At 35.2% G+C, this 72089-nt stretch overlaps 1 protein-coding gene across 2 annotated transcripts; it reads left to right on the top strand.

Moving 5' to 3' along the window:
- Nucleotides 1–32102: 32102 nt before the first annotated feature.
- On the top strand, nt 32103–48295 carry LOC124919603 (branched-chain-amino-acid aminotransferase-like protein 1). Of its 2 annotated transcripts, none has more exons than XM_047459876.1 (20): nt 32103–32290; nt 32739–32837; nt 33620–33691; nt 35011–35103; nt 35234–35371; nt 36272–36330; nt 36819–36921; nt 37789–37974; nt 38078–38178; nt 41579–41633; nt 41759–41845; nt 42859–42910; nt 44033–44118; nt 45578–45631; nt 45807–45890; nt 45972–46043; nt 46390–46470; nt 47127–47162; nt 47649–47790; nt 47935–48295. In XM_047459876.1, exons 1-19 carry the CDS (start codon nt 32186–32188, stop codon nt 47769–47771), a joined length of 1686 nt encoding a protein of 561 aa, XP_047315832.1. In that variant the 5' UTR covers nt 32103–32185; the 3' UTR covers nt 47772–47790; nt 47935–48295. The 2 variants fall into 2 exon arrangements, with proteins under 2 accessions (XP_047315832.1, XP_047315831.1); XM_047459875.1 differs by having other exon boundaries at nt 47649–47796.
- The last annotated feature ends 23794 nt before the right edge of the window (nt 48296–72089 follow it).

Below are 72089 nucleotides of genomic sequence, written 5' to 3'. Positions count from 1 at the left end.
TTGTAAGGTCATAGATTGCAAAACTGCAAAGGAAACATGGGAAGCGGTGATTCAAATTCATGAAGGAAATGAAAGAACCAAGGAAAACAAGATAATTGTGGCTACCTAGAAGTTTGAAAACATCAAGATGAAACCGGGAGAAACAATGAGGGAATATAGTGACCGGTTCACAGATGTGATAGACAAGCTATCAACTCTTGGAAAGAAGTATGACAACAAGGAAATCATCATGAAAGCGCTAAGATCTCTTCCAAGTGCATGGGATATAAAGACATTGGTGATGAGAGAATCAAACTGTCTAAGCAAGATGAAGCTACACGATGTGTTCGAAAATCTTAAGGCATATGAGTTTGAAATGAGATCTAGGACTGAAGATGAAGTCTCAGCCTCAACCTCAACTAAAGCATTGGTCACATCTATAGAACTGGTTGCTCCTGCACCGATCAGAACCGCTGAACAGTTCACCGAGGATGCCATGGCAATGCTTGCACAGAAATTTGGCAGATTCATGAAGAGAAGCCAACCGACAAACAACAACAACTATAACTACGGTGATAAATCTAATATTAGATGTTATAACTGCAATTGTTTGGGACATTTCAGGTGGGAATGCAGAAAACCGAGGCGGGATGACCGGAAACCGGATAATCAGAATCAAAGAAATAACTATCCACAAATCGGTGAAGGAAGTGAAGTTCAGAAAGCACTGATAACCGATGATATAGGAAGCTTATGGGCTCACAGTGACAGTGATGATGAACTCACATGCCTCATGGCAAATGAGGAACAGGTATTTGACTCTCCTTGTGAAGAATTTACTAAAGACGAATTATTTAATGCACTGAATGACATGGTAACAGAGTATAAGAACCTATTAACACTAATACCAACTCAACTCAACTTTAGAACCAACCCCATAACACCTACCTTGACCGAACCAAAAATCATCCAACCTGATAAAATCCTGGAAACCGAGATAGCACCTGAAATATCCTCTAAGGCCAAACAGTTCAAAGAGTCAGTTCAAAAATTGACCGAAGAGGATGATGCCCGAACCCAGTATTGAATAGCCGCATGGAAAAGATCCAGTGACATGGTGAACCAGATGTCTAAGTACAAGAGACATCCCAAATGCAAATTTGGTCTTGGGTACAAAGACAACAAATCCGCCAACCAGAACCGTTCGGACAAAATGAAGCTCACAAAAGATAACCTTCCCTTCGTAAGATTTATCAAGAGCTCCTCAACCGATGATGAGGAACAAAGTGCCTCATATCCGGAAGACAAACTAATCTATGTAAGTCCAACTGACTCCGAAACATGGCTTCACCCTGAGAAAAGGATAGCCAACCGGCCCAAAGGTAAGAAAGCCGAACCACACAAGATAAACCAAAGGCCACCACCTAATAAGGCACTCTTAGGAAAACAAAAAGACCTCAAACCGAGTACAGGAAAACTAGTTAGAACCATAACCGGGAAAGTTTTCCGACTTATTAAAGTCTGGATACTTAAGGGACTAATCACTTGTGGACCCAAGTAAATGTGGGTACCAAATAGTTGTAAATATGTATATTTTGCAAGATGTGAAGAAACGGTTAGGAAACTCCGAGTGGTACCTGGATAGCGGTTGCTCCAGACACATGACTAGAAACAACAATCTTCTAACCGATATCAGAATAGAAACCGGTGCAATGATTACCTTCGGTGATAACTCAAAAGGTAGAACTGTGGGCAAGTGTAAGATTGTCCATGGCAACTTAACAATTGATAATGTACTTTTAGTTGAAAACCTACATTTTAACCTGCTAAGCATTAGCCAGATGTGTGATGCTGGATACACTGTAGAATTCCTTAAACATGCATGCTTAGTTAAAAACTCTCAAGGCAACATACTACTAACCGGAAATAGGTTAGGAAATATATACAAGGTAGATTGGAAAAATAAAGTAGAACACCCTGTTTGCATGGTAGCAAAAACCGATCAAACCTGGTTGTGGCATAAAAGGCTAAACCATCTAAACCTCAAACCTTAAACTATATCCGCGGTAAAAATCTGGTTGAAGGAATTCCTGATATAATATTCAATAAGGATAAGGTTTGTTCAGCGTGTCAAATGGGTAAACAAACTAAATCAACCTTTAAGAGTAAAGGACACATTCAGTCTAACCGATGTTTAGATCTCCTTCACATGGACCTATTTGGACCGATTAGGGTCGTCAGCCTAGGTGGTATGCTCTATACTATGGTAGTTGTTGATGATTATTCTAGGTATACATGGGTAATATTCTTGGCATCCAAACGTGAAACCGCATCAAACTTAATCACATTGCTTAAACGTTTGCAAAATGAAAAATCAACACGCATAAATAGCATTAGGAGTGATAGAGGAACCGAATTTACAAATAGCACTCTAAATGCATTTCTTGATGAATCCGGTATTAGACACAAGTTGTCTAGTGCAAGGACTCCTCAACAGAACGGTCTGGCCGAGAGAAGAAACCGAACTTTCAAGGAAGCCGCAAGGTCCATGATAGCCGATTCGGGTGTTGCCCAGAAATTCTGGGTTGAGGCTATCAATATTGCATGTCACACACAAAACCGGTCTCTAATTAACAAGTTTCACAACAAAACACCGTATGAAGTATACTTTGATAGAATTCCTAACCTTAGGTATCTTAAAATTTTCGGTTATAAATGTTACATTCTGTTACGTGCGGCTCATCAAAAACCTCGGTCCTAAAATATTTCATGCATCCATCTCTCGGCCCAAGTGTGCATATGGGCCCGTTTATATTTTTTATGGAATAATTCTGTTTTGTTTACTTTCTCTCTTATTTCTTTTGAAACTGAATTCTGTTATTTTGAAAGTTTGTTGTAACCGAATACTCTTGGGTAAATCAGCCTCTTTAAATGGTGATGCCCACCCCACTTTTTGGGGGCTATGAATTGAATATTTTGGAACTTGGTGTTTAAGTTATCTCTCGGCCCTCCTCCCCCTTCTTGGACCGCTAGGTGTGATCTAGTGGTATTTCTCTCCTCCCCCTCGGCTCTTCTCTCCCTAACCTCGAATTCTCCTCTAATTCTATATCCGCTGCGCTAGAGTGTTGAATTCCATCATCAAGAACCCGTTTCTTGAATTAAAGAACTTGAAAGGCTCGGCCATAATTAAAAATCCTAACATCTTGGTATCAGAGCTGGCCGATTCTCAACATGGTAGAAACTCGCCAGCAATCGGAAATGGATGCGCTCAAGACCCTAATTGAAAACTTGTCCCAGCAAACAGCAGCAATGCAAGCTGCCATAGACCGTAGATTTGATGTGGCCGAAGAAAGAATGGCGGCCCTTGAGAGCGGGGCATCTGGAAACATGCAAGAACCCCGCCACAAACCCTATGATGATAATTCTTGCCACGGTCCTTCACCATTTAGGCCCCCGCACCCTGGCCAGAACCGCGATCAACACTATGCTCCTCCTACTCGGCTAACCAAGGTCGATTTTCCTCGGTTTGATGGGTCGGATGTCGAGGGCTGGCTAATTTCTGCCGAGCAATTTTTCAGAGTGGACAAAACTAAGGATGCCACGAAATTAGAAATCGCCCCCATTCATTTTTCTGGAGAAGCAAGAATGTGGTACGGGTCATATCTTCAAAACCGAAATCATATGGAGGCCCTATCTTGGGCGGTGTTCAAGAGAGACCTTATGACTCAATTCGGGCCATCTATACATGATACACCAATGAGACAGCTAATGAATTTAAAACAGGTTGGGTCGGTTCAAGAATACAATCTCCGGTACATGTCGATCTCTCAAAAGTTATTACATATGCCAAGGGACTACGTCATTGATTGTTATTTGTCCGGTCTAAGGGAAGAAATTGCAAACTGCATCAGGCTGCGATTTCCAGATTCTTTAAACGAAGCAATGGCCATGGCTAAAGTCCAAGAAGCAACATATCGGTCCTTAATGAGCAGTGGTAACTTGTACAGCGCTGAAGCATCATTGCTGCCCACGCCATCCAATACCAACACAGTCGGGCCGAGCACCAATACTGACTTCAAGAATTCATCGTATGGGTCCTCTTCCAATGCAAACCAGGGCCATGTTAAGCAATTAGACTCAGCCTCAATGGATGAAAAGCGAAAGAAGGGTCTATGTTATTCTTGCAATGAAAAATGGCAACCAAACCATAGGTGTAAATCCAAGTTATTCATGGTTTCGGCCAATCAAGAAGATCAAGAACCTGACCAAGAACCTGTTTTGGATGATTTTCCTTCATTGCTCGGCTCAAGGGATGAACCAGCCATATCCTTACATGCCCTGACCGGGTCTAAAGCCTTCCAAACGCTCCAGATTCTTGGCAAAATTGGGAACCTGCCGGTGGTGATCTTGATCGACACAGGCAGCACCCATAATTTTATCAATAGCAGGATTTTGGAGAAAATAGACCACAAAAGCATAGCAACCCAGGTACAATCGGTTAGAGTGGTTGATGGATCTAATGTTTCATGTTATAGTGTTTGCAAGGACTTGAAGTGGTCGATGGAAGGCAATGAATACCAAACAGAAATGAAGGTAATTTCCATGGACGGATATGATATTGTATTGGGAATTGAATGGCTGATTACTCTAGGCCCGTCTTCTTGGGACTTTGAAAAGCTGACCCTATCTTATGATAAGCAAGATAGAACCACGGTCCTTAAAGGGATTCCTCGGTCGCAGGCCAGTTTGATGCATGGAAACCAGCTGGAAAAGACCTTAGATGAATATAATGTTGCTGCCAAAATGCAAGTAAAGAGTAAGCCCGAAGGCCAAACTGTTTTACTAGCTGCAATGACCTTGGAAGATATTCCTAATGATCTAATTAGAAGCTATGGTTCATTCGATGCTGTTGTTATGCTGGTTCGGGAAAAAGACTTGGCATGGATTTTTGAGCCAAGTATGGAGTTTAATCGAAGTTGGAAGAAATTATTTTTGCACCAGGCGCTGGGGACATTGCAGCAACCAAGGCCAGCTCTAAACACTGAAAAGCTCGACCTTGGGTGCACAGAAATTCTAGACAGGGGCGGAGTGGCAAGCGACCTGGCAGCACAAAGGACCGCAAGGACCGGGCCAGTTCCACTACTGAACCGATTCTGCCGAAAGTTTTTGGTGAAAATACGGTCTTATGCTGCGACTTTTGCTGAATGTGCCGAAGCCCGACCGAAGCAATAGTTTTGAAGTTGAAGATGCATATTAGAGGCTGACCAGTCCACGTTCTTTTCGTCGAGGGCGACGAATCTCGAAGGGGGGGATTATGTTACGTGCGGCTCATCAAAAACCTCGGTCCTAAAATATTTCATGCATCCATCTCTCGGCCCAAGTGTGCATATGGGCCCGTTTATATTTTTTATGGAATAATTCTGTTTTGTTTACTTTCTCTCTTATTTCTTTTGAAACTGAATTCTGTTATTTTGAAAGTTTGTTGTAACCGAATACTCTTGGGTAAATCAGCCTCTTTAAATGGTGATGCCCACCCCACTTTTTGGGGGCTATGAATTGAATATTTTGGAACTTGGTGTTTAAGTTATCTCTCGGCCCTCCTCCCCCTTCTTGGACCGCTAGGTGTGATCTAGTGGTATTTCTCTCCTCCCCCTCGGCTCTTCTCTCCCTAACCTCGAATTCTCCTCTAATTCTATATCCGCTGCGCTAGAGTGTTGAATTCCATCATCAAGAACCCGTTTCTTGAATTAAAGAACTTGAAAGGCTCGGCCATAATTAAAAATCCTAACACATTCACATAAATGGCAAAACTTACCTATCTGCTTTTGATGCAAAATCCGATATTGGGATCATGTTAGGTTACTCAGCAGTCAGTAAAGCTTATAGAGTGTACAATACTAGAACTCTAACCGTGGAGGAATCTCTTCATGTTGTATTCGATGAATCAGTTGAAAGTAACACTGCTTCATCATTTGATCTACACAACAGATTGGAAAACAACAATATCCATTCTGATAGTGAAGATGAGGTTCCGATTTTTAGACGGTTTGTCTATGACCAAATGGGTGATGATGAAACCCAGCCGGATCAAGCTGTCACATGGTAGGAAGCTAACACCTCGGTTAAAACTGAGGAAATCGGTCGGTCTGACATCATTGTTCAGCCTACCGATATGTCTAGCCTTGATCAAGTAAATGGTGATTTGGTAGACACTCCTGATCCGAATCTCAAAAGAAACACAAATCATCCTCCTGAGCTTATTATAGGTGATCCTTCAAAACCCGTTCGAACTAGGCGACAAATTCTGGAGGAATACTTTAATTCCGCTTTCATATCCCAGATTGAGCCAAAAAGGGTGGATGAAGCACTGTCAGATCCGGATTGGAACTTGGGAATGCAAGAAGAGTTAAACCAGTTTGAGAGTAATAAAGTCTGGTACTTAGTCCCTAAACCGAAAGATCAACCAGTCATAGGAACAAGATGGGTATTTAGAAATAAACTCAATGAAGACGGATTGGTGGCACAAGGATACAAATAGGAAGAAGGAATTGATTTTGAAGAATCATTTGCCCCTGTAGCTAGGATTGAAGCCATTAGGATTTTTCTGGCCTTTGCTGCCTTCAAAATTTTTAAAGTTTTTCAAATGGATGTCAAAAGTGCATTTTTTAATGGTGACCTACGTGAGGAAGTATATGTTGAATAACCACCCGGTTTTAAAAATGCTGATCTGCCTAATCATGTATACCGCTTAAACAAAGCACAATACGGTTTAAAGCAAGCTCCTAGAGCTTGGTATGATACATTAACCGCATTTCTGTTAAAACATGATTTCACCATAGGTTCGGTGGATAAAACCCTATTTAAATTTGAGAAAAAGGAGCATATCCTACTTGTTCAAATATATGTGGATGACATCATTTTCGGATCAACCGATCCTAAGCTATGTGATAAATTCTCAACCTTGATGACTAACAAATTTGAGATGAGTATGATGGGAGAATTAAGCTTCTTCCTAGGTCTTCAGGTTAAACAGCTCGAAGGAGGAACTTTTATAAGTCAACCCAAATACACAAAGGAACTTCTAAAGAAATTTGGGATGGATACATGCTCCTCAGCCGCTACCCCAATGAGCTCATTAGTCAAATTGGACAAGGATGATGACGGTCAGGCAGTAGACCTGACAGCTTACCGAGGAATCATCGGTTCTCTCTTATACCTGACAGCAAGTAGACCGGATATACTATTTGCGGTCGGTTTGTGTGGAAGATTCCAGGCTAATCCAAAACAGTCCCACTACACAGCCGCAAAGCAAATCTTAAAATACCTAAAAGGAACCCCTGAAGTCGGTCTGTGGTATCTAAATGACTCATCTTTCAACCTCACAAGTTACTCAGATGCAGACTATGCAGGTTGTAAAGTTGACAGAAAAAGTACCAACGGAACATGCCAATTCCTAGGTGATCGGCTTGTTTCATGGCACAACAAGAAACAGACATCGGTTGCCACGTCAACTGCAGAAGCTGAATATCTGGCATCCGGAAGTTGCTGTTCACAACTCCTATGGATCCAACAACAACTGAAGGATTTCGGTATCACCGCCGAAGAGTCTCCAATATTCTGTGATAACACAAGTGCCATAGCAATTACATACAATCCGGTTCTACATTCTAGAACCAAGCACATCGATATAAGATACCACTTCATCCGAGAACATGTTATGCTGAAGCATATCCGGCTGGAATACGTATCAACAGAACAACAAGTAGCCGATATCTTCACAAAGCCCCTGCAGGAAGCTAAGTTTTCTTACTTCATAAACATACTCGGTTTAACTGATATTAATCAGTTCATCTCTTAAAATGTCTAAAAGGAAAATCGGTTCGAACAGTCAAAACCGGTAGTTCTTCCTAAATTGTTGGAAACCGAATTCACCAAGGTACTTATTGAAGAACCGCTTTGTCTATCAGTCACAGTAAACCGACCGGTTACTTAGTTCCTACACTAATTAACCGCATCGGGACAAATGATTGAAAATCGACCGGTTTGGAAATAATGTACTCTGGACTATTTGGTCTCCGAACAAAAATGGAACAATTATCTGTGTTTAGATTTATCTGTTCTGAAAAGATACTTTTTCAAAGCAAAATAGTCATACCTCAAAAGACGTGAAGATATGATATCTTTCACCGTTCAGACCTATGACTCACACCCTAGGTTGTAGACATGCTTATTTCATGCAATATGTTTTATCCTATGGTTAATAAATCCGATCACCTGCTACACACTTGATAATACTATCATCCCTCTACTAATATATAAGTTAGGTAAACATCAGACAAAATATTCACAAGTATCAACTTATCATCTCACTAAGACAAAAATGTCTCAGTTTCCAAACATTCTCCAAGTTGATTTCGACTCAGCTCAAAGTACAAAGCATTATGAAATCTTCAAAATGATCAAGTCACTTGAAGACACCGGTCTAAAATCCTTTCTAGATGACAAACATGTCATTTTCCCTAAAACCGTCCTGGAGTTCTTCTATAACGGCAGGGTTTTCCGGGGTACCCCTCATTTCGACACCCTCATTCAATCTAGGGTCGGAGGGACCGTGTTTGATTTCTCGGAAAGTGACTTTGCAAGATGCTTCGATCTTCCGAAGCAAGGGATCACTGATCTGAACGTCCCGGCCGGACTAAAAGCCGATATTTCCTTGAGCTTCTCTCGGACTAATCATCCGGTCAGTTACCACGGTGCTAGGTCATCACTGAGGGCTGAATACCTACTTCTCAATGATATCATCGGTAGGGGCATCCTAGGTAAGGATGTGACCAATACCTACTATGCTATAGTTTTTAATATGATGACCGCTATCACAACAGATACGCCGGTCAACTGGTCCAGGGTGTTATTTGATGTCCTGATCTGGATGATCACCATTCGCCAAACCGGCCTCATCCCCAAGATCAGCTGCCTACTCATGGAACTCGGGGTTCCACTCTGTCCGGGCGAAGGACTGAATCAGGCCCAGGTCATAACCAAGGAAGTTGCCGACTCATTCTATGAGCGGTTCGAGAAGGCCTGGAAAAGGAAGAACCGACATCTCAACTCCTCCGGCAATTAAGTCACTCCTTCCTACAACCGGTCATTTTGCTGTACGAACCGGTTGTATTGTCATCCTACTACGTTATGATCTTTTCGGCTAATCTGTGTGTTTCTTTCGGTTTGCTGTAACTCAACTTTCATTAATTAAAAGTAACTCTCAATTTCCAACTACATGGGAAATTACACAAACTGAGTTACTTTCTAACTAGATTCTCCACCTCGAGCTCCGCAACCGGTCAAAAGTAACTCTTTCCCAAGGAGTTTTGAAACATAAATATTCCCATCATAAATAAGATAAAATTGAATGTCAGCATTAAATGCTCCTATTTCCACTCCAATCTCAAATCTATATAAGGAACCCCCTCTTGTCAATTCAGCATACCTCCAAACAAATCAGAATTTCTTAAACTCTCTCTCTCTTGGCAAAATTTGAAAGAATGTCGAACCGCACACTAAGAAACAATCTGTGCATTGATTTCGACTTCGTCCTCCAAGTTGAGGATCTTGAAGTGAAGGAACTCCTTTTTGAATCCCTAATCGACACCGGCCTTCGTGATTTTCTCGAAGAATCTGGACCTATGTTCATTCTAGAAGTAATGGAATTCTTCAACAATGCATCCATGAGTGGCGATGTCATTATCTTCGTGGTGAAAAACCACACCATTTTTCTGAACGAAAGCGCATTCTCCCGGATGTTTAATCTGCCCACTGAAGGGTTTTCCGATTTCCCATCCCGGGTGGGCAGTGCAGCAATTGACTATTTGGAAATGTTCTCCGGAACCGAAGTGCCAGTGGAGAACCACGGTCTAAAAACCTGCCTCGCCCATCACATCCAACTCCTTCACGAGATCGTCAACCGATCCATCATCTGCCAATCTCCGAACCAACACTATTCTAGGAAAGTCTTCGACATGATGACCTACATCGTCAGCCACACCCCCATCAACTGGTCATCGGTCATCTTCAATAACCTGAAGACCATGGTCGAGACAAAGAAAGGTCTCGGCTACGCCCCCCACATAAGCCGACTCCTTTGTACACATAATCCAAATCTTGGACCGGGTACCCCGGCGTACCTATCAAATGTTCTCCATGAGGAAGGGGTGGAGGACAAACTCTCTAAAATAATTATTACATAAGTTATAATTCTGTATCTTGTGTACCCTAAACTGATCCGTGTATCGGTCTCTATTATGCTCTCTTTCATTAAATGATTATTTGAATTTCTAAGCTTGAAAACCGGGTCAAAATCGCATTATTAGAATATATATCTAAATGACTAACCGGCTAAAAACACTAAATAACCGGTCAAAATCGCAAACCGCTTTATCATCGGTTAAATAACTACTTCGCTTAATAATCGGTTACAAGAACAAACCGTTTCGTCACCGATTAAATAACCGCATCAAAAGCCCGCTCAAATTTCCCGCCTATCGTTTGCCGCCCAATGCCTTTTGGAGGGAAAATTCCCGTCCAAACTTGACGTGACAGTTTGCGGCAGTTGAAATTCCAACCCGCGACTATAAATATGGTCCTTATCCATTTTATTTCATTCTCACGCGAAACGGCTTTCTCTCTTTAGCTTTCAAATCTCTCAAACCTCTCAATCCTTCGATCTCTCGTTTTCTTCAACCTACAATCGGTAGTGAATCTGTGCTCTTCACTCACATCGTCCAGGTCGACTTCGATGAAGTTCGAGCGAATAGATCGGCAGAAGCTAAACGGGTGTTAACCCAAATCTCTAAGTCCGGTCTTGAACATTTCTTAAACGGACCATTCATCCTGTACCAAGAGGCGGTTACCGAGTTCTTTCAAATCGCCGCACTCACCGAAGGGACGATAACCGCAAAAGTAGGCGGTAAACCGTTCAAGCTCACCATGGAGTCGGTTGCTGAGGTCCTCCATCTGCCAACCGAGGGAAGCGACTTCTCAGTGTTTATAAGCGAGGATGCATTCCAAGCGGTTTACCGGGATGTTTCGGAAACTGTGGTACCAATAGTGGTATTCGGTAAGAAAACCTCACTCAAACCGGAACTTAGACCGATATGTGAAATTCTATCTAAGTCAGTTCAAGCACGGGGAGGCAACTATGATAGCCTCACCCGAATGAAGATCGACATGATTGCCGGTGTAGTCAACGACACTAAAGTTAACTGGGCAAAGGTAATCTTTTCCAACTTATGTGAGATGGTGGATACGACATCCAAACGGTCATGGGGATACGCCGTCCCACTCGGAAAGCTGATGCGTCATTTCAACGCTGACACCGGCCCCGGTGTTTTTCTTTCGCCCAACAAAGTCATAAAATCCCATCAATTTATTAAACCGGAGGAGAAACAGGGCAAAGCGAAGGTCTCCGGCAATACAACCGGCCGAAAGAAGTCACAAGCCAAAAAGAAAAGAAAGGCTCCGGCTAAAGACAAATCCAGAAGCAAGGCGGATAAACAACCGACCGGATCGGCTAATCCGCAGTTCGACACCCTCAACACAGAAAATTCGGCATCCAGCTCTGGCCGAACCGCTTCACACCACACCGGAGAGGATCGGACTAGCAAAGAGAAATAACTGATGGTCGAAGAACAATCGGCCAGAACTGATAATGTTGATGCCGATTCGGGCAGACAACAGGAAGAAAATGAAACCGCGGATGAACACATCCGGCAAATGGGCGAGGACCTCGTCAAACAAATTATGAAAGAAATTCACAACCAGGATCACGCGGCAAGCGATGTCTACTTTCAATGGGCCCTGAACCGGCAGGAAATTTTCTACACCAACATGCTACCGGAACATCCGGCTGACCGGAGATACGAAAATCTAGTTGAGATGGAGGCGGAAGTCATCAACCTCACAAAGGCTCAGAGCGTATTGACCGATCTTCGAAGAAGTAGGATGGTCGAACCGCATGCCCGGTTACTAGGGCTCACCGAACACATCCAACTTCTTCGAGAAAAGCACATCCCGGGGACAGCGGAATCTCAGTTCGAGCTGTTGGTGTTGGATATGCTAGCGGTCAAACAACGTGAACTAACCGATGAGATGGCACGGTTAGAAGCGGAACCCAAGCACCAAGAGGCGTCGCACTTCTCTAGATCTCCACCTGAGGATGAAGGCGGTCCGAATCCGACCGAAGACGAGCATATCTCTCCTCTACCGGAACAGGAAATCAACAACACCGAACTCGGGACTAGTACACCGCCCACTGATCAGCACGTATCTCTTCAAACCGATAATGATTCGGTACCGGCTGTAACAGAAGATAGGGTAAAAGATCTAATCGAGGAATTTGTCAATGCCGTCATTCTGCCGTGGCAAAAGTAGATAAAAGAAACCGCGACAAAATCCATCGAGATGATTGAGTCTACCAATAAAGAGCTAGAAACCGCGGTCGGACGGATCACGCCCGTTGAGGACAAATACGGCATGACCGACCTTTTGTTCAGTGACACAACTGACAGAACTAAGGTATTGGAAACCGTAAGTAAGAAGCTGGAGACCGACCTCACTCTTACCAGCCAAAATTTCAGTATGGAAGAACTAAACCAATTAACAACCGATATGAGGCTGAAAAAGATTGATGGGAGTTTGGCTCAATCCGGTGTCCAGGCCGGTTCTACACTTGAGAGAGTGGCAATGCTTGAAGAGAAGCATGCTAAGACCGAGGCCGATCTAAAGGCGGTCACCGAACAGCTGGCGGAGATGATAGCGGCAAAGTTGGCAGCCGATAAAGCACTTGAGGAGGCAAATGAGCTCGTGGCAAACATTGCACCAGCCGTGGAGATTCAGCAAAATGAAGATGCAGCTCGACTAATCGGCCAACAGTCAGCATACAATGAATTCGCCGAGGCTCATAAGAAGTCCAAAGCGGTTGCTTCCTTATCCGGTCCGGTTACTAGAAAAAGAAAGGCTTCTTCCAAGAGGGCGGCAATCTGAAAGTTGTTGGACACCGTCACTGAAGCGGTTGTTGATCCTCTAAGCAACCCGGTTTCGCAAGAAGATGACGATCTCGAGGGAGAAATCGTACCGATGAACAAAAGACCGCGAGGTATTGAAGCAATTCCAATCAGAACATTTGCTCCACCGGCTTCCCCTTTCACCGGTACTTCGGGCGGTCAAGGATCCTCCTCCAGACCTGCTCCAGCGGTCAAGGGAAAGGCGACTGAAGAAATGCTGGAAAAATACCTGCCCAAGAAGAAGAAATAGGGGCTTACTTTACTTATATTACCTATGTTTACCTTAGTATAATTATATATATATATATATCAAGTATTTTTGGAAACCGGCCTACATTTTAACTTTTGCATGGTTTTGAATATTTTAAATAAAATAATCAAAAAGGAAGAAATTGATAAAGACACAAAATTTTTCTAAATTTTCTAAATTTTTCTAGAGACAAATTTTTACAAAATTTTTATCAGAATTTTTCGACAAATTTTTCTAAGTCATTTTCCAAAAATCCGGCCAAATGAACTCTTAAAGAAACCGGCCTACATTTTCATTCTTACATGGTTTTGAATATTTTAAATAAAATAATCAAAAAGGGAGAAATTGTTAGATAAATTAGACTGGATAAAAATAAGAACCTAACAAAAACAAACTTCCTGTGCAGGAACGGTTAAAGAATCTAACCGGTCAAGTAACTCAACCGGTCAAGCAACCCAACCGACCAAGAACCTAACCGATCAAGAAGACAAGATTGGTCAAATAAGAAGGCCAAAATCGTTGGACATTCGGTCAACCTGAAGTTATGAAAAACCGGAAGTCATTCGGTTAACCTAAACAACCGACCGGTGCAAATAAATACTTTGAGTATCTGTTGAAGATGATACTAAAGAGACAGACCTTAGTATTACCATATTCATACAAGTCTGAGAACAATTTGCAGGCTGCAGAAGACCGTCCGACAAGATCTTTCCACTCCGGGATAAATCAGAGGCGCAATACTCCAGGTGCAGGCAACTGTCCAACCGACAATTGCCATATTAAGTAAAAGACAAACCTAGCCGGTTTGACCTATACATTGGAAGCCTAAACCGTCAGGTCTGAATCACTGAACCTCTGCTCAACCAATCAGATTCAAGGAGATGAAATGTGACCGTTGGCACATTTCACCTATAAAAGAAGGAGCTGAAGAGGAGTAAATGTAGTTACTAATTACACAAGCTACAAGAGAAAACATTTAAGAGCTGCACCAACCTAAGTTATAAGTGATCTTTACCTCTCTTAAAAGAGTTTAAGCGTGTATTTGAAGTGAGATTACAATTTCGGTGAGAATTGTACGAGTGTTATCGAGCAGCAAATAAGCCTCGATCGGATTGTGTTTGTGTATTCCTTAGTGAATATCCTTCTCGCGGTTTCGAGAGGAAGGGGTGACGTAGGAGCTTTATCTCCGAACATCCATAAAAATTTGTCTTGCTATTTACTTTCTGCCGACCTTACATCCTAACCGATTCTACCTAAACCGACTTACTGAGTCCCAAAACCGACCCACCCCAACTCCAAATCGACTTTATCCAAATCCGGTTCTACTTATCTTGTGTATGTGCTACTTCAACCTGAAACAAACCACTTCCGCACTTGAACTCGGTTCAAGGGTTTGTGACAATTTGTGTAGTATTGAAACTCGGTGTTAATCTCTAACCGGATTAAACACCAACCGTTGAGTGAAGGCGCTAACCGGCCAGACCCCGGTTCCCCAGCCGCGACCTAGATCCTAACAAGAAGCATACTGGAAAAAGAATCTACCCACTTTTACACCAAGAAAATTTTCGAAATGATGCTTGCCATAGTTTGTGGTACTCCGATCAACTGGTCTCAAGTCATTTTTGAGAACCTGAAGAAAATGATTTCTTCTCCTCGACCAATGATCGGTTACAGTCCTCAGATTAGTAGCCTTCTTCATTCCCTCAACGTCAATCTCGAACCGGGAACATTCGTCAAACCATCCAACATTCTGACCAAACAAAAGGTCGAAAGCTGGATTCATAGGATAGAGGTAGTGGAGATCATAAGGGATGGCATCTAGTACCTTTTAGTTTCGTTAAGTTATTTTAGCTTAAGTTTCAATCTACACCGGTTATTTTGCACCAAAAACCGGTTAAGTTCTTGAATCAGTATTTTATTAAATGAAGATACTTTATAAAAACTTGCATTCAATATATTTTGTCTTTAAATTTGTTTGAATCGACATATTTTGAAACCGTTATTTAAGATGTATTTAATACATGTCTTTATTTAAGAAAATTAATTAAAGGTTAAACGATTATTATCTTATCTTGGGAAAGGATCCACTTTCAAATAGGGCACCAATTTTGCCGCTTTTGGGGGTACGTGGGGTCACTCATCAAAAGTGACGGTTCATCCTCCATTTTAGAATCAAATCCTTTAATCGGCATAATATATTATATATTTGGAAGGCATGTCCGATCTCAGGATTAGATTTTATTTGCAAACCTTAGAATATAGATCTTGCTCTAACCTCTCTCTAGAAATCATATTCATCTTCTTCGTTCAATCTAAATCCATCACAATGGGAAGGGATAATACTTTGTTTAATCATATTGTTCAAGTGAACTTTGAATGTAACAAGCATGCGAGATCGATCGAGATGCGGGAGTTAATCGAATCTATCGAGGAATTCGGACTACAACATTTTCTTGACGGACCATCGATATATTATCAGAAGGTCGTTCACGAGTTCTTCGACACAGAGAAACTAGTGGACGGTGCAATCAAAGCCAAAGTAAATGAGGTAAAGTTCACTATCTCCAAAGCTTATTCGCCGAAGTCTTAAAACTTCCGACAAGAGGTCGGGACTTCTTGAAGTAACTGTCTCATACCTCAACATCTAATCTTCAGAAGATACTCTTCGACACTAATATGCCGGCACAGTTCAACGGGAAGAAGAAATCCCTAAAGTGCGAATACCGGTTTTTATGCGATGAAATGTTTAAAGCGATTAAGGCAAAAGGGGGAAACTTTGACATTCTCACTCGATCAAAGTTCGACATGATGTGCGCTAAGTAAGAGGCGAGGGAATCAACTATGGGAGCATTCTCTTCGGCATTCTATGTGAAATGGTCACCCCTACATCCACCATGAGTCTTGGCTATGTGATGCAGATCAGCTGGATTTTGAATCATCTGAACATTCCTACCGGTCTAGGTATTCCTCTTCCCCACAGCAAAATCTTGACCTCCACTAGTACAGGGAGATATTTTGTTAGGGCAAGCAAGGATAAAGGGTTCATGTCCGAGGTACCTATCAAAAAACCGACTGTCGAAGGAACCGCTAGAGAAGAAACTAATACCGGTTTTAAACTCCCCAAATTAGTCGATCGAACAACATCGTTTCAAAGACTTCATAATACCGCTAAATCTACTGCTAGTGTTGGCAGTCAGGCTAAGATTAAACAAAAGAAAACCGATGTGATCCCCTCAAGACAAGAGAAACATCAACCTGAGGTAAATATACTAACTCCGCCTCATCTTAATTCTACTATTGTTGTTCAGATTGATGCTTCGGTACTTCTGATTGAGCTTGCGGTTTTAGAAGCTCAACCGATAGTATCCGACATTATAAACCAAGTTGTTATTGAAACCGATCGGATGGCTGAAACCGAACGGATAAATGTTGTTAGTGAGACCGGTCGGATAGCTGAAACTGACCAGATAGATATTATTGATGAAGCTAGCCAAATAGCTGAAAATGATCAGGAAAGAGCTGATAAAATCGATCCAGAAACTGATCGGCCTTCCGAGACAGAAATCGGACGTCTAGAAAAGCCTGCTACCTATCAAACAGATGAAGAAAATCATGAGAAGGTCCCGACCGAAACCGAGGATGAACCGATTTTGAATGAGAAGACAGTCGGAACGGTTGTTCAAAATACTGAAGAAATACCGGATCCTCGCAAAGATGATGAAAAGGCTGAGAAAATTGTTAACCTTATTCTTAAAGAGGTTGAAGAGAAAGCAAGTGAGACTATTGATCTTTTCTATGCGTGGGCGAACGCAAGACTAGAAACAAGTTTCTGTGAAGTACTCCCTAAGGTTCCGGAAGAAAAGAAGTGGTTTTCCCTTCTGTCCTTAGAACATGTGATTTTCTCCTTAACAAAAATCACATCGGTACTTGAAGCCTTGACAAGAAGCAAACTTGTTGAAACAAATGCTAGAAGGAAGGTGTTGCTGCCAATTATTGTAAAACGGGAGGAGGATCTCAATTTAAGTGGGGCTACGACAAGAGTGGACAAGACTGTAATTATATTGCTAAAGGCTTTCATGGAGGGCCTCCTTGTCACTATATCCAAGTTTGAAGAAATGATTGTAACGGCTAAGGAAATGCCGAAATCTGCACGGGTTGAAGAAGTGCATGTTGCCCAAGGTGAAATTCAAGCTGCTAAAATCATGAAGCCATCTTTCGAAAATGGTCAATCGTCTAAGCTTACATGGACCCCTTCCGAGGAACAAGAATTATTCAATAAATACGATGTTAAAGGCCCATGTGTTAAAGAAAACTACATTGGACTTGGAAAACAGAGGTATAATGAAATAGTCGAACAACGTAGAATAGAATCGGAGGAAGAACATGACCCCGGTTCATTGAGATCAACTGATGATGAATCTAAGGATGAGGACGAGCAAGATACCTCCAACTCCAACCCATCACTTACCTAAAAAGGAATCTCAAATCCTACCAAATCTCTATCGGGTAAGTCTTCTAATCACAATAACAAGACAAGAGATAATAGTGTTGAAATATCGGTTTGCATAGAACAATCTCTTCAAGTTAGATCTCATGGGGTATTACCTATCCAATCTCGCGTTGTTGGTTCAACCCGATCCACCTCTGAAGAAATACCAAGGGTGAACACTAAGCAGATAATCCGAAACATTATAGCCCCATGGCAAGCATCCATGGAAGCCTGAGTAGCTGAAGCAATCAGAGAGCAAGCTTCTTCTTCAAAGTCTCACGATCAGAAACTAGCAAAGGTATGAAAGGAAGTAGGCCAGATAAAGCCCATTGTCTCTAAAACGCTTTCATCCGTTGAAGTCATGTCATCACAGCTCTAAGAGCTGGTTAAGTCTCAAAGTGTTGTCAATGCTGAAAAGCTAAGGGAGCATGAAGAGGCTATCCACCGTATCCAAGAAGAAGAAGATGAGAATGCAAAGGCTGATGAAAAAACAAACGAAGAGGCCGCTCGTCGTCTTTAGGAAGAACTCAATGAAAAAGAAACAATTGTGTCTGCTCCTGCTGCTAAGAAGACAAGGGCGGTTAAACAGAAGAGATCTAACAAGTCCGAGGTAACGGAGACTATAAAACCGGTGAATGCGCAACCGGAAATTGAAAAACCGGTGACTGAACAACCGGAAGATAATGAAGTACTGGAAGAAGAATGGGATGAAATACCATTGGTTCAAAGACGTAGAACCGTAGTACTCTCCCAGCCTCAACCGAAAGCGCCCCCACCAGAATTGTTCCACGTAGTGTCCGGTCCAACCGAAAAATCCGAAGAGGTGGCGGGAGCTCGGCTAATCACAATGCTGAACCTAACAGTAGCGGTCAATAGGCGGAAGATGATCTCACACACACGATCTCAAGGATCATAAGAGGGAGACACTAAATCCTACTCATCTTTCCATCTTTTAATCATATGCCTTTACTTTCTATTTCTTTGGGATTGAAACATTATGGTTTATGTTTTACTAAATCTACTTATCATGTTTACCAAACATGAATGCGTCAATGATAAACCTGTTTTAAATACTAATTTTGATAATTTTAAATGTTAAAACAATCGAAAAGGAAGAAATTGCAAGAAATGCTTTTCATAAATACAAACAGGATTTGATAATTTATTCTAAAATATCAAAGAGGGAGAAATTATTTGAATAAAAAAATAAATTAACTTAATCGGTCGATTACAAGGTTTTGAATATTTATATTAAATAATCAAAAAGGAAGAAATTGTTAGATAAATTAGATAATTAATTAGTAAGTAATTAATTATATAAATAACTTAATCAAATTCATCATTTGTGCAGGATAAAAAGAAACCAGAAAGCAAAGAAGTTTGGTTTCTCCTTAAAAGACAATTACATAATTTGGTAAAACTGCAACCGGTAGTTTACTCCTTTCGGTTCTATAAAGACGGCGCAAATCGGCATTATATTCGGCTTTCTATCAAAGAAGTGCAACCGGTCATCTGGATCGGTTCGGTAATAGAAATCGGTTTTACCGCTCAGTCAGTTGACCGAAATTATCCATAGTCTATGATTAGTTATCCGCTTAGTCATCTACTTAAAGAATTGCAACCGGATATATGTTCGGTTATTTATCAAAGTAGAGGAATCAGTAGTGAATTGATTCGGTAATAGAAATTGGTTTTACCGTCCATCAAGTTGTTGGGTAAAATTATCGGTAATATGTCAGAACCGGAACTGGTAGTGAATCAGTTTGGTAGTGGAAAACGGCTTACCGCTCAACAAGTTGATCGGTAAATTTATTGTTTATAAACTTGTAAACCGACAAGTAGTTTAACCGGTAATTTCTTCAGTTCATAAAAGATGATGCAACCGGTAGTTTGTCCGTTAGTCTTCTTGGTAAAATCCTCAGTTCTTATACATGACACGGAATCGGTAATTTGTCTGGTTTTTACTCCAGGAAGTGGAACCGGTAGTATCCATGCAATGGTCACCTGATCGGTTATTTACAAAGGGAGAATTCGATAATATGATCAATAGTTTGACCAGTCAGATTCAAGAAGCGGAACCAGTTTTATGCTAAGACAATTTTACATTAAGAGCACCCGACAGTTTCCCTTTTAGTGTAATACAGAACAATTTCAGTAATTATAGAAGGGAGTCTTCACATGATCAGACTGTATTATTACCATTTTAATACAAGTCTGAGGAAACCTTTTGGGAAGCAAAAGCCTGCTAAAAAAGATCAGTTACCATTTTGGTATAAGTCAAATACAGTCTACTTGGAGCAGATATTTGTCACACTATTCCAGATAGCCAAATCATTAGAAGACAAATCTGCATGTTGATCTGCTCCTTGGAAATCATTAATCTAATTAATGCCATGTTAACTTATTATCAAACAAGATCAGAGGATATCCCAAAGTTGTACATCAACGATCCTCAACCAATTAGATTCAAGAAACAAAGTATTATTAAGGAAATATATCCGTTGAAGAAGAAAAATATGACCGTTATCATATTTCTATTTAAGAGATGAATGCTCTACCGCATCAACCACATGTCTGAACCTTTGAACATCTTACGAATTGACAACTTTCGAACCATCTTTGCAATAACCTTTGTCCAAGCTTTCAAAACCAATGTATGTTATAATTTCACGTGTATTACAAGTTCATCTATTCTGTGTGAGTGGTGAGTGTTGTAAGTTGATAGAATTTGTTTATGTTTAACAGAGTGAGTCTAGTAAGAAGTCGAAAACGAGCAGTAAATAAGCCTCAAGTGTTCGACGTAAGCACTGTAAATTGTTTTAATATTCTAAGTGAATATCCTTCTCAAAGTTTGAGAAGAAGGGTGACGTATGAGCTTTATCTCCGAACATCCATAAATTATGTGTTGTGTTTCTCTTCTACTTTGTGTCTTCTTATTTCTGTCTAAACCGTGTTTGTGTTGCTTCAAGTTGAAACAAACATTTCCGCACTTGAACACGGTTCAAGAGTTTGTGACAACTTGCCAAATATTGAGACCGATATTAACTTCTAACAGGGTTAATATCAACCGGCGTGTGTGTAAGCGTTCACCCTAGCGAGACCCTAGTCTCCTTCGGCGATCCCGATCCTAACATGTACAAATTAATTTATAATGTCAAAATGGATTTAGAAATCAAGTATCAATGTCTATTTCTAAGGGAGGATGTGCATGGAGGATATCATGTGTTGCCACATAATTAATCAAGCAATTTTGTTTAATTTCTCATATATATTTGTTGATGTTGTTTATGCTTCATTTCTTGAATACATGTATCTGCATTAGAAGAAGTAGACACTCATAGTCGTAGGAATTTAAAAGATGTATATGATTCTAATTAGACTCTTTTAACTCTTTAAATTTAGGATATATATGATGGATCAAGAGACCCTATATTCTAACATATGACTCTATAGGAGTCTTCGTGCATTCTTCGAGTATTATGGCATGGACAATTTCGTGTTCTTGGACGAGACGCCTCTCTTATGATCTAGATACAGAGGAAATAGTGTAGCGATACTCGTACATTCGTTATCGGGTGTCATCATATACTCCCTATTATTGAGGAGTTTAGGGCTATTCTTAGGCTTCGATCCTGGGAGATCGTATATCTTCATCCTTTAGAGTATGCTACTAATGCGCAATAGTGGCTCAACTTTTGCTACAACTTTAATAGGGACTAATTTTCTTCCTTAGCTCCCAATGGAGGCTTGAACGTGATCTCGTGGTATCATTATTTCCATAACACTTTGCCCAAAGAAACTAAAGTCAATTTTCGGTAAAAGGTGATGGTTGTTCTTTTAGCCCATCACTTGCTGCATCCAGACGCGCACCATAAGCCTTCAACTTGTATTCTGGAAGTATCTTGTCTCTTGGAAGATAACCAAGATGACTTCTTTGGTATGATCTTTGTTGAAACCCTACTTGGATTAAACCAGATGGCTAAAGGTCAATCTAGCATATCTCTAAGGGGTTCACCCCTACTTCTATATATCTAGACGATAGAGAAGCTTAGTATTCTTCCACCAGCAATAAATTCTTTCTATTTTTCTCATTCTGATCGACTTGAGAAAAGTCTCCAACAAGTTTTAAGGGTACATCATATCAATGATGATTGTCGTATCAATTTCATTGTTCCTTCGTAACACATCATGGGTGTTACGTATGAAATGAACGAGTCTCCTCATTAGTTCTCCTAATCATTACATTATAAAAAAATATGAAGAAAAAAAGAGAATGTAAATAAAATGAAGGATTTATGTCTAAATTTAAAAAGAAATCAAAATAAAATTTTAATATTATTTTGTTTGTCTATTTATAAAAAAAAAATGACTAATTAAATTATAAAGGTTCAATTTATGTGATGTATAATCAATTTGACAAACATGTCATTTGATTTTGATAAAGTAAAATGTTTAGAGATGTTTATTATATCTATTATAGATGTATGCATGTATAATAAATAAACACGTACATGTTGACTTGTCGAGGCTTTGTTGTTCAGGCACGTCAAACAACAGTTGAATAATGTAACTAGGTTTTTTGTGTTAAGGTTTAGTCGAGGTTTGGGTTGGAATCTCTCCTCACTATCGCTATGGTTGCATCAATATGGATGTATCAAAGCGGGGGATCCATTCCGTATTCCTGGTTTTTTCCTCTCACAACATCTCTTAGTCACAGACATGTATGATCGGTCTTCACGTAATTCGTAGAAGTACAGAATTCTGATCAGGTACTTTTTCACGTAATCTAGGGTTTGTCATCCCTCCGCAACTTAGCACGTGTTTGGACGACACATGGAAATACGGGGGAAAGACCTAAGGTGACTCGATGTTTGATGTGTTTGAACCTTGGTTTACGTGCCAGGAATATTTTGAAAAGAAAATATTATTTTAAAAAGATTTTTGGAAATACGTGGGAGCTTTGAAAATTAATCATGTCAAAATAATTAGTTTTATTCAAATTTTAATAATTTGGGAATCAAATAATAATTTGATTAAAACCCGGTTGAAATTAGTCAAACATAATTAATTTAAGAGATTATATATTTGAAAATAGAGTCACCAAATGACTTTAGAAAAATGAGTAAAAGGTACGTGTATAAACGTACTTTATACTAGAGTTTTTATAAGGGCGGTTTTTTTGGTTACGTTTGGGAAAGGGCTTTCGCGCTATGTCTTTCGCACCCATTAAAGTACATTTTTATTTTTAAAACAAAAGTCTGGCAATTAAAACTTTATTTATAACATTTATTTTCTTCAATTAGTAGTCTAGGGTCCTAAAAAATGATAGGTTTAGATTACGTAATTAATTATACAAAATTATTTGAAAGGGCTACATGCAATTGCGCTGATATAAGATTAAGTAAAAAATCCTGAAAATATCAGAAAAGTGTTAGAATTTAAAAATAAATTCTAAACAGGGCCTTAGCCAAAATATTTGTTTGAGAAATATCCCGAAAATATTTAAATAACATTTTCTTACCTTTCTGAATTATTTGAAAATGAATTGGGTTCCAAAATTACCAAAATAATTTTAGATTTTGAAAAGTGGAACCAAAAAGACCTTATGACTAGGGTCTTAGGGCTTGGGTCTAGTTTTCACCGATTTGAGCTCGGACGGGCTCGGTCTAGACTGAGATGGTCTGGATCAGGGCTCGGGAGCGTGAGTCTATCGATCTGGAGGACTTAGTCCTGGGGTTCGGGAGGCTAGGTCTCAAACTCGGACTACTCGGTCGAGGGACCGGAGGGCTCAGTCCTATGTTTGGGAGGCTCGGTCCCAAAACTCAAGTTGTTCAGTTCTAGAGCTTAAAGTCTCGGTCCCAGGTCTAGCTTCCTTAGTTGTGGGACCTAGAAGGCTCGGTCCTAGGTTAAACCTCTCGGTCCAAGGTTAAGATCCTTGGTTAGATTCTTCGGTCCTTACTAAAGAACACTGGTCATAGGGCTCGGTCCTTGCTCAAGAACACTAGTCATAGGGCTCAGTCCTAACTCAATAACAATGGTGTTTGGTCTTAGTCCTATGTAGATTTTCTTTGTCCTTAATATCGGTCAGGACCAAGGATTCTCGGTCTTGTTTCTCGGTCCCGGTCCTACATGACTCGGTCGTCAAGGACCAAGTGTTCTTGAATTGGTCAAGAATTGCAAGTCTTGTATTTTTTGATATAGATCATAAATCATTATATGTAAGTTGCAATCAACTCATATGATTGCGGGGATTAAAAACCCTAACCTTAATCACGATTAATTGATCTCCATAGAGATCAATTTCTCAAAACCGTTTTTAGGTCAAAATTTGGGATCTTTTGAACTAGGTCATCTCAAGGAGTAATTCTTGATCCATTAGCTTTGAGATCAACATAGTCGGACACACCCAAAACAAGAACACCATTCAAGCTCTATAACAACTTTTGAAATCAAAATTTAAATCCATTTTATTTCAAAATTTCAGGTGGATCAAACATGATTGTGATGTTATTATAATGATCTGGAAATCATCCTAACATGTTTACAAACATGTTTAGTAGCAATTTAAATAAAAAAATCAAGATTTTTAAACAATTTTTTAGTTTTTTCGTTTTAGGTTGATTTGATCAAAACTCTTTCAACAGAAAGTTGATATATCATTTAAGGAGTGATTCTAAACAAAGAAAATACACCAGTGAACCCTGGAACAGATCAAACCGATCAAAATTAAAAAAATTCAACTTAAAATCATAAATCGAAATATAGAGGATCTAGAAGCTTATCAATCTTTGGAGACCACTCCAATGAAGTGTTAGAAGCTTTCTCGAAGCCTAGATTGAATCTTAGGTCGCCGGAGCAACTTGAATTTTTAGGATTTCTTCAATTCAGTTGTAAGATTGGGATTTTGTTTGATGGATCGAAAGAGGAGGAGGACCTAAAGAGTATTTATACTCAACTAGGTCGGTTATTTAAGTCGAATTCAAATTCAATTTTGCGTTTGAAATCTTATCCTGACTTCTAGACCTAAGGGAATTGAAGGATAGGATAAGGCGAGCACATGGGAGAAAAAATGAGAGGATGAGGTTGAGAAACGAAGGAGCTGGAGCTTTTGGAAGATCGTTGTCGTTTGCAGTCCGTCAACATTCTTTTGGCACTTGGGCGATTAGACTAATGGGGTTGACATCCCGTTACTTAATCCCATGTGGACCGGGCGCGCGGGTGCTTTCTCTACAGTGGAGTATGTGGCATCTTCCTAGGCGATGGATGAAAATTCAGCACTGATTTGATGGTCTAGAATTCTGCTACAACAATTAAACATAATTTTGGCTACACAAAATTATCAGTTTATATTTTTAATAAAAGAGTTATTTAAAATCGAAATTTAATCTCTTTCTTGCGTTTTACTTCAAAAAAATTTCACAAAAAATATTTTTAGAAACATAATAAAAATTATGTTTGTTATTTTTATTTTTGGATATTTTAAGGTATTTTAGGGTATTTATTTAATTTTTTTAAGCCATAAATTATACATAATTTATGTTTAAAATTATAATTAAATAATTTAACCACTTTTTGGGTTTAATTTGGGTAAAATAAATATAATATTTTAACCACAAATTATTTTCAGATTTTAAATTTATTTTCTAATTAAAGTTTAATTATCACAATAATTAACTCTAATTTGATCATTAATCTCTTTTTGGGTTATTTTGAATTTAAAAATTCAAAATATTATTTTAATATTATTATAATTTAATAATATTATTTATAAATTAGGGTATCTCAATTTTTCATGCTTATAAACACCAAATTTGATGAACGCGGAATATTTTAACAATATAAGTTTAACTTTTTAATTAACTAATATATATATATGTGTGTGTGAAAGTAAATAGATACTTTGGTCGGATTGTGGGTTGACCCGCCCATAAACTTAAAACGGTTAAAAATAAAATTAAAAATGATATATGTATGTTTCGAACTTGTAACCTAACGAAAGAAGTACAACTCTTTAACCAAGTGTGATTGGGATGTGGTTTGCCTAGGTATAATATGTCGGTATTAATTTAAAGTGGTTTAAAAATATGAATCAAATATTTGATTGACCAAAGTGTGAGGTCACAATGTTAAATGTTAAAAAATATGAATCAAATATTTGATTGACCAAAATGAAAGTGTAAGGTCACGAGATGAGAGGTTCATTCGGAAAAAAATATGTGATGAGATATGTGAGAAGATAAGTTGTTTTACCGAAGTGAATAAAATGTGGAATGAGAGTGTTCTATTTTTTTAATATATTATTCGTGATTTATTAAGAATTTTAAACATTAAATGCATATTATTATTATTATTATTTTTATTAAATTTATTTTATTTATATTTGTATTCGTTTGCATCGCACGAGAATCTTCCTAATTTTTATAACAATGGGACGAAAAATGTTGAAAATTTTGTCATAATTTTTATAAACTAAGAAACGGAATAAATTAAAAAGAAAATTTTTATCCGTGCTCTAAAGGGAAGACACTATCTTCGGATTGGAGTCTTCCTTCTGGATGTATAGAGTATTATCTTTGGGCGTAAAGGCTCATCAAGCTCCTTCCTTGTGGAAAATTTAGGGACAAAGCTTTGAATGACCTCATAGTTCCACACTTAGAATACTAGTTTGAACCCATAAATGTTATAAGAAAAATAATCAGTATTCCCTTTCGCCTGATTCTTCTTCTCAAGATATACAGACTTGTGGTGTTTCATGTCTTTGTTAACACCCTTCAGGGTGGCTTTAAAGGACATCTTTTCCCATGGAATCGAAGAAAAACTTCAACATCATCCACCATGTGGAGGATTTTGACAAGTACAATCCTTATCGGGTCAAATGCAAAGAGGTACTAGCAAATCAGGCATACCAGCCCCATCTTCCATGCATCTTCTTTATCAGAGAATGAAAGAAAAGTTTACTCAAATTCGGTCATTCTAACAATCATTTTCCTGTAAAAATATTTAATCAACAAAGGTGGACAACCTTGGCATTCTTCATCTTCATTTACCATAGGGAATCTACCGAAATTAAGGCATGTCACCATGGCATACTCCTTCATGCCAAAGGAAAACACCTTTCCATTCACCTTGAACATCATCTGTTTTAAATTTGATCTTATTTTCCTAAGCAGCATTTGTTGGACAAAAGTTCTTGAGAACAGCAGGCCCGGGGCTCTGAATAAATATTTGAATTAGGTATTCAGAGCCCTCTCCCATAAAATCCATTTGATCAAACTTGTTAGCTATCTTCTTGAGGATGAGGGCGGATTTTCAAGAAATCCTACCAGGAAATGCCATCTTCAAAAGGAACAAAAACAAGTATGTTATGCCAGTTCGAAATGAACTATGAGAATTGTCAACAATCAATGTTATGCCAGTTCAAAAGGAACAACAACAATTATGTTAGTAAAAATCATTAACAACAATCAAATTATGTTACTTCTTTGTTGGTAGTAGTAGAAATGTTAGTTTTAAAACAAATACGATAGTAATAACAAAGTTTACAGTAAAAACATGTGATTGAGATCGAGCACAAGTCAACATAAAATGAGTTGAAGACGTAAGAACATCAACCCTAAACATAAACCCTCACGAGACGCGATGAACTTTGGCTAAACCCTAAACATAAAACCGTCGCGAGACGCGATGAACTTTGGCTAAACCCTAAACATAAACAAAAAAATAAACTAACATGAATAATGAAGAGTCGTCAAGGAAGGCATCAGTGAAGATCAACAGCGGCTAGAGAGAGACGCGACAAAGAGATATGAAATAGTTTATAACCTAAGGGACGCATCAATGAGGGACATATAAATAGAGTCTAGCACGTGAAGAAACGCACGCCTCTTCGCGTTCAACCATTGCGAGAGGCGACAAACCATCGCAAGAGGTGACTAACCATCTCGAGACGTGACCAACCATCGCAAGAGGCGACCTCACATGAAACAAAAATCATTTCATCATCTTTATTCAACAACTTACAAAGTGCAGAAATATAACCATCTGCCAAATCCATCTAATGTAGTCTCGAATCCGTTCAATTAAACATAAAAACATTCAAACTTCGATCAAATATAAAAACTTTCAATTCAAGATAATCATAACAAATATAAATTCAATTCAAGGTTGGTAGTTGTAAGGTTTTGTCCGACGTTGTATTCATCGTTCGCCGTTGTGTTCGTCGTTCGCCGTTGTTTCGTTGTTCATCGTTTGCGATGGTTGGTCGCCTCTTAAGGTTTAGAGCGGAGAAGACCGAGAAGAGAGAGAACGAGAAGAAAGAAATGAATAAAAATTGGGAATATATATAATAATAAGGCATTTTGAACATTTATGTCGCATAACGCGATGGGGTATCTTCATCTTTAAACAGGCCGATAAAGTCATTTTTGCAATGTTTATCGGGCCATTTCCCCAAAACCGCCTATTATTAGAGTCTTTCATCAAATTTTCTTTCATCAAATTTCCCCTCTAACTCTTTAAAGATGAAATACGGTTAGATTGGAAGACAATGATTCGTCAGCGAAAGTTGTAGGGTATAATGTTAATATAAGAGAGAGGCTTTCCTACATGATAGCTCTGAATCTTGCTACTTTAAAGAGAAGAAAATCAATTATTGGAAAGCTTTGCAGTTCACATGATAGCTCTGAATCTTGCTACTTTATAGAGAGAAGAAAATCAATTATTTATTTGTTTAAATTTAATTAATAATTTAAAAAAAAAAAAACTTTAACTCCATTTATAACGGAAGGCTAAATGAGAGTAGGTATGTGTGGATGATTTATATAAATAATTATGTTTAAACGAGTTTATTGTTAAATTTAAAATTATAAAATATATTTATATTATTTGATATAATTTAGCAAATAATGCATACTACTTGTACATTTTATAATTTATACATCATACAATATTTTTTTTAATAATACTAAATATTAATTATACATTTTATAATTTATACATTATACAATTTATTTTAACAAAAATACACATTACTTGTACATTTTATAATTTATACAGTATAATCTTAAATTAGTATATTTTAATATTTAAAATATTTATTTAAGTAATAGGATGGATAATAATTGTAGTTAAGAAATTTAATTATTATAATAATTTAATTAATATAAATAATTGTTTAAATTAATTATAGTATTTCTTTTCAATAGGATTGAGATTTTTATAAAAAATAATTTAACGTGTATTATTATATAATGATAAAATAATAATAATAATTTAAAATAAAGAATATTTTAATATTATGAATACTGAACGATATGAAGTGTTTTAGATTATAGTTTGAATAACCAAACCGAACAAAGACCTTAAACCCCATCTGCATTCTCGTTCTCCACGTTCTCCCCCCATTTGCCTTCTCGTTCTCCTTGTTCTCCTTGTTCTCTCTCATCTGTCTCCTCGTTCTGAAGAGGTGGAAGTGAAATGCGTTTAACATTGCTTCCATGTCCGAATCCTCCATATTCAATCTTCGTTTTCAACATAACCTTCAACTTCATGTCATTCTAACATGACAATATAGAAAATCGACGCTCATCAATTTGGAGTTCAGGGTTGCTGACCATATACAAGTAGCACAACTGAAAACATACATATGTTAAAAACATTTACATTTACAACCACCAAAATCAATTAGTGACGACAAAGATAACTTACGATTAGAAACTTGTGTGGTCTTGGGAAATGTCGTTTTTTATGTGTCTTCCATTTTTTGCATGATTGAACTAAACCTTGAAGTACAAATTTGCATCAATTAAACTTTAGTATATTAGGAACATCTGAAATAGATTTCAGAATTCTAAACCCGCAAGTACAAAAAACAGATTTAAGATTTATTAATAATGCATATACCATACTTATATGTAAGTTTTGAGATATATACCTGAATAGTTGACCTAGATGATCACACTAGAGAAACAATTGACAACATATAATATGAAGTCTATTTTGAAATTTTTGTCAGTTGCTTTGTTCTCCATGATTTTCATTGGCATATCGTCACTATAGGACCACCATTTACCAAGTTATCCCATCGAGTCCTAAAGGACTTCAACTTCTTATCGGTCTCGTTATCCTCATATCCTATAATGTTCAACTCCCCTTTAGGGATGCCCAATACGATTTGAACATTCTCTTCTTCGATTTTTACTTCATCGCCACTCTCTAGGATGAATGCACATTTAGTACAGTCAAACTATCTAACGAGATAACGAGATATCTCGCCGGAGCATTTTGAAAGCGATAGTGATAGAAGAGAGCCAAAGCCTATGGCCTTCATAACCTCTTTTTGTTGATTAAACAGTAGTTGAAGAAGATTAAAAAGGCCAGAAGACGAGGTCCTCGTTAAAAATATGTTGTGGGTTACTTTGGTTTTCTTTGCTGAGTTGAGGTGAACTCTTTTCTTGGGTCGCATACCTTTTACGTTTATTTGTTCTACAAAAAATAAAAATAAATGAACAAAAAAAATAAATGAAACCATGAAGTAGATATAAACATTTAGAACCGTCCTTTCGGATCCCAAAACCATCATTTCAAGACGAAAACCCATCATTTGAGTCCCAAAACCATCATTTCGGGACGAGAAACTACAATTTGGAGTCCCGAAACTGTCATTTTGGGACGAGAAATCACCATTTTAGGTCCCTAAACCACAGTTTCTTCTTTTTAAATGATGGTTTCTCGTCCTGAAATGATGGTTTTGGGACGCGAAATGATGGTTTTAGGACCCGAAATAATGGTTTCTCATCCCGAAATAGTGGTTTCAGAACTCTTTTTTACAATCCTATTCGAAATGTTTCTATAGCTAAACCCAAAATACAACTACACCCTAATCGCTCGCTAAACAAAATATGGATATCAAAAACGTTTTACGCTAAACCCTAATCGCTAAAAACGTTTCTACACTAAATACTTTTACAACCCTATTCAAAATGTTTCTGCCGCTAAACCCTATCAATATACTAAACAGAATATTGATATCAAAATCATCTACGCTAAACATATTCGTTTCTAAAAAGATAAGATTTCTTATTATTTAACTTGGAGTCTTGTCGGACGATGTACCTGGACCAACACCAGCCTGAAAAAAAGAGAAATAGTATAAACTTGGACCTACCATTTTCGAAATGAAGTGAAGATAAACGAAAGAAAGCAAAAAAAATTATCATTTTCGATCAAACGACGATGAAGAGAAGAAAAGAAGTCGCGGAAGCCGGAGAGTGAAATCGCCAGAAAAGAAAGAGAAATCGCCGAAAATGAAAAATGAAATGAATAAATAGAGAAAACTGAAACGTTATTTAATATTATATATTTTTTAACGTTTTTTATTCTCTCTCCTACTCACGTAGCAAACTACGTCAGATTCGTGACATTGTTTTCGTTGATTATCACGAATATATAATATATATATATATATATATATATATATATATTTAAACCAATTTTAAATTTTAAATTATAAAATATATTTATATTATCTATATATATATATATATAATGATGCTTAATTTTTAAAGTGTCCGGATTGCCGGGTCGAGAGCTGTGGTTAATTTGGATATATGTAAGAGTAAATTGATACTTGGGTCGGATTGTGGGTTGACCCGCCCATAAAAATTTTACCGTAATCTTTTTTTTTACGGTTTTTTATATTATTACTCGTGCAAATGCATGAGATACATGCTAATTAAATTATTGAATGGACAACAAGACATAGAGTCACGTAGGGGCTGAGGTTGGTTGTAGCCTAAAGCCTAGTTTGATATAATTTAGCAAATAATGCATACTACTTGTACATTTTATAATTTATACACAATACAATTTTTTTAACAATAATAAATATTAATTATACATTTTATAATTTATACATTATACAATTTATTTTAACAAAAATACACATTACTTAATACATTTTATAATTTACACAGTATAATCTTAAATTAGTATATTTTAATATTTAAAATATTTATTTAAGTAATAGGATGGATAATAATTATAGTTAAGAAGATTAATTATTGTAATAATTTAATTAATATAAATAATTGTTTAAATTAATTATGCTATTTCTTTTCAACACATTTAAGTTGGATGGATTGAGATTTTTATAAAAATGACTTAAAATATATTAATATATATATAATAAAATAAAAATAATAATTTAAAATAAAAGTTATTTTTAGATTATTGTTTTGATTTCATTCCTGATAATTGGAGTGTTAAAAATTAATCATGGTATTAAAGACTTAAAGTATGCCTTTTCTTCGATACGTTTCATATGACCTTAGTACCTTTTGTGATTTAAAGGGGATTTCCATTTAGAGAGGAATCAATTTCGAATCCCTATCTTCAAGGTGCTTAGATCGAATGCAGGAAGAGAAAATAATGGAGTCGAAAGAGGAGGCGGAGGTGATCCACTGTTGGTCCGCTCCACGGTCGCTCAGTACCAGTCTCATGTACTCTTTTGCTCAGGTACATGCATGTGTTTTTTAGCTTACATTTCTATCGCACGAGCAAAGTGGGGATATCAGGACAAACTTTATCTGCATGTGTATTTGTGAAACTTTGGCAATCATGGGGCTTTTGATGTATATGGCTGGTTATTTGACTTGTTTTATGGAAATATAAGGATCAGAATTTTCCAAGATTGACTTTTGATATTGAAATTTACATGTATGGATATTGATGTAGACTTCTCTATAGCTATTATTCACTTGTTTTTTATTATTCTGATTAAAGTTGTTGGTGAATCTAATAAGTTGATTTATGTGATCTTTGCTGCTTATTGTGTTGATTTTATGGAAACAATATATAGATATTGTCTTCATATAAACTTCTGTAAATTGATTCTATTTACTGGAAAATCTGTTCTGAACATAATCTTAATCAGATAGTGTGTATTGTTTGTGGTTGCTTGCAGAGAGATGATATAGAAGTTCTTGACGAACCCCTTTATGGGAACTTCTTGCGTGTGACCGGTGTTGAAAGGCCTTACAAAGAAGAGCTTCTGTCAAAAACTGTAAATTAACTGATGTTTCAGGCTTTCAGCATATTTTTCTGATATCTTTTTCTTCAAGATTATAATAACATCTTCCTCTGTGAATATCTGTTATTTTGCACTCACTTAGTTGTAGATTAGAAGACAACTATCTAATTTCCAAGATGATAATTTTTTATATGTAATCAAGAATGGATTGTAGCAATGAATTTCAAATCTTGCTGTATCTTATATTTTTGTTGTTCCATACATATTTCCAGCATGAAATTCACACAATGACAAGAACTGCTGAAAAACTGTAGGGTCATGTCATATTAATATGTATCAACTAATCAGGTTAGCTCAAGTGGTAAGAGTCTTGAAATAAGAGACTGAGATTTAGTTCCTACTAAGAATCCCTTGATTAAAGTGAAGGTCATCACGGTGGAATGCTGTAATGCTATGCTAGCTTCCTACAGATAGTTAACCCTGGTCCTCTCCTCCTCCTGAATAAAGAAACAAATAAATACAAATTAATGTGCATCTCTTGAGATAGTGATATGGTATTCCCTTATCGTTTTAGAGAATCTTCATTAACTTACCTGTTCATCCTGATCAAATCCTAATACTAAGTGATGAAGTGGTTGCGTACACTGGTTATGGTGATTAACATTCTTGTGCTCCTTTAATTTACATTACTCGATGAGCTCAACGCCCTTGCTCCCAAACCTTTTGATGCTTCTTGCAGTCTTTTTAAATGACACTTATTGATACTATTCTTGTTTTTCTGTCTTAACCTTCGAACTGATTCAATAATATGTCAGGAGTTGGATGGGAACGATGTTGTGAAAGATGTAATCTATGGCCCAGGAGTGAAAAAGTATCGGTTCTGCAAGGTAATACATATTATATTATTGCAGAGTATTGGATTTTCTTGCAATATATTCATATAAATCATTTCACTTTTTCTGACCAAACCTTGTTTTATCATTTATGTTGTCAGCCAATTTTTGCATATCCTTTTATAATACTTGAGCCTATATGGAAACTAGTATTGTCACAAATTATTATAATTTATTTATTTCCATTTGGTAATAGAATTTTTCTGGATCAGATTATTTTTTGTATCATGATCCAAATTATAGTGTGATTTTTGTTGCTAATTTGGTATACAAATTTATTTTATATACCATGATCCAATTATAGTGTAATCTTTTGCTTCATTTGGTATAGGGAGTGTGATTTTTTATTGTGTAATTTGATATACAAATTATTCAATACATGATGATCCAAATTATAGTGTGATTTTCTGCCTGTATATAGATTATTTTCTCTATCATCTTCAAATTATTTGGATCATTATCATATTAGTTTCTAGATGATTGTGATTTTTAGGAAGCGTAACATATGTAGATTGTTTAACAAGAAATTCTTAGATAACAAAACAGCCCAATATTTTTTATGGAGGATCCATCCTTGATTAATGCTCTCTCTCTCTCTTCTATTTTTATATCATTTAAAATGAGTGGGATTGTTGGTGTTTGTCTATCTAAATTCTAATTTTTCCCCATTAAATACATTGGCTGTTATGTAATACATCTATGTAATAATTAGACACAATAGAAAACATAGTATGTATATAGTTGTTTTATTATTCATTCATAATTGTTCATTTCCTTTGTTGGAGAGAGGCTGACTTTTTTGGTTAATCATATGAAAAATGTAGCTTCACATTGTTGGCAAATATAATGCAGAGCTTTTCTCCCTTAAATTTGGATAATAGTTGAAAGTCTGATCAACATTGAAGCTTCTTTGTTAATATTTAGTGGAAAATTGTGTAACGTACCGGCCTTGAGATGAAAGAAACCCAGATTCATATCATTCATAATTCATAACTCCAAATTGGCATAGTACATACTGTATGCACTATTTATAAGCTGCTAACCCACTAACTTCTCTATTTTAATTACAATATTACCGTTATATTATTTCCTAATATATCCCTACTATACTGTTACAAATACCCCTTCTGGATTAGGTGGAATTTTCGATTGATAGGTATCTTTGTTGATTAATTTCACTAAATTAACCTTGATTTAACTCGTCCATTTTTGTCAAATATGGTGAAAGGGTCTTAATGACTTTGGCAGGTGATGTTTCTAAGACAGATGGATTATTATCTATTATAACCCATCCCTAACTTGTCCTTTTACAGCATATTGCAAAACACCGGCTGCCTGGTTTGCCAAATGAGCTGACGAAGAAGGGTAGGCATTTCATATTAATTAGACACCCACTTCATATTTTGGTATGTTCTCTATGGTATTCTAGGTATCACTTGTTTTAAGTTGTGAATTCATTTGAAAGTTTCTCCTTTAGTATTTATGTTGTGTTTCGAATTTCTTATTGTTATATTCCTCATATGTTGCTCGTGTTAGCCTTCCTTTGACAAGGTTGTGTCTTCAACATTTTTTGAGCTGGGCTTATCAGCTCTGGTAGCTATATACGGTGAACTCTGTGAACTGGGGAAACCTCCAACTGTTATTGATGCTTCAGAACTTCAAGAAAATCCCGAGGTGCTATAATCCTTCATTATTAAAGTAACATACTTGCATAAGTGCTGCCATTTTCTATCATTGTCGTTTCTATTATCCTACAACGAGATAGTGCATTATAACCAAATTGGCATGTGTGCAATAAATAGAGTATTTACTGGTGTATATCTATACATTTGGAAATTTTCTCTAAAAACAATTTCTTTTATCTCTGACTGTTTCCGTTCTTGGTTCATGTAATGAAAATTTCTCCTCTAATGCAAAAATACAAAAACCACATGTCTCTCCTCGTTTGGCAACCTAGCTTAAAGGATAGTGCAACTAGGCAATGTTAGCAATTGCGATCACAACATGATGCGATATAGAATTGATGAGATTACACCAATACGGCAATACCCTATTTGGAAACATCGCGATACACAAATTCTGGATCCAGAAATGTATTTGGACGAGATTATGTTTGAAAACTAAACTTAACGGTAGACCAATAAAAATATTATTGGTTATTTTACATCTAGATCCGGATAAATGAACAAATAAGTGTTTCCAAATGAGACCTTTATGTGGTCTATTTGTTCGATTTTCACCTTTAAGGCATTAGGTCACTTGTTGACCAAACGAATAGAGGTAAAGTAACTGGTCTGTATGAAAGCATATCAATGTTAAGCATGGAAATACTCGAGATACTTTTGTTAGAGAACATCTTTTACCGCTCCAGGTTCGGTAGACAAACTTTGGTTCAGTAGCACTCAATTCTAGGTTGCCGTTGTTGAACCAGTTTCTCATGTAATTCTCAGGAAGTTTAGTGCAATTGTATCTATGACTGGACTCTACTTGTACTGAGCTCATAAAGACGTTAAAACATCAATCATAATTGTAGGACTTTTAAAAATGGATGCTCTTATTTTTTATCTTTTGCAGGTCGTCTTACGCTATCTTTGTGAAGAATTGGACATTCCTTTCCAAGCTGCAATGCTGAAGTATGTAGACTTGTCATTATGTTTATATTATATCTATGGTACATTAGTTTCAGATTAGTCCAATGAAATGAATCCAGACATTCCAGATTTAACGGATTCGTCAAAATCAAATATATTCAAGATCTACTAGATTTGTAGACTGAAATTAATTAGATATATTTATTATAGCGTTTAACACATTGTTTCACTGTTTTTTTTGCATGCTTCAAGCTAAATATTACTACTCACATATCATATCATAGCAAAAACATGTTCATTTAAATTGAGATAAAATATTCAAAGAATCAATTTACACTGGTGTTGAATGCCTCTTTTGCTATACTAGTTACATGATCTCCTTAGTTGAACTTGAAATAGTTGCATTGGTTGCAACAAATCAATTCCCTTTTGTTGCTAGCGGTCTGTTCTTCTGGGCATTGTCCTCAGTTTTTACCCTATATGTCTTTCTTAGAAATAGAAAGGTAAATTCTTGGTTCTATTTTTTCCAGGTGGGAGGCTGGTCCAAAGCCAATAGATGGTATTTGGGCCCCATGGTGGTATGGAAGTGTACATAAGTCGACATGCTTTACACCACCAAGGAAATATTTTTCGGTATGTTGATGAGCATATTGCTCGTTTTGCGTGAAATAAATTTTGTTCATCTTTGTTTAGGATATTCCTGATAAAACTGGCTTGAGAGATAAATAACTATAGATGAAAAGCAATTCTGTATCTAGGAGTTGCTTGATAAATATAGAACATGTTAGTTACATTTGCTTTCAGTTATTATGCATAAATGGAATATGTTTGGTAGTGTTTGATAACACAACATATCACTTAATCTAAATAATTAAGTTCTTATTGAGTTATTTTATAAAATCTTTTAATTACTAGATGAAGCTCAAATTAAGCTGAAAATATTGGCCGAATTTGATGACTTAACTAGGTAATATAATAAGAGCGCACAAAAGACAAATTTAACCCTTGAAAATTAATAAGGTATTTCACTTTAAGGATAAAATGGTTTCTATGTACTTTTCCTATATTAGTTCCACATTTTATCGCAACTTAGTACTTAAAATTCAAATATTTTTGTTTGGTTTATTAAACATTTTTCTTTTCAAACACATAATTAATTCGGCACATAAAATTCAGTATTCAATATTCAACACTTAGTATTCAATATTCAACAAACACAAACACAGGTGTAGTTGCGAATTCTGTGTTAATGGCTGAAAGAACTTAAGTTTGAAGAATCATTTTGCATAATAATGGTACAAAGTTTGCATTCCACAAGTAGAAGACAATTCATTAAGAAGATGAATACATCCACCAAATGCGTTACTGCTTGTTTGTGTCTGTTAGGAGCTCTCATTTTGTGATTGATGATTTCTTCTAGAAATCTGACATGGAAGATGAGAATCCATTGTAGGTCACTGGTTGGTGTTGAATGCCTCTTTTTATTTTTTCCTTTCTCAGCCATTTCCGTCATCTCTGTATGACTTGCTAGAGCAGAGTTTACCATTCTACAATCTGCTTAAAAGTCATAATAAGGGACTTTCTAGCTTAAAAGCACGGGTTCCAGTCCCCAAGCTTCCTTTTCCTGCCAATGAGAAACTGTTCGCATGGGTTGGTGACGAGATTGTTCCACGTGATAGTGCCAAGGTAGTAAATAAATCTAGTAATAAGGATGAGAACATATCAATTGCCACTTTCTATAAAGTACATTTTTTTTCAGAATTTTCATGCTTACCTTGTGGTTTTAAAGGTTTCAGTGTTTGATTCAGTCGTCCAAGGCGGTGATTCTGTATGGGAGGGATGTCGTGTATACAGTGGCAAGCTATTTAAGCTTGAAGATCATTTAGACAGGTTAGTATGGTAAAGCAAAAGCATTTGGATTGAACAAATCTTAATTCTTATGTGGATATTACATCACTAAACCTAAGTATATGTTAAAAGTACATTATGTTGATATTGAGACACAAAGAAAAAAGGAGATACTTAGATCGAATATAGTTCAAGAGGATACAGGCTACATCATTCCAGTCATACCTATGAATTGGGGTAACAGCTAACTTTCAGGTCACTAACAACTAACAAGAAGGAATCCAATTGTTATCCTACATGCCAACTGGCCTGGAGGTTTTTTTTATTACACTTTGCAACTGTTAGGGTTTTATCCTCCATTCATAGTCGCAGGTCTTCCCCTGTACCTCTAGTTACTCATGACAGAATGCAACCACATAAAAATAAAATTCATGTTGAAAGACTTTGAAACTATCTATAACTTGAACATCAGAAACTTTTTATTTCTGAAGAAGTTAATGATTGTATGTATGAATGACTTGGAAGCTGCAAAGGTTGCGACCCGAAAGAGTACAATCTAAGGAAAAGACACAACAGTAATCATTACATGATATGTAAATAAAATATTTAAAACATCATCCCTAAAGGAACATTAAAAGCACCAAACGTCTTTCGGATTAGCCTCCTCAATCCAAACTGCATCAGTTGTGAACCTTGACATTCATAATCCTCTTTGTTCTGGATAACTTAATTGCAAACCAACCGATGAAGAAAGACAAAATATTTGGAAGTATATGTAGCGGTTAGGTCAAGATTAGGCAAGAAGAAGATGAGGGTTTCAAAGATATTGGAGCACTGTGAGTTGTTCATCCGGAATAATAATCGTGCCCTTTCATTAACTCTGCTCCCCTTTTTTATGTGATAAGGGGAAAGCTGCTTAATTAAAATAACAACTTGGTGAGATAGCATAACTGCCTAGCTCTAACTGAACACATGGATAAACTGTAGGGGCTCCTTTAATTCGGGACAGTTGGCCTGTGGTCCTAAATATGATCTTATCCTCTTCTCGTTGGAGCCCTAGCGTGTGCATGTAACAGCATCACAGTTAAGTTTAACTGGTAATGGGCATATGGGGAAAATATGAGTCCACACTTTCATGCCTTTTCCACAAGTATGAACTTATTATGCATTCCTTTCATTTTCATCTGGTTTTCTTAAACAAGTGCAAGAATAGCGCCAAACAAATAGAAACTTTGGTAAGTTGAACAGATTCCAAAATTTTATTTTCTTTAATTTCACAATGGTGAGAGAGAGCCCATGAGCTTGGGTTCTGCTTGATTTATGATAAAGATAAAACAACAGAATAAAAGCTCAGTTAATGGGACTGTTGGAGCCCTCCACCAATGGCTACTTCGGCCATGGTGGAGGCAACATAAAACAATGGTTTTGCTATCTTCACCATTAAATTTCGAAAAATCCAATTTGGAGAGTCTCGTCAGCAGTTGATACATCGGATCAAGCCGTTCACGTTCATAGTTAGGCACATTACGATATCACATTTCTTCACCGCGTCTGTGATCACGTAGCTGTTCACCTCTATAATCTCCTCCGTCGACACCTCTCGGTTCCATATTATTTCTACGGGACGCCGAACTTAGTCATCCAAGTTCATTGCTCATTGAATCCTTCATCGCTTCCATCCGATCGAAGCGAGCTTCCTGTGCTACCAGTCGTTCTTCCTGCGCCTGACTCCGGATACGAATCTCATTCAGTTCTCCTTCTATTCACGTTTTCACCATATGCTCTGATACCAATGATATGCCTTGATTTAGAATTATACAATGTTTAGTTCAAGATTAGAATAGTATCTTAGTAATTGCTGAAAGATCGATTGCAGAGCCTGCAATCAGATAAATCCTTCCTACTCCCGCTTAGCTGCTATTTAAGTACCTTAACAATAACTGTTTTTCCCGCCAGAAACCAGTTCCACCTTTTAACTGCCGGAACTAACTGCTTCCTCCAGAAACCAGTTCCACCTTCTAACTGCCGGAACCAACTATTCCCTCCTTTATTCTGTTAACTACTAACTATTAACTGCAACTTGCTGTTTCACAGCTTATTCAAATAGAAAATGCCAACTTCAATTACTACTTGTCGACTTATTCAGGGTTAAGAAACCTAACCCTAGAATGCCCTTGTATTACAAGCTTGAAGCAACATAAATATATGAATGAGATTAACCAAGAATACCTTAAAGATGAATTAGTGGAGGATAGAATGAGATTATTAATGACATTTTAATAAAAATCAAAAGTATAAATAAAATTTAGCAACGATGTTTATCAAACATTAGTACTCCCTTTCAGTGATAGATCATGTAAACTTTACAGATTTTGTTAGTAGCTTACAACCGTCATTCAAGATCTTGATTATGAATCCCCTTGGACTAGAAATTTTGAGTGACTAAAAGATTTTGAAATCCAAAGTAAAGAAGCAAATTGAGACGAGTAAAAGTTGAAAATTTATCACGACCAAAATATTTGAACATCTCAAAATCAAAGACAATGTTTATATGGCTATCACTACTAATTGGATTGATGACTCACGACACTTGCGAAAGAGACTTATCAGGTTTGTATATGTGCCTGCTCCGCATACTGTTATGCTGTTTCCAATGTTCTAAAAGAAGCTTTCATTTGTTAGGTTAATGATATAAGGCTCACTACTTTGACAGTTGATAATTGTAATGCTAATGATGCAACAATTAAGAATGTTGTTCAATAAAAACTTAATGCGTCTTCATTGTTATTGCATGGAAAGATTTTTCAAATGTGATGTCTTCACATTCTTAATTTGATGGTGAATGATGAGATTGGAGTCATTAGAGAGGTTATTGAAAAACAAATCGAGAGTGTTGCCTATTGGAGAACAAGTCTAAAAATATGAAGGAAAAGTTTATTGAAAATTGTAGTTGATTGGATTTTGGAACAAGTTTCAATGCAAGTTGATCGGATTTTGAAACAAGTCTCAAAGCAAGTTTATTCATTTTATTGAGGCTTCCAAGTATTTTAATAGGCAAAGTAATATATTTTAAACAGCTAGGGGACATGTAATGGGACGACTAGTTGGGGTTATGTACTCCACTACCTAGTGTGTAGGATACTAGTTGCTATCCCAAGCTATGGATATTATAGGGCTGTAGTCTTCTCTTTCTTTGCATGTATCATGTATGTATCATCTTTGGACCCTACTACTGGGCATCTTACCTATCAAGAACTTCTGATCACTGAATCCAGAGGTATGTTGGCATAATTGCTTCTAACATTCACTAAAAATTAGTTTTTCTTTTTGTATGATAGAGGTCGAATTCACGATCTTCTGCATAAACAACACATGCCTTATCACTATGTTGCGTAATACATATTTGATCTTGATTTAATTCTGTTAGTTGCAATCGACTCAGGTTATTTGATTCTGCAAAAGCTTTGAACTTCAAGAACATGCCTACTCGTGAAGCGGTGAGGACTTTATGCTAAACTATTACCTCTTCCTTTGCTCTGAGGTTGTGTATACTTTATTATTATATATATTTTTTTCTAATACCAGTTTTGGAAATATTTTTCTCTTTGTCTGGAAATTGTAGGTTAAAGAAGCCCTCTTTAAAACACTTATTATAAATGGAATGTTCGATAATGCACACATCAGGCTGAGCCTGACTCGTGGGAAAAAGGTAATTTGTTCTCTTGCCTCTTTCCACCCATGTCTCTCTTCCCTACTTTTGTGCATGTATTCAAGTATAGGCAAGTGAATTCTCTGAACTTTTGTTGTGAAGTTGTTACTAAACAGGTGATCTTGAATGTTTCTAATATTATTTTGTAAGATACTACTTTAGTTTATGTGTTCTTTCTCCTCAATTTTGTTGATGATAAAACATAATTTTCTCTCATCCTTCATCATTAAGCTTGAACTACATAATATCATTTAATGCACCTTTTTTTGAGAGGGAATAAACACTGAGGCATTGCATTACATTCTTCTTCCTTAGAAAGAGAGTGAGATTTAAAAGGGGGCAAATTCAAAAGTCTTATTCACCTCCACAATTCCTCATGTGTAAGGCAATATTCTTTAAGAAACAAATCAAGAATCGGAAGCACGTTACTGAGTTCACTAATCGGAAGGTCAACCACACATTTTCTCAATTCCTTTCAAATTGTAAAGGTTCTCATCTGTCTCTAATGTTCTCTCCTTCTTGTCCATTGTCAGTCTTGAAGATTCTCTTTCTGGTTGTCATTGCACATTTTCTTTTTCTTTTTTCTCTTAAGGGAATATTTGATACTGATACAAACCCTATGTTGGTATGATAATAAATTTGTAGATTTATAAGACTTCTAGTTTTAGTACGGTTGAATCCCTGTAGCTTATTAAAGACTTATTAAAGAAGAAAGCAAATAGATTGTATTCAGCTGTGTTCCATGTTCTTCTTTGGATTCTGATAGATGTTTACTTAATGAGTGAAGTTCATTACAAGCTTTTGGTCGTGCTTATTCATCTTCTTATTCCTGAAAACAAAAGACTGGGAATTCACGTGAACATATGATCATGGCAAAGTTTCGCTTCAGTTGCAGTAATAGACCATGTTATATGCCAGTGTACACAATGTTGTGTTTTTTGACCAGCTGCTAGTCTTGAGGTGCTCTCTTTTTAATGATAAGGTTTTATAATTGACATCTGTTTATCTTGCAGGTTACTTCAGGGATGAGCCCATCTTTTAATCTCTATGGATGCACCTTGATTGGTAATCTTATTGTTATTAACATCCAGCCTTAAGTCAATTACCATGATGATTCCAGCATCTATCACAAAATTGTATGTGAAATTAAATATACTTATAAAGAAGAATTACAAATATACACATTATCCTCGGCAAAGAAGATATGGAGCAAAAAATAGTTGTTGGATTTATATTCTGTTTCCAGTCATTTTTCGTTTTGTTAGGACACCACTTCTTTGTCATGAAGAAATCTTACTAATTAATACTCTTGACAGTTTATTGAGTTTCTACTTGTTGTCCACTTGAGGTAGATGTGTTAACTTGATATGGACAGTAATAATTTTTCTCATGGTTAACCTGGGCAGTAATAATTTTTCCCATGGCTAACCTGCAACATTGCTCAAATGACCTAATAGGATATAAGATTATTTAAGTCACACTTGGACCTTGTTTGACCTAGGGTTATTTGAATAGCCAACTGGTTATTTGTAATTAAACCTTGTTTGGTGTAAGAAGTGGGTTATTTGGGTAAAATGATTAAAATGTCATTATTTAATATTTTAAGATGCAAATTTGTATTTTGGTTGATCATTTGAATAATGTGATGGTAGATTGAATAGTGGGTTATATGGAAGTAATTTCAAATAATCCCACATCAGACAAGTCCCTTTTCTGATGTGGTGATATGTTAACATTTTGTATTATCTTTCCAGATCTTAAGCACTCTATTACACTGTTAGTTTCTAAGACATTTATTTTGATTGTGGACACTCTTGATACTGTCAATTTAACTTGAAAACTGTGATAACACTTTAGAGTCCACGAATAAGATAAACACAAAAAGCATCATGTAGTTCAGGAATGATTTCACTATGGTTCTGAACTAATGCATGGTTTACTTGGTTGTTCTTCCTATTTTCCCATAATTTTTGTTTAAATATTAAAGTTTGTATTAATAGATTTGTCGAGATGTAACTTCTTTTAGTACAAATAATGTCTATACAAGTCTCAAGCAGTTGAACAAATGAATTGAACTTTTTTTAATTAACGACTAAACCATCAAGCTGCACCAATTTGGTTCACATTTTTTTTATCACAATGATTACTTTTCTTATTCTACTGTTATTACTCTTTCTTGAACCACAGTTCTTGCTGAATGGAAACCACCTGTCTACGACAATGCAAAGGGTATCACTCTTGTAACGGCAACTACTCGCCGTAATTCTCCAAATGTAAGTTCCTTTTGTTTCTGTGCACTAATGTGTGTTTTTAATATAACTCAATGAAGTACTGATTTTCCGCTTCATCTGCTATTCACATCTGTAAATGGTTGCATTCTTTTTCTTGTCGAAGTACTCTAAAAGTATTTAGTATTATCTATTTCTTCTTTTGGTATTATTGTGTTCATTTGTATGCTTGGATGTGTTTGCTTAATAAGGCTTTGACTGGGAGAGTTTAGATCAATATGTTGTTCAATAAGTGTAAATTTGACTTCATTTCTTATAATAGTCATTGATCTAGAATATGTTCTAGATCATTGTGATTTTTGACAAACATAATAAATGTAGATTTTCTCGAATCACTCCATTTTTATAGAGAAAGTTAACTGTGTTTTAAGTCTTATACATAAAAAAGATATATCTGTTTATGTATAGTAGGTGACAAAGAATAATCATAAAATGTTTGTTAGATAAATATGTAGAAAATTTGAGGGAGGGAAAATATTATTTAGATAGTGAGCTAAGGTTTACATGAGAAATTCGGATATTTAAAGGACATTGAGTGTAATAAAAGGTAAAGACTGACAACACTCAACATATTGAGTGTAAACAAAGCATTTTGAGTGCAAGTAATTGCATAATTCTACACTCCCCTCAAGTTGGGTAAAAGTTATTGAGAGTACCCAACTTGCCACATAGTTCTTCGAAATTCCACTTAGGAAGAGCTTTGGTGAGAATGTCAGCAACCTAATAGGATAAGCCTAATTTTTGGACAGAAGAGCTTTGGTGAGAATGTCAGCCACCTAATAATATTTGATTTAGTTGTTTTGTTGTTTGTTTTCTATTTAACTTGTGATAACTCTTGTCGCAATATGTTCGGTAATTGGTTTATTTTACACATGTAAAGCGTGTCCTTTGCCCCTTTCCTGGATGAATGAAAAGGTTCTCGCTTTTAAAAAATAATAATATTTGATTAGAATATTTGTATCAGGTATGATATGATCTCCATCATGTAAGTTTAGAGCCGTGATAGGGGCAAAGAAGTTGGGAATGAAAGCAAGACTACGAATCTGACGTGGTCTGCCAGAAAATTTAAAAAATAAAAAATGAAAAAAAAATGGATGGTTCGGGACAAAATTTTCCCGAACATTGACCATTTTCCCAAACATTGGCCATTTTCCTGAACATTGTCATTTTTTAAAATTTATTTATATTATTTTTAGACATGATTTTTTTTTATTTCTTTCTCATGCACATAGGGCAGAATACGTAGGATTCCTAACCTTGTTTTCGTTATATTGTCGTTGCCTAATCATTTCTCGTAAGTTTAATATTTTCTTAATAATATAACTTTTTTTTAGTTGGACTATAATATTATTTAGACATGGAATTTGATTAGATTATGAGATTTGATTTGGTATAGAATGGGTCAAGCCAATACTTCACCTTTTTCATTTTTTATTTGTGCCAGAATTTGGATTCAAAGATTCATCACAACAACTTGCTCAATAACATCCTTGCAAAGGTATGGTTTCAATTCAAAAGTCACTATAGATGTATCAAATATTTCCAGACCTAGATTTACTTATTTTATTATAGTCTGGCATTTCTTATTTCAGGATTCAGTATTTGTTATGTTGTTTTTGTCTACATTTGATGGCCTGCTAGATTTTGTGGCTTCCATAATATTGTGATTGCAGATTGAAAGCAATAATGCAAATGCAGATGATGCCATAATGCTTGACAAGGATGGTTATGTGTCAGAAACAAATGCTACAAACCTTGTATGAACTGAACTTGTGCTACCACTATAAGAATCCTAAATTTTGTTTTAAAGAAATCCGTTAATGATTATATGATTACAGTTCTTAGTGAAGAAAGGATGTGTTATGACGCCTGATGCTGACTACTGTCTCCCTGGAGTAACTCGTGCAACTGTATGTTATATCAACTTACTTCAAACTATACAATCACTTGATTATATAGTAGTGATTCAAGTATGTTTATAATGACCCTATTTGAAAATCACTTTCTGTTTCTGGATCCGTCAAAGAAACCTACAATGTTCGTATTTGATAACACTTTTGTTTCTGAATCCAGATCCGGATCTGACAAAGAAACCCACAATGTTCATAAAACATTTTTTTTCTTGATCTGATAAGGAAACACACAGTGAATTTTTGAATTTGTGTCACACAAGTTCAGATATACCCTGTTTCCAAATGTAATGAAATGAAGCCAGTGTAATGATGCTTGACAGAGTTTATTATGCTCATCCCACAGGTAATTGATCTAGTAAAGAAGGAGAATATCAATATAAAAGAGCGGCGAATCAGCTTATCAGAGTTCCATACTGCAGATGAGGTTTTTCACTGTTTTCCATTATGTGTTGGAAAAGTTATTATTATTCTTATTGCCATATATATATATGTATATTTGTTAAACCCATTTTTTGTGCTGGAAAAGTATTGTTAGTTAGTCTGGCTGCTGTAAAAGTATTATATTCATTGCAGCATGTATTAACTATGACATTGAAACAGAAGTAAACCCATAAATTAGCCCTTTAAGTATTCACCAATGCTAAAATTCGCTCCTAAACTAGGACCAAATACACCGTTCTGATATGAAACCTAGGACCAAATTTTTCTGGTCCTGAAATTTTTGCTGACATGGACCAATCTCAAACCTTACAACATGATCACAATAAAAGAAAAAGTAGCTTGAATTTGGTCCATGTAGCAAACTTTGGTCTTTTGTGTGGCTCAGAGTTTTGAACAGAAATTTTAGTTAACAATTGTGTTTAAAAGGGTTAATATCAAAACTATTTCACAGCAGAAGAGTTATATCAAAAATACAATTTAAGGGCGAATTCCAAATTTGGACGATACTTTGAAGGTTTATTTATATATTTCCTCTTGAAATAGATACATGATAAAGTAATGGTTATTTGTGTCCCACGAAATAAATTGAAGCAAAATATTATTTCTCATATGTTATCACCCTCTGTTTATTTATTTCAGGTTTGGACTTCAGGGACAATGGGAGAAATAACTCCAGTATGTTCTTTCAATAATCCACTGTTGTAGTCTATATTCTTGCTTGCATCTTTGTACACTGTTGTTCTTTGACAAGATTCTTTATCTGGTTCTCAATGTCTTTTGTCCTATCCTGTTGATTTTTTCACAAATTAACTGTCGAAGACAGTGAAATTTAATCATAAGAAAATTTGTATGGTTCATGTTATTCTAGAGCTGCTTTTACTAAGGCCTTGTTCAGACATGGGTTATTTAACATGTAGTTATGAAAAAGTGTGTTATTTGGGTAAAAAATACTTCAAGGAAAAAATTAATGATTTGAATGGGAAAAAAAATTAAAAATAAATAGTGAGTATTTAATTGATGATTTGAATGATGTGATTGATAAGAGAATAAATGAAAAGATGGTGTATTCAAATAATCCAATCTGAACAACACCTTACTTTAAGTTTATTACAAGGGTTTCTGCTTCTGGTGGGTGATAATTGTGACCATTGGAATTTGCAGGTTGTGAAGATCGATGGACGTATTGTTGGTGATGGACAAGTTGGACCAATTACACAAAGGTTGCAAGAATCTTATAAAAAGTTGGCAGAAGTGTCTGGTGTCGTCATACCTAAACCTATATGAAGGCTTCGGATTTTCTATGGTAAAGGTAATTCATTTTTTCTTAAAAGTTTGAATGAACACAAACCATTCTTGAACAATTTCTGGGACATTGCATTTGATATTTAATCAATTATTTAAAGATGAACATGAAATGTATCATTCACAAGTTTACTATTTATGGCAGGGTAATTGTTGGTCAAAAATGCGCTTGACAACGGTTTTCTAACATCTGGTTACTTTATTCACTTATTTGGCTGCAATGCTTGTCTAGAATATATCAGTTTTTATATGAACGAGTCCACACACAATGCGATAACATTTATTACTTTTCATACAAGTCTACAGCAAATCTATTGTCGACATTGTTAATGTCGCGATGGTTGTTTATGGTAAATTAGTACCCTAATAAATCTTAATACATTGTACTGTAACCATTAAATTGGCGACTGATTTAGCCTACATTTCTTTTATGTGATGTGATCTCTATGAAAGCTGTGATTGTACCATTTCATTGACTTTGTTTAGAAGCACCATTTATCTACTTTTATCATCATATGTGTGTGGATCCTGATGAGATTATGTTTGTAAATAGAGTACATTTGAACTTAGTCATCGCAGTGTGGTAGAACTGGGATAGATGTTGGTTAAAAACTTTGTGAAATGGGAAATTCATGGTCATAGGTTGGATTATCGACTCAAGTGAATTTAAGTTTGCTTGATTTTTGGTCACCTTATATGTAGAAAGAAGTTGGTTTCTATAAAAGAGAACACAAATCTAAGTCGGTTCTTTTCTAGCAGGTTCTAAGGAAATATGAAAGAATCATTTGAATTTGAGTCGTCCCTTGTTTTAGCCACGTCAATGAAAGTTTTTTTTCTTTCATAATTATGTTTTTTTGTCTTATTTTCATAATTATTAGAGATTTTTTTCAATTTTTTAATACGATAAAGGGTGAGGATCTGTTGTGCCAAGAGAATGTCTCACTTGCTGTCTTAGATGTCTTAGAGATCAAAACGATGTTGTTTTGATAAATGAGACAAATAAAAAATTTTATATATGAAATAAACTTTAAACCCTAAACCCTAAAAAATTATATATATGATATTTTATTTTAATATTCAATTTCCTCTTTTCTCCTTTACTCTCTTATCTCTTTTTTAAGACATCTCCTTTACTCTCTTATCTCTTTTTTAAGACATCAAGTGAGACATTCTTTTGGGATAGCAATTCAATGATAAAACAAAATATTTGTAGTAAAGGGTAGTTATAATGGATGACATGAAAGGGTGATTAGACTTGTTGTTTAAGTATAATATTTATTTTTTTTCCTTTTACCTCTATTAATAATTTCTCTCTCATATTTATATTTTCTTTCTCTTAAAAAGGATGAAGGTAATATATATTTTGTTTTCAATTTTTATTATTAAAAAATACTTAATAATTTTTTTCTTTAATTTTTTATTATTATAAATATATTTTTTTAAATTATTATAAATATAAATGCATTTTAATTATTTCTCTCATAATAATTTATTCTTTTTTATTTATTAAAAAAATTAAAATTTATTTTCCATATTAAAAATAACTCAAATAAAAATAAAAATAGTTAATTGTGTTATATTTAATTAAAAATATTTTCCTATGATAAAATATTTAAACAAATAAGATAAATATTAATTAATTTATATCTTTTATATTTATCATTGATTTATCTCCTACCTATTAATTAGGTTTATATATTAATTAATTTCTAATTTTAGCTTATTAATTACATCTTTTATTACTATTATAAATAAATAAATTTTAATAATATTACTCATTCAATCAATAATATTATATCAATCTTTCTTTTTCACAACTTTTCAAAAACTCAATCAAATATTTATTGTTTATATTATCAATTCTTAAAATAAGACTTAATATTTACTCAGTCAATCAATAATATTATATCAATATTTCTTTTCAAAAACTCTTCAAATCAAATAGTTCTTATTTATATTATCAATTCTTAAAATCAAACTTGGTATCAGAGCGAGCTTATAAGGAAAACTCTTAAAAATAATTTAAATGGAAGAACAATATCATTTCTAATTCTACCAATAATACATGGATGCATAAAGCTTGATAAACACAACTATATCTATTGAAAATCACAAGTTACTCCCATCATGATAGATTATGATTTTATGGATATAGTATAAGGGAATCTTGAAACTCCTTCCAAATTTCTTCAAGAAATAGATGATCACAATAATACAATTCAAATCAATAATCCAAAATTTAAATAATAGTGTATCCAAGATCAAAGGGTACTTGCATGACTCTTTTCAACATTGACTAATTCGTCAACAAGTCTCAAAATCATCTTCGGCACAAGAACTTTGGGAAATCCTAGAGAAGATCTATGTTTCCAAATCAAAGAGTAGACTATTTCAGCTACAGAGTCAACTCCTAAACGCACACAAAGATAATGACTCTCTTCTTAACTTCATTCAACATATTAGAAACATGTTAGATGCACTTATCGCTATCAGACAATATGTTTATGATCATGATCGACAACTAACAATACTCAACGAACTTGGAGACGAGTTCGAGTCGATGATATGTGCTTTAACTTCCGGACAAGATCTATCTTTTAATGAGATGAAAAACATCCTTCCAAATCATGAACAACGACTCATATTCAAGAAAAGAAATTTCTATTATGAAAATATTTCGCCCTTAGACGTTTTTGGAGAATGTTTCTTATATTCATGGTCATGGAAACAGAAATAACCAAAGACAGAACCGTGACAATAATCGTCCGCAATGTAATTTTTGTCATAAAATTGCTCATCGCTCCGAAAATTATTTTTTATAATTCACCTTGTCAAATATGTAATGTACAAGGACATAGTGCTCTTGCGTGCCCTCGTTTTAATCCTTCTACAAATTCTACGACAATGTTAGTTACATCGTCTACTATTGTAGATCCCACTTGGTGTCCAGATTCAGGTGCTACAAACCATATTACTTATGATCTTAATAATCTACACGTACATGCTCCTTATATAGGTACTCAAACTATTAAAGTCAGAAACGGTATGCCTTTAAATATTTATAATATTGGCACCACTAAAATTTTAATTCAACAAAAATCTCTCTACTTACGTAATATCATACATGTTCTGGATAATACTAAAATTCTAATGAGTGTCGCGAGATTTACATCAAATTATAATGTGTTTTTTGAATTCCATCCAAATGTTTATCTTATTATAGAAGTTAAATATTTTGGTGGTAACCAAGTAATTCTTTTCAAGTGTAGATGGTTTGATGTGTTAGATAAGAGTGCTCAATGACCATCACCTTGGCACCTAATTATAATAATTGAATATTATTTCAATTAATAAAGGCATCTTCATTGTTTCATACAATTATTTAATTGTGAAAAAATGGTGTTTTCTTAATATGAATCTGTTGAAATCCATGATATGATACAAGTATAAAAGTGTTTATGATAGTGATCATGAAATAGGCCGCTTATTATATTACATAACGTTCATATCATAAGGATCCATAGTCAAAGGTTTATTAAGACAAGACATCATTAAAACGGTAAGACTAGTGTGTGTTGCATTACTTGATTTGATCAAGTGAGTGTTCCTATGAATTGAGACTATAATTGATAATCTGAATGAACATACAAGTGGTTGTTGAGGAGTTAACAATGTACTAGAGTGTCCCGCATGAAACCCCTCATGGTAATATGTTTATTCTATGTCACTGGTACGTCTCATAACTACTATAGTGAATTATCCTTAGACTTGAGGTGCTCAAGTAAAATCATATGTGTGGATCATGTACTTTAATACTAGTTACGACCGATCTATAAAAGTGCGATCAAGAGCTAGTGGTTAGGTATGTGAAAGATATATAGTGATACTGTGAGAAGCCAATAAAGAAGTCACAACTCTTGTACTAGGAACAAGAATGCATATACTCAAAGGCCTCTTGTTGAAACACTACTTTCTAGTCAATGGCCATGGAATTCAATCTCGGGTTGATGGTCTCTCAAGGATAGACTTAAGATAGTAGTAAGTTTCGGTATGGCAAAAAAATTAGGCTTGGACTGGATGCGATGTTTCGGTCTAGTGGGAGTTGACAATCAATAACCATACTCAAATAACTGAGTCGAGTTTAAGATGTGATGAGAAGAACATTCACAAAATAAATAGTTGCGGACAGGTTCAATGCTTCGTCAAAGTTAATACCAGTTAATTTTCTAGAGCATTAGGACTCACACGCGTTTTTCTAGAAACATCCTCGTGACTTGATTATAATTAATTGGTTAATTGTAATCGACTAAAAACTCTAGGGGCCTAATGGGGACCACACACAATAGAAGACTTAAATTAAAATGTAAACTGAGAATAAATTATGAATTTATTCATGGATGATAAATATTAATGAATATTTAGAATAAGTTTTATTTTGGAGATTATATAATATTTATTAAAGATTTTATATTATTAATCAACCAACTAATAGAGGAATTAATAGTGATTGATTAAATGTTTCTATTTTAAATATGATATTTAATTATTAATTATTATTATTAATTTATTAAGATAGGACATCATTAAACCGGTAAGACTAGTGTGTGTTGCATTACTTGATTTGATCAAGTGAGTGTTCCTATGAATCGAGACTATAATTGATAATCTGAATGAACATACAAGTGGTTGTTGAGGAGTTAACAATTTACTAGAGTGTCCCGCATGAGACCCCTCATGGTAATATGTTTATTCTATGTCACTGGTACGTCTCATAACTACTATAGTGAATTATCCTTAGACTTGAGGTGCTCAAGTAAAATCATATGTGTGGATCATGTACTTTAATACTAGTTACGACCGATCTATAAAAGTGCGATCAAGAGCTAGTGGTTAGGTATGTGAAAGATATATAGTGATACTGTGAGTAGCCAATAAAGAAGTCACAACTCTTGTACTAGGAACAAGAATGCATATACTCAAAGGCCTCTTGTTGAAACACTACTTTCTAGTCAATGGCCATGGAATTCTATCTCGGGTTGATGGTCTCTCAAGGATAGACTTAAGATAGTAGTAAGTTTCGGTATGGCAAAAAATTAGGCTTGGACTGGATGCGATGTTTCGGTCTAGTGGGAGTTGACAATCAATAACCATACTCAAATAACTGAGTCGAGTTTAAGATATAGTTACGGACAAGTTCAATGCTTCGTCAAAGTTAATACCAGTTAATTTTCTAGAGCATTAGGACTCACACGCGTTTTTCTAGAAACATCCTCGTGACTCGATTATAATTAATTGGTTAATTGTAATCGACTAAAAACTCTAGGGGCCTAATGGGGATCACACACAATAGAAGACTTAAATTAAAATGTAAACTGAGAATAAATTATGAATTTATTCATGGATGATAAATATTAATGAATATTTAGAATACGTTTTATTTTGGAGATTATATAATATTTATTAAAGATTTTATATTATTAATCAACCAATTAATAGAGGAATTAATAGTGATTGATTAAACGTTTCTATTTTAAATATGATATTTAATTATTAATTATTATTATTAATTTATTAAGATAGGACATCATTAAACCGGTAAGACTAGTGTGTGTTGCATTACTTGATTTGATCACGTGAGTTTTCCTATGAATCGAGACTATAATTGATAATCTGAATGAACATAAAAGTGGTTGTTGAGGAGTTCACAATGTACTAGAGTGTCCTGCATGAGACCCCTCATGGTAATATATTTATTTTATGTTAGTGGTGTGTCTCATAACTACTATAGTGAATTATCCTTAGACTTGATGTGCTCAAGTAAAATCATATGTGTGGATCATGTACTTTAATACTAGTTACGACCGATCTATAAAAGGTCGATCAAGAGCTAGTGGTTAGGTATGTGAAAGATATATAGTGATATGTGAGTAGCCAATAAAGAAGTCACAACTCTTGTACTAGGAACAAGAATGTATATACTCAAAGGCCTCTTGTTGAAACACTACTTTCTAGTCAATGGCCATAGAATTCTATCTCGGGTTGATGGTCTCTCGAGGATAGACTTAAGATAGTAGTAAGTTTCCGTATGGCAAAAAATTTAGGCTTGGACTGGATGCGATGTTTCGGTCTAGTGGGAGTTGACAATCAATTACCATACTCAAATAACTGAGTCGAGTTTAAGATGTGACGAGAAGAACATTCACAAAATAAATATTTGAGGACAGGTTCAATACTTCGTCAAAGTTAATACTAGTTAATTTTCTAGAGCATTAGGACTCACACGCGTTTTTCTAGAAACATCCTCGTGACTCGATTATAATTAATTGGTTAATTGTAATCGACTAAAAACTCTAGGGGCCTAATGAGGATCACACACAATAGAAGACTTAAATTAAAATGTAAACTGAGAATAAATTATGAATTTATTCATGGATGATAAATATTAATGAATATTTAGAATAAGTTTTATTTTGGAGATTATATAATATTTATTAAAGATTTTATATTATTAATCAACCAATTAATAGAGGAATTAATAGTGATTGATTAAACGTTTCTATTTTAAATATGATATTTAATTATTAATTATTATTATTAATTTATTAAGATAGGACATCATTAAACCGGTAAGACTAGTGTGTGTTGCATTACTTGATTTGATCACGTGAGTTTTCCTATGAATCGAGACTATAATTGATAATCTGAATGAACATAAAAGTGGTTGTTGAGAAGTTAACAATGTACTAGAGTGTCCTGCATGAGACCCCTCATGGTAATATATTTATTTTATGTTAGTGGTGTGTCTCATAACTACTATAGTGAATTATCCTTAGACTTGATGTGCTCAAGTAAAATCATATGTGTGGATCACGTACTTTAATATTAGTTACGACCGATCTATAAAAGGTCGATCAAGAGCTAGTGGTTAGGTATGTGAAAGATATATAGTGATATGTGAGTAGCCAATAAAGAAGTCACAACTCTTGTACTAGGAACAAGAATGTATATACTCAAAGGCCTCTTGTTGAAACACTACTTTCTAGTCAATGGCCATAGAATTCTATCTCGGGTTGATGGTCTCTCGAGGATAGACTTAAGATAGTAGTAAGTTTCCCTATGGCAAAAAAATTAGGCTTGGATTGAATGCGATGTTTCGGTCTAGTGGGAGTTGACAATCAATAACCATACTCAAATAACTGAGTCGAGTATAAGATGTGACGAGATGAACATTCACAAAATAAATAGTTGCGGACAGGTTCAATGCTTCGTCAAAGTTAATACCAGTTAACTTTCTAGAGCATTAGGAGTCACACGTGTTTTGCTATAAACATCCTCGTGACTCAATTATAATTAATTGGTTAATTGTAATCGACTAAAAACTCTAGGGACCTAATGGGTCACACACAATAGAAGAGTTAAATTAAAATGTAAAATGAGAATAAATTATGAATTTATTCATGGATGATAAATATTAATGAATATTTAGAATAAGTTTTATTTTGGAGATAATATAATATTTATTTAAGATTTTATATTATTAATCAACCAATTAATAGTGGAATTAATAGTGATTGATTAAACGTTTCTATTTTAAATATGATATTTAATTATTAATTATTATTATTAATTTATGATAAACAGAAAGATATTTGAAAAAGAGTGATTGACGTTTCCTTTTATATATTGAACTTAATGAAATTCAAAATACTGAAACATACAGAGTTTAACTGCAAATTGAAGTAGTCGATAATTCTCCAATAGAACCACATAAACATGTAAATGTAGAAGTGATTCGACCTGAAACTACACAAGGTCCTCGTAGATCAAATAAAAGGTCTCATGCACCTATAAGATATGGATTTTTTTTTATAGATGAAGGAGGATTACCTCACATAAAAGATGATGAGCTTATGAACTACGATGAAGATCTGAAAGTTCAGAACGTGAGGGATGACTTGAAGCCATGCAATCAAAAATGGATTCCATGAAAATTAACAAAGTATGGACTTTGGCTGATCTACTTATAAAGATAGATTGGTAGCGAAAGGATATCGTCAAAAACAAGGTGTTGATTATGACGAGACTTTCTCTCCAGTAGCTATGCTTAAATCCATAAGGATACTCGTAACTATTGTTGCTCATTATGGCTATGAGATTTGAAAAATGGACGTCAAGACTGCATTCTTGAATGGAAATCTTTCTGAGGAAGTATACAGGATACAACCTGACAGTTTCACTTCCAAAGATAGCGAGAAGGTGTGTAAATTACAAAGGTCCATTTATGGATTGAAGCAGGCATGAGGAGTTGGAACATCAGATTCGATGAAACAATTTAGGAGTTTAGTTTCATACAGAATTTAGATGAACCTTGTGTATATAAGAAGGTGAATGGAAATGAAATTATGTTTCTTATATTATATGTAGATGGCATATTAATAATATGAAATGACATTCCAATGTTATAGTCTACCAAAATTTGGTTATCATAGAAGTTCTCCATGAAAGACCTAGGGGAAGAAAGTTATATATTAGGCATCGGGATCTATAGAGATAGATCAAGAAAATTGCTTGGTCTTTTACAAGAAACATACATAGATAAAGTGCTAAGGAGATTTAACATGGAAGAATCCAAGAAAGGATTTGTTCCTATGATGCACAAAGAACATATTTATAGATTCATGTGTCCAACAATGCATGAAGAAAGGATTCGCATGAATGAGATTCAGTATGCTTCGGCGATTGGATCCATCATGTATGTTATGATATGTACAAGATCTGATGCATCCTATGCATTAAGTGCAACGAGTAGATATCAGTCAAATCCAGGTGAAGGTCATTGGATTGCAGTCAAGAATATTCTAAAGTATTTACGAAGAACTAAAGATAAATTCTTGATATATGGTGGACATGAAATTGAAATAAGTGGGTATATAGATGCCAATTTTCAAACGGATAAAGATGATTCAAAATCCCAATCGAGTTTTGTGTTTATGATAAATGAGGGCGCAGTCAGTTGGAAGAGTTTCTAACAAGCGACGACAACAGATTTGACAACTGAAGTGGAATATATTGCGGACTCTGAGGCGGCAAAGGAAGTTGTATAGATAAAGAAGTTTATTACTGAACTCGAAGTGGTTCCAAGTATTGAAAATCCAATAAAATTGTATTGTGACAATAATGGAGCTATTACGCAAGCAAAGGAACCACGATCATCAAAGATCCAAACAAGTACTTCGCAAATATCATATTATTAGAGAGATTATCTCTAATAGAGACAACTCTATAGAAAGAGTTGACACTGATCAGAATATATCTGATTCGTTTACTAAAGCGCTTCCCAAGCTAGTTTTGAAAAACATGTAAATTCTTGTGGTATTAAATACCAAAGTCAATGTCTTTAGAGCAAGTGGGGGTTTGTTAGATAAGATTGCTCACTGGCCATCACATTGGCACCTAATTATAATAATTGAATATTATTTTAATTAATAAAGACATCATCATTGTTTTATAATATTATTTCATTGTGAAAAAATGGTGTTTTCTTAATATGAATTTGTTGAAGTCCATGATATGATACTAGTATAAAAGCGTTTATGATAGTGATCATGAAATAGGCCACTTATTATATTACATAATGTTCATATCAAAAGGATCCCTAGTCAAAGGTTTATTAAGATAGGACATCATCAAACCGGTAAGACTAGTGTGTGTTGCATTACTTGATTTGATCAAGAGAGTGTTCCTATGACTCGAGACTATAATTGATAATATGAATGAACATACAAGTGGTTGTTGAGGAGTTAACAATGTACTAGAGTGTCCCGCATGAGACCCCTCATGGTAATATATTTATTCTATGTTAGTGGTGCATGTCATAACTACTATAGTGAATTATCCTTAGACTTGAGGTGCTCAAGTAAAATCATATGTGTGGATCATGTACTTTAATACTAGTTACGATCGATCTATAAAAGGGCGATCAAGTAATATATATGTAAAAGGGCGATCTATATTCTAAAACATATTCTATCATAATATATAAATAATATATCTGTAAAATATTATCACAATATTATAAATTATGATAATATCAATATTATATTATTAAGTCATTTAAATACACAAAATAAAAGAAGAACCAAAATATCAAAATAAACGTTCCCCTTCCATTCTTCATTTCAGTTTCCCTCTCTCCCTCTCTCGACCGTTGGGCTCCCCTCTTCTTCATCTTCTTTCTCTCTTCTTCTCCCCCTACTGTGATCCTAACCAGTTCCCCAATCAACGTAGAAACTCCCCCGACTCCTGACTCCCAAAGAAACGTAGGCAGCAATTCCCAGCGACGCCGAAACGCCTCCCCCGACGACGTGTTCAACGTATATTTAGGTGAGTTTATGTTTTTTCATCGTTTTCCTATTGCATGAATACTGAGTGAGTATGAAATGGATTTAGAGTTTTAGGGTTTAGGTTTAGGGGAAGAATTGTTTGTGTGAATGATGAATGGTTTGAAATGGTGTGAATCTGTATATTACGTATGCGCAATTGCATTTTGCGTCGGTGTAATTGCATTTTATGTCTGCGCAACTGCATTTTGCGTCAGCGAAATTACATTTTGCATCAGAGCAATTGCATTTTGTGTCAGCGCAATTGTATTTTGCGCAAATTACACTTTGCATCGGCGCAAAATGCACTTTACATCGGCGCAAATTGCAATTTGCGTACTACACTTATTTGAAGACTGCTCTTTTTGCGCACTTCATTAGTGCAAATTGCAGTTTTCACATTGCATTGAAGTATATTATGTTTTCATTAGTCTAACATGCTATTTCTTTGTAGATGGCCCCGACCAAAACCAAATCTATTATTGAGAAGTTTTATGGTCGTATTTGATGGAAATCCGCTAGCACCTGCTTGTCAAAGATAAATGAGAGGTTTAATAACCTTAATCTTATGGATAGGGTTTTGCAGACCCAATTCCAACATATATTCAAAGCCATGACTGTATTTTTCTTAGGAATAATACTCCATCAGATGCTGATCAGGAAAAGCATCTCAAATTCGAAGGAGTTAAGGTTCCTAGTCAATGGTGAGGAGGTCTGCTGGGGCATGAAGGAATATTCCTTGGCGAAAGACCTCAGCTTTGGCAGATTTCCTATGGTGGAAAATTGGGACGTTGAAGAATTTCCACCCCTGGTTCGCAAATATTTTGGGGGTAAAGTGATTGTTAGAGTAACAAAATACTCTGATAAGGAGGATGCATTAAAGATGGGGCTCATATACCTAATTTACCATTATCTTTTCGCTGCTAATAATAAGAGGAGGATACGTTTGGAATTCTTCCACATGGTGGAGGACATGGAGATGTTCCTCCAATTTCCATGGGCAAAGGTGTCCTTCAGAGCAACCTTAAAGGGTATTGACAAAGACATGAAACATCTCCAGGAGGTATATCTGGTCAAGAGGGAAACCTAGAAGGGAAAAAGCGGCTGTGATATCGCTTATACTATTCATGGGTTCAAACTAGCCTTCCAATTGTGGACCTATGAGGTTATCAAGGCATTTGTCCCCAAATTTGCGGATAGGACCGAGCGGGAAGAGTCTATATGCCCCAGGATAATGCTTTATAGAGCCTCCAGGAGCAACTCCATCTGAGAGGTAGTCATTACCCTCCTGAAGTGCAATGTTTTCACCGAAATTGATGAGTCTTACGAGGAGAAGAGGAAGTACTGTGGGGAGGACTTTGAAGATATGAGAGGCTACATTTATGATGAATTCTTTAAACTAGATGGTAGGAAGAGAAAGAATGAAGATAAAAGTACTCCCAAAGATGAAAGTACTCTTAAAGATGAAAGGACTCCCAAACCGGTGGACAAGAGGAGAAGATTGCTTAATCCCCGGCCTGCCAAAACCACACTAGCCGATAGGAAGAGGACCGAGAGGTCATTTACTAATGAATATAGACAAGACACCTCTTTGTCACTTACTAATGAATATAGACAAGACACCTCTCGGTCTACTCGGCAAGTCCCTTCTATGAAGACTCCTTAAACTAACCAAGACAATTCTCCATCTAGTGCACCCAATCGAGTGACTGAAGCCCAGATTTATGCCAAACATGATGAGCTGACAAAGGATGTAATGTGCTTACAACTCAAATGAAACCTATCAAAGAGGATCAACATCTTATGTTCAACTAAATAATCACATTATTGGGGGAAATAATGGAACGGGAGAATGTTGATTTAGTGGAGAATGAGTTGGATAGGCTTGATGAGTTGAAGAAAAAGAAAGATGATGATGAGTTGGAGTTGAAGAGGCTTGATGAGTTGAAGAAGAAGTAATATGATGAGTTAGAGAAGAATAGGCTCAAGGAGTTAAAGAAGAAGCAAGATGATGAGTTGTATAAGAATACGCTTGAGGAAGCAGAATGAGAGGCTTAAGTTGAAGTGGGTGCAGGAGGCATTGGAGACAGATGAGTTGCAGAAAAAATAGTCTAAGTTGAAAAAGGACGACAAGAAAGATTTGGCCACGAAGAATAAGGAATTGGCCACAAATAAGAAGGATTTGTCCATGAAGAGGAAGGAGGAGTTGGCCAAGAAGAGAAAAGAGGAGTTGGATAAGAAGAATGAGTTAAAGAAGAAGAAGGATGATGATCAGGAGTTGGAAGAGAAGAAGGATGATGATGATTTGTTAGAATTGACTCCAACAAAGTTTCCGGGAAAGTGGTTTCAGAGAAAGAGGGAGAGGTCCACCCGATTGGGGAACTACACAGACCATAGTGGGAAATAGTTTAAACTCAAAGATCTGGTAATGGGCGATCATCCTCTTTTAGATTATGTCATTGAACAGATGAAGGAGTTAAACAATTAGATGAAGCTGAAGGACTTGACGGGTAAAGAATTGAAGAATATGTGTACTTGCATAACTGCTCAACATTTTTTTGCCAGATTGCTCAAGCCTCAACAATGGTTTCATGATTATGTAAGTTTTATTTAGTTATATACATTTTGCTCTGACACAAATGCATTTTACGTCAGCGCACATTGCAATTTGTGTTGGCAAGTACACTATGTGTCGTCGCAAATTGCAATTTGCGCCTAAGAAAATTGCAATTTGCGCCGGTGCAAATGCAATTTGCGGCTTTGCAAATTGCAACTTTGCATTGGATGCCTGCTGTTAGTATGTATATTGTGCTTTTACTATTTTTTCTATTACGCATGAGATAGATGTAATATGTTTCCTTATTAGAAGAAGGGTTTCCGAATTCCCTAGGACTTATGACCGATGAATTTCACAATATGTGACTGTCATATCGCTCTGAAGTTTTAGTGTCATTATGAAGAGTTCGCCGCAAATCTTGGAAACTTCAAGTTCAACATGACATTCATGGAATATTTCATGGGTGATGTTGACAGATTTATGACTTGTTGGAATACCGTAGATATCATATATATCCATATGAACCTGAAGTAGAAACACTAGGTCATGTTCTAGGTGCATCAAAAAGATTGGTGCATCAATGTATATCACTATGAACAGGGACTTTTCAAAAAGGATCATTATGAGAAGTTAATGAAACTACTATGTGAAATGCTTTCATATTTGCTTGAACAGGGAATGACCCATATTGACAAGTCCATGTATCCTCGATTCAAATTAAAAAGTCTGTCATATGTTGTAATACCACACCCAACAGTCCCAAAGACTACCAAGAGTGGGGACTGTGGTATTTTTACAATTATTTATATGGAGTACCTTACTGCCACAATGGATGTATCAAATGTGATCACAGAAAACATGAATTTTTGGAGATAAAAATTGGCAGTAAAGTTATTCCACAAAATACTAGACCCGTAAGTATTGGATATTTACATTTGAATTTACAGTTTTAGAATATTCAATCTTCTCAGTTGAAAGCACCTTTCTACTCGATCAATGTAAGAATTCGTTATATACGCGTTCTTAAATAGTTTACCATTTGATCAATTGTCATTTTTGGGTGTTTAACAATATGTCTTAACATGTAAATGTGTTTTAGGCTTATAAAATACTATCACTTTGGTGTCCTATTGACTATAAAATAAGGTGTCTTCTTACTAGTGTAAAAAGGGAATAATTTCGTCTACAGATGTTCAATTAGTTTTGTTGGGAAAAATTAAGCGAAGAGTTAATTAACTCAAAATAAATTGTTAGGAAGAACTAAGTGAAGAGTTAATTAACTTAGAAATTATGAAATATTAAACAATTGAGTTTTGATGATGTTTAAGTTTGAAAGAAGCTAAGTCGTCTAATTGTTTCTGTGTAGGTGCATCAGAATTGGCTAACTTAAACGTGGTCTAAGAAGGCTAATTAGACGTGATACGTAGTTAGACGCACAAGTCTAACATATACGTAGTTAGACGTGCAAGTCTAACAGATACGTAGTTAGACGCGCAAGTCTAACAGATACGTAGTTAGACGCGCAAGTCTAACATATACGTAGTTAGACGCGCAAGTCTAACATATACGTAGTTAGACGCGCAAGTCTAACAGATACGTAGTTAGACGCGCAAGTCTAACAGATACGTAGTTAGACGCGCAAGTCTAACAGATACGTAGTTAGACGCGCAAGTCTAACAGATACGTAGTTAGACGCGCAAGTCTAACAGATACGTAGTTAGACGCGCAAGTCTAACAGATAGGTAGTTAGACGCGCAAGTCTAACATATGCGTAGTTAGACGCACAAGTCTAACAGATACGTAGTTAAACGCGTAAGTCTAATAGATACGTAGTTAGACGCGCAAGTCTAACAGATACATAGTTAGACGCGCAAGTCTAACAAATACGTAGTTAGACGCGCAATTCTAACTCTATTAGACGTTTTAGTCTAATGGAAAACGTAGTTAGACGTTGACGTCTAACTCCTTCAGATAAGTTTGAAGTGATACATAGTTAGACGTTGCAGTCTAACTCCATTAGACTTGGTAGTCTAATCGGATGCAAAGTTAGACGTTATAGTCTAACTCCATTAGACTTGGTGGTCTAATGGAACTCGTTGTTAGACGTTGACGTCTAACTCCCTTGGATTTGGCAGTCTAATGGAGCACATCTAATGCCTCTCTTCAGGAGCCGTTTGAAGTCAGCATACGTCTACCCACGATTAACTAGCTGTACGTTACTCTTGTTCCACTCTTCCTTGCAGTCCAGTACGCCAGCTATTTGCATCAAATGAATAAACGACACGTACGCGAATATTCTTCCTACTTCTTATTCAATACAAGACAGTTTTAGAAGGATATCCGGCGCAGTACTGTTCAGTACGACCACGATCCATGAGCACATAGTCTGTTGTACTCTTTTACTATGAGCATCTATTTGTAGTAGAAGTACACCAACGATCTTCTTCATGGACACATGATTTCTTAACCTTAACAAGGGGTTTTAGGCACACTCGTTCCTTGATATTTTCTGGAATTTCCCAACCACCATCATTACAAACTGGATAACATGTCTCTGCATATGTATTTCACCACGCTTCAGTTAAGTAAAACCTAAAAATTGATATTTAAGTCATATAAATTAAACATGCGATCAATTGGTTAAATTTTCTAACCTTGAACAACACTCATAGGGAACCAATTTCTAGGAATGGGCAGCAACTAGGGCATGCGTATAAAGAAGATCAGATACATCAAATACCCTACAAGTACAAGTTCGAACTTGGAAGTCAACTTGAAAATCAAATTCACCGTCATGCACATGGAACTGGAATCGGTTAAGAGGATTAATGTTGTAGAATCTAGCCTTCTCGACTTGCTCACGTAAGAACTTTTCATAATATGGAGATAAACGTTTTGTGTTCTTGGAAGCTTTTTCTCTTTTTTGATGAAACCATTCTTGTATTGTGAATCTTAAATAGTCAGCTAATGTTGTTTTGGGATATTTCCTAGCATTTCTACTCTAACTATTAAAGCTCTTGGCATAATTTCTTGTCATTTTATTTTATTGTGAACCGCAGTAAAAGGCACGACTCCATCTCTCTAGTCCAATTTGTTCCAGATAGTCAGTAATCCAAGGGTCTTTATCCCTGATCTTGTCAAAATGCAAATGAAACTTAGACACGGTGTATGCGCGAAAAGACAAATACCCTACAAGTACATCAAATACCCTACAAGTACAAGTTTGAACTTGGAAGTCAACTTGAAAATCAAATTCTCCGTCATGCACATGGAACTGGAATCGGTTAAGAGGATTAATGTTGTAGAATCTAGCCTTCTCGACTTGCTCACGTAAGAACTTTTCATAATATGGAGATAAACGTTTTGTGTTCTTGGAAGCTTTTTCTCTTTTTTGATGAAACCATTCTTGTATTGTGAATCTTAAATAGTCAGCTAATGTTGTTTTGGGATATTTCCTAGCATTCATACTCTAACTATTAAAGCTCTTGGCATAATTTCTTGTCATTTTATTTTATTGTGAACCGGAATAAAAGGCACGACTCCATCTCTCTAGTCCAATTTGTTCCAGATAGTCAGTAATCCCAGGGTCTTTATCCCTGATCTTGTCAAAATGTAAATGAAACTTAGACACGGTGTATGCGCGAAAAGACAAATCAAACTAAACGTGACAGTTATCAATTTTAAATTTGGCCATAATATTCATTTTAATGTGGTATGTGCATGCACTGTAATATGCTTCTGGAAAAACTTCGGACAAGACATTGACAATACTTGGGTGTCTATTGGATACGAAGACGAGATCCGAGACTGATCCAATTGCCCTTCTTAGTTATTTCATGAAATATGTCTAGGAGTTATTTATCTCTAAATCAACGACGTCAAAAGAAACGGGATATAGTTGCTCATTCGCATCCAATGCTATCACAACCAATAATTGACCTCCAACCTCGTGCTTAAGAAAACTAGCATCGACACACAATACAAGACAACAACAGTTTCTAAAACCCCTAATTGAGACACCTAGGGACATGAACATATACTTGAAGTGACCTTGTACATTCGTCTAGATGTCTGTTATGGTACTAGGGTTATTCTTCTACAACATGAATAGGTATGATGGTAATTTACCATAGGAATCCTCCATAGTTCCTCGCACCACCATTAAGGCATTTTCCCTAGACCTCTAAGCCTTATTATATTTCATATTTGATCCATAACTTGTCTACATGTCTTCCATTATTTTCTTAGGCATGTGGTCATGGGGATGGTCCATGTACTTACATTTGATGCACTCCTCCATTACCCATGATAGTGCTTGCTTCACATCCACTTGTCTCGTCAAAATTGAGCATGTGTGTTTTTTTACTAATTTTCGAATCTCAAATATCTTTGAGAATTTTCCTTTCATAGTACGCAATCTCCACTTGCAATTCTCAGCTAGACATATCATAAACCAAAGATCTTTTGTTGACTTCTCCACTTTGAGGACAAAATGACTAGTCATCGCATGTCTATGCAACCTCAATTGAAGTTCTTTTTTATTATCAAAAGACGTACCCACTTCCAATCCTCTTTTAAGGGTTAATTGAGTAGGTGTTTCAACCTCGAGTGGTTCATATGAACCAAGCCACTTAGTATGGCTAGATGTTTTCCTGGTATGGGAAGTGATTGGTTCCCAGGGTGCAAGAGAAGGACCTACTCTATACTAACAACCAATTCACTAGCCCCTGACTCAGACACAAACATGGGCCTTGTTCTCCTTCTTTTGCATGGTTTAAGAATATGTCATTTTGACTTGGGAAGACATCTTTCTGTTCAAATATGTTATTTTCCTGGTCAAATATCAAGAATACGTCACGGTTATATCCTGGAACCACCTCTCCTAGTATTTTTCTTTCTTGAGTTGAAGGTAGTGACTTATTTATTAAAGAGACACATAGTGGACTACAATGATGGGAGAGTGAAGTCAAAATTTCTTTTAAATATAATGCCACATACCTATCTAGCTTGAAAACATCAGGAGGATCATTTAACATACCCATATTATACTTCAATTTGACCACTAAATCATATCTTAGTTTGTCCACACCAATAGCATCATAGACGATGTCAACTAATTCAGCATATGTAGCATTTTGTGTTGGATTCACACATTGACATAAACTTGAGACAAAAGAATTAACACCATCATCAATTTTCCACTCTCCATCATAGAAGACAAAAACACTCACAAATATATTGTAATCTACAATTGATAAAAATTCACAGAAGAGAGTGGAAAGTATACTAACAGTTTGCAAATTGTACATTGCAATGAAGTTTGCACCGACGCAAGGTGCAGTTTGCACCAATGCAAAGTGCGCAAAGTTCTGCTTGCGCTGACGCAATGTGCTTTAATGAAAGTTTATGCCGATGCAAAGTGCAATATGCACCGATTCAAAGTTCAGAAAGTGCATCTTGTGCCGACGCAAAGTGTAGTTTGCGTCGGCGCAAGATGCACTTTGTGTCGGTGCAAAATGCACTTTGCAATCCTAATGATTAATAACAAGTGTTTTCAGTTAAAAGAAAGCAATATCTTACTTACCCATTGATTCGACGTTTTTTAGAGATCTAGCTTGATGGAGTCGTCGGGGAGAGCCTTTACTACAGTTCTGCGTAGATGCTACATTCGTTAGAGGGATAGTAGACGTCGGGAGGGGAAGAAGTAGTAGACGGCCGGCGTTGCTTTTCTTGGGATAGATGTGTTATCGGGGGGATAAGAGAGACGTTAGAGGGGATAACAAACTCGTTGCTGGGGGAGAAGAAGAGAGAAATAAGAGAATAGAAGAGGGTAATTTGGTTTTTTACCCGGGGGAAAATGTTATTTTTGCAAATAATATTGGAGGTATGTGAATTTTAAAATTAACTCTCTTTTGAGGACATTTCATCAAATTTCTCATATGAAATGAACTATTTATTAAATAAAAGGTTTGACCAGTCTAGTGACTTGATGGATGGATGCAAAGAATGAAATTTAGGAGATAGAGCCCTAGTTCAATTCATGGGATAGACTTTTATTTCCCTTTTTTGGATCGCAAATAACGCCCAAAAACTCAGTCTCTCGCATCGAAACACTATCAGATGATCGATTTCTTGCCTACGGTCGAAAACTAAGGCCTTGTTATGTTTAGGGTTTTTTCTTCAATCATTACAAAATTAATTTTCTAATCAATCACTTATCATCAATCATATCACTCAATTCATTAACCAAAATACTATAATACACTATATTTTAAATTATTATTTTTTATTTTATTTATATATATCAATATCCTTTAGGTTTTTTTACTAAAAATAATCATCACCTCCTTAAAATCATTAACCATCAATTTTTTCTACCTCTAGATTATTCAAATAACCCCAATCCAAACAAGGCATAAGCCAAAACTCAAGGTCGTTGTCTGATTTTCTCAATAAAAAATGGCCACGACCAAAAACTTTGGTTGTCTTTCAAAACAACGTAGAGCCAAATTTCAGAAATCTCTTTCGGCCTCTTTTAGTTCCCAAAATTGAATTCGTTCAACCCTCAATCAACACATAACAACTACCCTTTCCCAACAACATAATATATTTGAACTCCATATTTGATTTTTTTCTAACAAACTAATATGTACCTTCCATATTTTGAACAAAGGATTATGGTCATTTTCTAAACATGCTACATGTTCTCAAAATACATTTAGAACATGTTCATTATGTTTAAAACAAACTAAACCATATCCAATAAAACCTGCACATATAGTTTTTATACATAAAAAAATGAGATCCCTAAAGCTTGTCTAGAACATGTATGGTGTATTAAAAACAACTAGAAAGCTTTAATGAACCAAGAACAAGACCTATACAGACAGATTTCGAAACAAAACCTACATATGTGATATCAAAACTTTTTGAAACTGAGCTTTTCATATTTGAACTCTTTCATGAATTCAATTAGGTTTAGAATCGTTACATAACATGCCTAGATCTAAACTACATCACCAATTTAATCAACATATAACTAGAACATAAGACACCGTTTCTTTCAATCTTTTGTTTTAAAGAATCATGATACTACAAGAGGAATGAGAATGATATGTTGGAATTTATGGATTACTATTATAATAAATAATTGTGCAAATGTCATCTTCCATTAAGCTAAAATAATGTGATCTTATGTGAAATCAAGTTTATAAGCTTATATGGGTGTATTTGTCATGAATATAAAATGAGGATACCTAAGTGAACTTTCTAATTTTATGAAGGACTAAATTAGAAATGTTCAAACCAAAATAACTAACATTATGGTTATTTTGTAACGGTATGGTCCCCAATTGATATACAATTCATTTTTTCTCTCTGTGTCCCCATCACAAGAGAGAGAAAATTTGACGTACTCATCAATTGGAAGATCCATTCCATTTTCAAAGGAAGAGAAAATTTCAATTCTAAATAAAGAGAAATGAGTACAGGTATGCTTCCGCTAATCGTAATTTTAATTTTTCACACATATTATTAGGATTTAATTCAGATAAATCATGTACGCTTCCGCTAATAGTAATTTTAATTTCTCACACATATTATTAGAATTTAATTCAGATAAATCTAACAATTGGTATCGGAGTCATCCTAATTTAATTATGTGAGAAATTATATGGGGATAAATATATATTCATATTTAATTATGTGAGAAATTATATCGAATGTTGATATAATATACAAATTTAATTATGTGATAAATTATATCGGTAGATAGTATATACATATTTAACTATGTGAGAAAATTATATCGGTGTAGATATACGCAAATTTATATGCATGAAATTAATATGCAATTATATGCATGCAATTTATATGCATGAAATTTATATGCATGCAATAGATAATAAAGCATGTTATTATGAATATACATATATATTAATTTGTGATAATTTCAAATAAATTTGGTGTAAAATATAAAGATTTATGGTTAAAACATAAATAGAGAAATTGTTTGTATTTGAATGATAAAATTTAGGGATATTAAGATTCTCTCCTAGTTAAAAAGGAATTATCTATTTCAATGTTATTATTAAAGATTTCTAGATTTAAGGAGATTTAGATTATCGATTGATATAATATATAATATATTATAAATTTAAGAGAGAATTGAGGAGTATATATTTATATAGAATTTATTATGTATAATTTTATTTTATTTCACAATAAAATTAAATTAAAGTACATGTCATTTATCAAAACAAAATTACATGTTTATTAGAAAGTTATATATTATTGATTTGGATTATATACAATAATATGACATTTAATTTCAAAATTAATGATATTATAGTTTATTAATTGAATTGTATTAATTGATACAAATAATCACCAAAGTGACAATGTTTGTTGAAATTGATTCAATAAAATTTGGATGTTAGTATTGTTTAATTCATGTGATTATATTATTTGATCCAAAGATTGATAATTAATTGATCAAATTACATAAATACTTGTGATGATAAATATGTAATAATTATAAAGTCATATTTATGTGAATAATTAATCTATCCAAAGATAGATTTAATTATTTGACATGTCTTATTATTAATGTTTGATCATTATAATAAAATATTATTAGTAGTTAATATTACTGTCCAAAGACTTGATATTAATGTTGTGTTAAGTATTTTGAGATGGGATAAATCATAATTTGAATTTAGTTATTACTTAATATTATAGTCATGAGCATGTTATTAATGTAATTTTTTATTTTTTTGTTTTTTGTTTGAGTACAGCTGTTGCTATTGTATCTGCTAATGCTAATTCGATTCCGATCTTTAATGGAAGTAATTTTAAGGATTGGAAAAAGAGCATTCTTATTGTTCTCGAATGTATGGATATCGACTTTTCGTTTAGAATGGATGAGCCCACTCCTACTACGGATGATAGTAACTCTCATGATAAGAAAATATACGAGAAGTGGGAACGTTCTAATCGTTTGAGTCTTATGATCATAAAGTGTGGCATATCTGAGGCTTTTAGGGGTGTGGTATCTGATGAGATAACCAATGCCAAAGATTTCCTTGCCAAAATCGAAAAGTACTTTGAAAAAAGTGATAAAGCGAAAACTAGCACTCTTGTAAAGAGACTAATTTCAATGAAGTTTAAAGGTAAGGAAAACATAAGGGAGTACATCATGGAGATGTCTAATGTTGTTTTTAAGTTGAAAACACTCAAACTCGAGATATCTGAAGACTTACTCGTGCACTTGATTCTTATATCTCTTCCTGTTCAATTCAGTCAATTTCAGGTTAATTATAATTGTCAAAGGGAGAAATTGTCTCTTAATGAGGTCATTTCATTTTTTTACAAGAGGAAGAGAGATTGAAACAAAATAAGACTGAAAATGCTCATTTGGCAAGCACCTCTAAAGAAAGGGGTATATAGAGAAAAAAATGAGGCTGCTAAAGATATATTTTCAGCACAAAAGAAATGAACTCAAGCTCAACCTCAATTTAAAATTGATAAAAGTTGTTTCTTTTGTAAGAAGAATGGACATCAAAAGAAAGAATGTCCTAAGTACCGTATTTGGCTTGATAAGAAAGGTACATTTCATAATTTAGTTTGTTCTGAAGTAAATTTAGCTTTAGTACCAAGAAACACTTGGTGGTTAGACTTTGGTGCTACTACTAATATAAGTGTTTCATTGTAGGGTTGCCTGAATTACCGAAGACCAATTGATGTTGAAAGACGCATTTATGTGGGGGATGGGAAATCGGTAGAAGTGGAAGCAATAGGGCATTTTAGATTGTTATTAAGTATTGGTTACTATTTGGATTTAATAGATACTTTTGTTGTACCATCATTTAGACGTAATTTGATTTATGTTGTTTGTATGGACAAATTGGGATATCATTGTTCATTTGGAAATATAAATTTAACTTTATCTATTAATTATAAAGTTGTTAGAACCGATTCACTTATAGCTTATGATAATATTTATTTGCTTGAAATAATTGCTTCTTATAATGAAACCTTAAATGTGGAATCACATGGTACTAAGAATAAAATAAATAATGAGAATTCAAGTTCCTTATGGCACAAGCGATTAGGACATATCTTTAGAAATATAGTTGAAAGACTTGTTTCTGAAGGAATTTTGGATAAAATTGATTTTTCAGACTTTAATGTATATATTGAATGCATTAAAGGAAAACAGATTAAAAGAAATAAATTATGTGCAATAAGGGCAATTGACGTCTTAGAATTGATACATACGAACATTTGTGGGCCATTTCTTACATCTTCTTGGAATGATCAACAATACTTTGTATTATTTATAGATGACTACTCAAGATATACATACATATTTCTGATTCATGAAAAATCACAAGTATTGGATGTGTTCAAATCATTTAAAATTGAAGTTGAAAACAAACTTAATAAAAGAATAAAGAAAGTCAAATTTGATCGTGGTGATGAATATTACAATAGATATGACGGTTCAGTTGAACAATGTCCAAGACCTTTTGCCAGATACCTAGAGGAGTGTGGGATTGTCCCACAATACACCATGCCTGGTTCACTTAGAATGAATGGTGTGGCTGAAAGACATAATCGCACTCTTAAGGACATGGTAAAGACTATGATTAGTCGTTCGACTTTACCAGAATCCCTATGGGGAGAGGCACTAAAGACTACAACCTACATTTTAAATAGAGTACCAACTAAAATAACTGCTAAAACACCTTATGAGCTTTGGACTAGTCGTAAACCTAGTTTAAAGCATTTTCATGTTTGGGGATGTCCTGCTGAGGCAATGCCTTATAGGACGAATGAAAGAAAATTTGATCCCAAATTAGTTATCAATTATTTTATTCGGTACTATGAACGATCAAGGGGATATAAAATTTATGATCCCAAGTTAAAAACAATTTTTGAGATGGGAACTACAATATTCTTTTTAGGATATTGAGTTTGATGGGAGAAATAACTTTGTCTTTGAAGATAATTTAAATTCAACAATTCCTATTGAGGAAGACTTGATTCATATCCCAAATAATTTTGACATTGATATGGATATTATTCCTATTATCGATCAAGTTCAAAATCAAGAGCAACAAGAAATTGTTGAAGAAACTCATGAAGAACAAACTCAACAACCTCAAGATCAAGTGCTTTTAAGACGATCCACTAGAGAAAGGAGAATTGCTATATCAAATGATTATATAGTTTTTCTTCAAGAAAATGAGGATAGTGGTAGTATAATGGAAGATGACCCTATGAAGGATACTAATTTTGAAAAGAGGATTTGTGTAAAGAACGAAGAGTATAAATCTATGCAAGACAATAGAGTTTGGGAAC

This window comes from Impatiens glandulifera, chromosome 1 (assembly GCF_907164915.1).
Source record: "Impatiens glandulifera chromosome 1, dImpGla2.1, whole genome shotgun sequence".
NCBI lineage: Eukaryota > Viridiplantae > Streptophyta > Magnoliopsida > Ericales > Balsaminaceae > Impatiens > Impatiens glandulifera.
The sequence above is the reverse complement of the archived record's forward strand: the minus strand, read 5'-3'. Positions and strand labels throughout refer to the sequence as shown.

Excerpts from the sequence above, each read along its gene's own strand:
- LOC124919603 (XM_047459876.1), top strand. The coding sequence starts at position 32,186 with ATGCAGGAAGAGAAAATAATGGAGTCGAAAGAGGAGGCGGAGGTGATC. Across the intron at positions 37,975-38,077 it reads TTCCACGTGATAGTGCCAAG|GTTTCAGTGTTTGATTCAGT; the intron begins GTAGTAAATAAA and ends GTGGTTTTAAAG. Across the intron at positions 47,163-47,648 it reads CAATGGGAGAAATAACTCCA|GTTGTGAAGATCGATGGACG; the intron begins GTATGTTCTTTC and ends TGGAATTTGCAG.